The following is a 65,090-nucleotide window of genomic DNA, read 5'->3' as shown; positions in this document are numbered from 1 at the left end:
AATTTTCAATGTGAACGGTGGCAATAGAGTTTATAGGTTTGAGGTGGATATGAGACAGACCGACTCTCCGGCTAGATTAGGTACCAATGGAAGAGCCGTTAAGATGGTGCCCGCAAGTGAGGTAATGAAGAGGAATGCCCCGAATGGTAGTAACAAAGTGGAGATAGTGAATGGTTCGAAGCAAATTGTTAATGGGGCAAGCATAGTAAAAAGGAAACCTACCATGTCCCTTGTCAAGACTCCGAAAGTTCGAGACCCCCAACAGTTTCCACCAGTGGATGAGCTCAAGGTTTTGCTGTCAGATGAAGGATTCAGTTGGGCCAATGAAAACTATAGCTCCTGGCAGAGGAACATAGATGTTTGGTCCTTTGTTCTATCTCTGCGTGTCCGCGTTTTGCTCGATAATGCAAAATGGGCTTATGTGGGAGGGTTTTCGGAAGACAAACAGGTGTGTTTTAAGCGTTTTGGGTGCTTGATGCAGCTGTTGGTACTTCTATTTCTAATTTTGATGTGCTAATTGACATTTGCGACTCAGAAAAATAGGCGACGAAAGACTGCTTCCTGGCTGCGGGAGCGTGTGCTGCAGCTAGGCCCGACCTTCATTAAACTTGGCCAGTTATCTTCCACGAGGTCCGACCTATTTCCACGTGAATTTGTGGATGAGCTCGCCAAGTTGCAGGTACGTCGTGGTTCTTGATTCTGGTATGATTGCTTTTAAGAAGCGTTTTGTTCTCTTGCTCTTCTGCTTTTGCCTGGTATTTCTGAGGGTGGCTCTACGTTGACCCGCTATTACACAACAATTTGCTTCTATACCATTTGCAATATGAAACAAATCTGCTTTTCAATTCAGGACAGAGTTCCCGCCTTCTCACCCAAGAAAGCTAGAGATTTCATCGAGAATGAACTGGGAGCTCCAGTTGATGTCATCTTTAAGGAGTTCGAGGATCAGCCCATTGCTGCTGCTAGTCTTGGTCAGGTGTTTGATCCGTTTTTTAGTTTCTGACTCTTCCTTAGTTCCTCGGACGTTTTTAGATATTTGGTTTACTTCCCTGTATGACGGTGAGAACGTTTTTATCAATTAGAATATAAAACCAGCGGAAGTTGAAATATGATAATGGTTCTATTCTATAGTATGGAGAGTATAGATGTCAAGTATCACTTTGGAAGAAGGAGAAGCAGAATGAAGCCGTCATGATTTTCCATATTCTGTAGTTAACATCCTCATCAGAGTAATTCTTTCTTGATAATTGTATTCTACTGATTTGACGTTGGGAAGATCTCGTATAGGTACATCAAGCTATACTGCATAATGGAGAGAAAGTAGTGATAAAAGTTCAAAGACCAGGCTTGAGGAAGCTTTTCGACATCGATTTGCGTAAGTGAGAACTCTTTTCAAATTATCAGTTTTGGTTAACATATTTCATACCATGAATATTTATGCTTCATTCCTCTCCTTGCTTTCCCTTTTACTTTAGTCAAAGAATTGTTAATTATAGCTTCATTCACATGGGCATCACCAAGTATTGGTCCCAAAGTACTGGCCGTTCTGAATGAGCTGTTAAATGTGGATTTAACCATCTGAACTTCTGCGTGATATTAGCTAAAGAGACTTCATCCTGTGCCCTGGTCATTGCTTTCACCTTCAGCCATACGGCAAATAAATTTGCTTATATTCATCTGATACTTGGCTCCATAAGTTCTCTTTCTTGAGCACGTTCAGGGGTACTCCACATTTGCTTATGTGACAGTATTTAAGTTGCCAAAATGACAAGGGTGACAAGGGTGCTTGGTGCTTTTTTTTTTTTTTTTTTGTAAAGCTATGAGTAATAGCGCTGAACTTGCATGAAACTTCTTACTACCTTGAACTTTAGTGTTCTGATGCAGTAGTTTTGGATAATTGTATTGATACGGCATTAATAGGACAATATTATGAACATTATGAGCAATTATTTGTTAGATTGCTTTGACGGTTTCTTTGACCCCTCGACTTCTTTTTCCTGGCCAGGTAATTTAAAGCTCATTGCAGAGTACTTTCAGAGAAGTGAAACTCTTGGGGGTCCAACAAGGGACTGGATTGGTATTTATGAAGAATGTTCAACGTGAGTTTAATAAACCAACTCGGCTTGACTTGAATCAGCTTAAAGTTGTTCATGCTACCATGTCATTGTGTTGCGCCTATGTTGTATACCAACATTTTATTCCATGTCATAAAACTGTGTCTGCTTGTCATATTTCATTCCCCTTCTTATTTTAGTGGTATATCTTTATTTGTCAATGTGTTGGTACCATTCTCATTTTATGCGGTCAAAAGATGCAATCCTTCTCGTCCATGTTCAGTGACATGCTGTTCAGTAGGATAACAGAGCTTTTGCTTCTTTGCCTCTTCTAGCAAGTTCTCTTTTTTGCATACTGTTTTTTTGAGTTGAACGGTAGACCTTTGTACATGTCAGGATTTTGTATCAAGAGATAGATTACATCAATGAAGGGAAGAATGCTGATAAATTCCGGCGAGATTTTCGGAACGTAAAGTGGGTCCGAGTGCCTGTAGGTTTTCCCTCAACAGCCTACCAACTACTTTAGCTATGTATTTTGCTGCTGCTACTTACACATGGAGATGCATTAACTTTCGTAGACAGTACAGCCATCATTAATCTGATTCTTAGGCTTCTTGTTACTGTAAAATTATTTCTTGTTCTTTCTGTTGCAGCTGGTTTACTGGGATTATACTGCATTGAAGGTGTTGACCTTGGAGTATGTACCAGGTTTTTACTGAGACCATAAATATTCATTTTGGTTCAAGACAATATCATCTATATTAACAGTATGGCCACTTTAGGCTCATGTATCTTGGCTATACTGTGGCAGGTGTTAAGATTGATCGGCTAAATCTGCTTGATTCACGTGGTTTTGATCGCTCTCGCATTTCTTCACGTGCTATTGAAGCATATCTGATTCAGGTACAGAACCCTAAACCGGTCTTAAAGTCCAGATCTTGATAGTGAAAACCATATGCAGTTTTTGTTGGTTGATTTCGTCGTACAGCTGGATGATGTTATGAAATAAAATGATGCAGATACTGAAAACTGGTTTCTTTCATGCTGATCCCCACCCTGGGAATCTCGCTATTGACATGGATGAAGCGATCATCTACTACGATTTTGGAATGATGGGGGAGATCAAATCTTTCACCCGTGAGAGGTTGCTTGAACTTTTCTATGCTGTTTATGAGAAAGATGCAAAAAAGGTTTGTCCAGATCACTAATCAATTGTCTTTGCAAGTTTTTCTTTTTTGTTCACACTTTCTGTGCAAATAAACTCCTTATGCCTGCTTCCAAAACGTAATCATCCATCTTTCATTAGATGCTAATGATACCACAAACATATGCAAACATAGTAATGTCCAAAACCACAATGGATTAGTTCACTGGTTATGCTGTATTGCTCAAGTTAATCTCACGAGTGGTGATTGCACAGGTTATGCAGAGCCTTATTGATCTTGGAGCTCTTCAGCCGACTGGAGACTTGTCATCGGTATGCAATGCCTTTTGCTTGGGAAGGCAATGAATCTGTTGTTCTTCTTGATCTATGTTGCTTTGAGATTTTGTGTCACCAGTTCTTGAATGTTCTTCAGGTGAGGAGGTCCGTGAAGTTTTTCTTGGACAACTTGTTAAGCCAGACACCGGATCAACAGCAGACATTTGCTGCAATTGGGGAGGTATGCATATAGGTTACGCATTTGCTTCACAAGGGAAACCAAATTGAAGTGTTATTATTTTACAGCCGAATATAGAGGAAACTGATTCGTGATGGCAATTATGTGGCAGGATTTGTTTGCAATAGCCCAAGATCAGCCGTTCAGATTTCCATCTACCTTTACCTTTGTCTTGAGGGCATTTTCTACTCTTGAAGGTTCTCTCTCTCTCTTTGTCATCCATTCTTTCCTTGCTACAATATGAAATGGCTTCCTATGATTCGAAATCGAGCACCCTCTTTTTCCCCAGTAGTTGCAGAACCCTTGATGGACAAGCTATGTCCTTTTTTGCCATAAGAACAAAATATGTAAAAATAGTTATGTCTTCCTTCTGTCTTAAAAGAGATGGCAATATTCAAATGCAATGAGGTTGACCTTTTTTGTCGCGCTATAACTGTCATATTGCAGGTATCGGCTACACCCTTGACCCCGATTTTTCCTTCGCAAAGATTGCCGCCCCTTATGCTCAGGTTCCATTGTTTTTCCTAAGAACCAATTGACGGCTTTCACCATTAGTAGGTACATAAGATTAGCAGCCCATTTCCGCTACAGAATGATAACCATGCGATTATGGCTGCAGGAGCTTCTGGATATAAGGCAAAGACAACAGACAGGCACGCAACTCGTGCAGCAGATTAGGAAACAAGCTGATGATGTATGGTTTTGAGTCCATCTAGATATGACTTCCTGACCATGCGTTTTTCATATTTGATGAGAATTGCTACTGAGAGCAACCATGTAAACACATTCAGGCTAGAACCTCCGCCGTAAGCATGCCTTACAGAGTCCAGCGGATAGAGGAGATTGTGAATCAACTCGAGTCGGGGGATTTAAAACTCAGAGTCCGGGTGCTCGAGGTATTCTGCTATTCCTACTTTAACCATTGCATCGATACATTCACTATGTTCCCATTAGGAGGTCCTGCAGATCCTTCTGTTAGCACCTGATGTCATTCTCGAATTTTAAATCCGACAGTCCGTGAAAATGACTGGTTTTTCTTCTCGGTTTCCCAGTCCGAAAGAGCAGCTCGGAAAGCAACGATACTTCAAATGGCCACCATGTACACCGTCTTCGGAGGCACGCTATTAAATCTAGGAGTTACTCTCACTAACCAAGGCAGTCAGATTTTCGCAAACGGGTCATTCATTGGAGCAGGTTCTTCATCATTCATCCACACTGTCTTTTACATTGAGATAAGTAGTTCTTCTTTCCGCCATTAGTGTTGGTAAATGGTTCTTTTTAATAAACTTACGTGCAAATCCAGGAGTATTTTTCACACTGCTCTTGAGGTCGATGCAACGTGTGAAGATGCTCGACAAGTTCGAGAAGATGATATGATTGGCTCGCGCCCGGAAATCGAAGTGCTCTCGCCCCTACAAGACATGTTAATCTCCATTGTTTAGCATACTACTGCTACCTCATTGTATTCTTCCCCAAGCATAGCTTCTCTATACATATTCTTTTTCACTTGACCCGTGCACAGTGCAAACGGGGCTATAATGTAGAAGATCGAAACTAGGGAAGAAGAGCCATGTAATGATAAAATTACAGCTACATTCTCCACATTGCCAAACATTGGTTCGAACAATAGAAAGGGAGCTTTCTTGTCCCAAAATTTATGCAGATTCAGTGCCAAAGAAATGAGCCGAATATTGTCCAAATTGTCTTCCTTTTAATTAAACCGGTCAAATGGGTGGGTCGGGTCGGGTTTGGGTCGGGTCATAAATAGTTCGATCCAAATTGACCCATTAACCCGTTTATGACCCATTTATGTGCAATGCAATTTTCTTGATCCATACCCGACCCGACCCGACCCATACCCAACCCATATCCGATTAGACCCGTATTGCTAAAACACTTCAATATTTAATTAAATATAGGAAAATTCATACCCAAGCTGAAATGAGAGTGCGGAATGAGTGAGTGCAAGATTGAGTGAGGGCGAGAGAAATGCGTTAAGTTTAAATCAGTTGTAAACTCATTTGCGACCCATTTAACACCAATATAAGACTTCTACCTATTTATGACCAATTTACTAAATATAACTAACCTATTTATGACCCATTTACTAATATATGGGTTAAGAAATGGGTTTATGATCCATTTTGATAGGTCTACTTTTAATGTAAATTTTGCTTGTAATTGCATTTGCCAATCTCGTGGTTGGACGACTACTCTGGGGTTTTGGCTCGCATCGTACCCGACCCAATGAGTTGGTGGGGAAACTTCACCGATCTGGGTATTGGCTAACATAAAGCGATATCCTTCCTCAACCAAAGAACGATATCTCTAAACTCCTTCGACACTCCCATAATTCTTCGGAACTAAATGCATACCTTTGAATCGAGTTATTTAACACTGGCTTCTCGGATATTTACAGTCTTTTTGCTTAAAAAATCGTGTCGGGATGATTGTGAAACACATCTCATGTTTTCCAAAAGAATTATCTAAAAAAATCATCAATTTATTAGTCGTTCACTAATTCAGTCATGAATATTTTAATTTTGCTAATTAAGTCATAAACATTTTCACATTTTGCCAATTAAGTCAATCCGGCCAATTTTAGCCAGGAATCGCTAATGAGGACACCGATCATGCCACGTAGGATGATCGGCGCTGACGTGAAAATTTTTAATAATATTTTACTATTTTTTCGAATTTATTTTTTTTCCTTTTTTTTCTTTTTTTTTCTCCCTTCTTCTATTCTTTGGTTTCCCATCGTGGCCGGCGAGCTTGGCCAGCAAGCTTTGGCTGGCGAGTGTTGCCAGAGTTTGCCGGCCACTAAGTGAGGCTAGCCTGGCCAGCAGCCACGCGCCTCGTTGGCCGTGAGCGAAGGTGGCCACTGCTTGGTCAGCTACGAGCGAGGCCGCCTTCGCTCGCGACCCTCGCCGCCGGCCACAGTGAAAAACCAAAGAAGAGAAGAAGGAAGGAAAAATAAAGGAAAAAGAAAATAAAAAGAGAAATTAAATAGAAAAAAATATTAAATTTATCTACGTCAATGTCAGTCGCGCCACGTAGGACGGCTAGCGTCCACATCTTCAATATCCAATCGAAATTAGCCAAATAGACTCAATTGGCAAAATTGAAAGAATTAAATCTAGACTGGCGAAAATGCAATCGGTGTAGGGCTTTCTAGACAATTTCCCCCATGTTTTCGATTATTTGAGTAGCCCTGGAATCGTGTCGCCATATCGTAGTAAGGAGCTATCCCGAACTAAAAGAAAAACCAACACCAAAGTTATGGGAAAAAGGAAAATCCAAGGAGCCATAATTGACACTCACTCAATGTCTACTGAGCACTCACTCATTTGTCAAATCATGATTCACATGGTCATCAATGGCTGGTTGAGGAATCAAAGTGGTTGTCGATCATCGCGTGTGGTCAATGTTTTCCCACCGCATGGGGGTCGTTTGTTCAGTGTACGCAATCGCTAAGATTGGTGAGGGAAATTGCTTCTTCTTCTTTTATTTTTCCTTTGAGTATTTAATAGGTAAAGCTAGGCAATTTTAAAGTGAAAATGACTTGTAGTTTCGCACGGAAGAATTAAGTGAATACCAATTTTTTGCAATTTTCTCGATGGTTTTCTAAGCTATATATGTTCGATAAATACAATGAGCCCATTTCTTTAGTAACTTAATGTCTTGGTGAGAATAATCGTTTCGACTTTGTATCGAAGTACGGATTAAATTATCGAATCTCCATATTTCTTCTTGATATTGTTGGTCCCATTTTTTTTTTCGTCTCTCTATAATGTGACTATAGACTCGTGGGATGCCTGAAGAACGGCAATTTCACCGGAAATTGGTGACATTTAATATATTTATTTTATATTTTTTATTGACAAGCTGCGCGCGAGAGCGACAATTTTGAATTCAGTCGAGTCTAGTCGAGTCGAGTCGATTAGGGTGATAAGCAATTCATGGGTCAATCTCTTGGATGTCATTTTTGGTTTCTCAATCAAAGATGTTCAAGCATTTTCATGTGAGGTTTTCGGAAAGTTATTTTTTTATATATTTTTTTATTTGAAAAAGATCTAAGTCGTTGTCAAGTCAGCTAAAGGCACCCGTGACTTTTTTTTTTTAATAATTAAGTCGGTAGCACTTTGACTTGGGATGCCCCCCAATTTCTTGTCTCGATTGCTATATAAAATTCCAATAAAAAAAATCAAATTGAAATCACAACCTTTCACACGCATAAAGATTCACGCCCTCTTTGTCCCATTTGGCAATTGATTGATCGATGCGTTCAATTTTGAGAATATTCCTAGAAAAATTGCAAATGACAAGGGAAAATAAGGGAAGACGTAATTACTTTATATTTATTTATTTTGTTGATAAGCTATATTTTGATTTATTAAGTTGATTGGAAATATCTCCAATCATTGATATATGAGATTTCTACGCTTTATATATATATATATAAATGGTCTTCCTTGTTACTTATTAATTTAAGCTATTTGGGTTAGCATCAGAGCCAGCATATACCCCGCTTTTCTCATGTTCGGTCCTCAGTTCATCAAATTTCACATGTCATTCCTAATCCAATTTGTATATAAAATAGAGCATTAAAGTATCCCGCATTGCTAGTTTACAAAATTTATATGCTCATTGCCAATATCGCATCAGAGTCGAGTTTTGCCCCTTTTTTCGTGTGCGTCCACATGAGAGGGGGGTTGAAATATCTCATGTCTCTCGACAATGGTATTTATATGCTCTTTATATATACATAGTTTTCCTCTATTTATAAGCTTAAGCTTACGTTCTGCCCAAATTATTTCGCGCATGCATCCGCTTCCACCCCTTAAATTTCACGCTTTAATGGCATTTATATGCTCTTTATATGTATGCGATCTCTCTTCACTTGTTACTTTAAGTTTCGAGCTTGAATTTCTAACACACCCTTTTTAGGCATGTGGTCTCCTCGATCTATCGAACTTACCCTATTGTTGGACGTTCTAACACCATGTATTTCTTAATGCGTTTCCTCTCCTCGGGCTCTAAATGGAGGAGAAAGTGGTGGCCAGCCAACTTAGAAGTCAGTGCGGAGGGAAAGGACAACTTTAAGAAGCATATACACTTGAAAAAATTCCACTTCTTGGACACATGCGAGTCAAAGTCAATCAAAGTTGGCTTGGCTACCGAGAGGTTCTTTATTTGGACTGCTTGCGTTGACTTTGTTGATAGAGTGAAAACATTGGATTGTGGATTTGGACATGTTTTCATGTTGAGTGAGTGTGCCCCTGGCCATAAATTACTGGGAAAAGGAAAAAAATTTATATGCGGAGTGAAATATCGAAAGTCACTATGGCAGCTTTGAATTCAGAAATTCGATCATCTCGATTAACTGCGTAGAAGGAAACCGATACCCTTATCTAAGGAGATTACCGAGAGGAAGCATCTCAACAACCTCCTCCCACCTATGAGCTCGGATTTGCTCCCCTTTTAATTCAAGTATCTTTCTGCTCCAAGATGTCTCAATTTGTTCATATATTGGTCTCTTCCTATAGAACGAACCACGAACGTTGCCATCGAGGAGATCATCAAAAGGGAGCCCAAATCTGAGCCCATTAACATATCCACGTTCATTTAAAAGTTTAAGCCAAGGACTTACATGCTAATTTGGATATATTAACTACTCTACACCGCACCAACTTTTCGATCTGATCTTTTTCTAACACAACTCGCACATACATCTCAACGCACACGTCTTCAACAAAGACGCTATTTCCATAAACTAGCTGGACTCAATTGGCAAGAATTGAAAATGTTTAGAATTCAATTGGCAAAATTGAAATATTTAAGACTGAATTGATAAAAGTATAATAAGTTTAGAACTTTTTGGACAATTTTTCCCTCCCGATAAACTCACTTGCACCTCCCGCCTCTCTCCTCTTTCCATTTCCCACGACGCCACATTCTAATAATCGCCGAATTGCTCCTCCACGGCTTCATTGTTATTGCCACCACCCCATCTCTCTCTCTCTCGTATTTTTTGAGCCAAAAAAACACAAGCAAGGGGAATCCGCATTCCCATCACTCCGACAACTGGGCTCCCGACACGTGCGAGGCGTCGCTGTCGGGCCGAATAAATCGCCGATTTGGTAGGTTGCCCACTCATTTAATCGGCGGTCGCCAAAGGAGATAGGGGCGCCGCTGCCGCTCTGCTGCTGCTGTCCTTATTTGACCCTCCTCACCAACTCCCCCCTCCCTCCCTCCCCTCCCCTCCCCTAAACATTAAAATTTTAAGCAAGATGAACCCCCATTGATAACGATTAAATAATTCGGTTTTTCTTCATGTTGAACATTCCCCTTCACTTGCCCTTCTTCCACTCTTAAACGGATCTCATGCCAAACCCATCAATTCGTCTCTTTTTTATAATCTAGGGATACGACCCTCCGGATCCGACCGCTTAGAAATTCATAGTACGTTGCATAGCTCGCGCACCGATTAAGTCCGGGCCCTTTTGCCCCGTGTAGGGTGAACCCCCATTGATAACGATTTGCACATGATAGGCGACGACCAATTCCTGAATTGGAAGTCGCGTGATGCTTCGACCAGCTGCACCTGCCTCGAAAGTTAAATTCGATACTTTTAAGACGATATAACATTTATAGTGTCTCAATATACTTGTCGAGAAGTCGGTATTTGTTTCTAGGAATTTGTTTTCCGAAGCATTTCTTGTATTCTAAGTTAGAAATAGTGACTTTTTAAGGCGGAAGGAGGGAGAATATGGAATCAGTTTTAAAATTTATCTTTTTATTTCCTTCTCACACTAATTTAATATTCTTCCACGGCCATCTTCAATCCTCCCGTTTTCGTCATTTTTCTCAAATTGAGCAAAACAACTTCCACGAAATCAATTATCGTGGCGATCGGAACCAGATACTTATCGTTACTTGCCGAGTCGAGTTAAAAAGGAAGTAGGCCATTAAATTTAGGTCTTTTTTCGCGCTAGCCGGCACATTAAGAATAGATGAAGTCATCCATAGATTGATGTTTGAAGTCTTTATTAGGATTTTTCTTATGCTTACCAATATGGTGAAAGATCCGACCTTATGAACATATCCCATAGGTAGATAAATTGTGGTGCTTGCAAAGTCAAAGATCGAAAAGGCATGATACTTGATATATAATTAAAGTAACAAAAATACGCAACAGATTTCGACCTAAACAGCCGAGTTTACATCCTTCATAAGAATTTTGCACGAATCAACCTTAAGACATTATTTTTATGAAAAGGGTCGGGCCAACAAATACTTTCGAGACGCTTGTTAAGTTTATACATCTCGATTACGATTCGAATTTTAAAATATCGATTATGCATGGTATCGAGATTGGTCATGAGCAAGATCATAAAAGGCTTCATCTTAGTCTTCGTCCGGACCTCGAGATCGCCGGGATGTAAAACAACAAAAGATGATTACCTATCGAGGGGGGCAAGACAAAGATTCCCTAGCGATTGGGGTTGTGAGGCTGCGGGTACTAACGCGTTAAGATAAGAAATGCATCCGTGGAGCCCGCAATCGATACACATACACGAGAAAAATCGCAAAAATTCTCTCCGTCGAGTTACTCAACCGAGCGTCCCCCTAAATGAAATCCCAATGAAAATGAAAGGGCAAAATCGGTAAAATCACGATTAAGCCCCCGAGCAAAGAGCCAAGAGATGGAATAAAGTCCAGGCAATTCGGTAAATTTCGAGCTCCGGATTGCTCGCTGCCCGGCGCCCCTCCCGTGCTTCGTGGTTGTTCTCCCTCTCTATTTAAGGACGCTGTCCGCTTCGTTTCTCCCCGAGCTCACACATTCTCTCTCTCTCTCTCTCTCTCTCTAGCTGCTCGATCTCGCAGAGCAAAAACCTCGCGCCAAGGTTAGACAGGTAAGCATCTTCATCTCCGCCATCTTCATCTTCATCATCGTCCATGTCGAGTCCTCCTTCGCCGGCGAAATCGGCGTCGCCTCCTTCGACCGGATCGCTTCCGTATTCGCGCCTCTCTTCCTCCGATTCCGTTGTCGAGCTAACGGTTCTCTCCGGAACATCGACAGAGCCCGGTGTCCTTTTTTGGCGCGTGCGCCTTCGTGTTTCCAACGTTAGATCTGCGCGCGCGCGCGTTCTGTTTCCGATGCGAACTTGCCGTTCCCTCCTTCGCGCTCCGTTCAGCCGAGCGAGCTGACGATCGGGGAGAAAACCGATCTCGTCGGAGCCTTTCGGCTTAGAGTAGTGTCGCTTACCTGCTCTCGTATTGCACTCCTCACTGTAATTTGCGTAGGTGGATGTTCGATTAGCGAGGTTATGCGACGCGGCGAGCCGCGCGCTCGACATGCTGACGCGTCCTCCGAGTTCCGGCGAGCTAGCGGAGTTGATGATCGGGCTCGTCCTTGGCCTAATTCTGAGTGACTAATTCGTTCGTTCGTTCGTTCGTTCGTGCTGCAGGTCTTCGTACATCGAATCCATGGCTCCGGTTGCGTCCGCGGCTTCTTCAGATTGTGTCAAGCCGAGAGGTGATGCTCTTTACTCGAGCTTGATTTGATGTTCAGTCTTCTTCATGCCGTCGCACCGGATTGAGCGCGATTGATATTTTGGGTCCTTGTTTAACTTTGCCTTCTGACGTTCTAAAGAAATCTTCTTGTATGGGAGAAGTTGTGGGTGATGGCCCTGTCTCGGCGATTTTTTTGGCTGAGTTGACAAATTAGAAAAACGAGTTTGACCACCGTTCCGCTAGAGTGGCTAAAATGTCCTTTGGCCTGTTTAATGTGCCTCATACATTTCTGAAACACGTAAGAAATATATATGTGCCAACACTTCCATTTAGGAAAGTGTATTTTCCCCTTCTTCTGATTCAATTCAATCCAGTTTCTGGCTGACGTTTGAGAGGTACTTGATCGGATGCCAAGCACCGATCCGGTCATCTGCATGAAGTATCCCATCAATTTGTTGCTCTTATCAAATAAATTATGAATTCTACCTTAGAGATCTATTTTTACAGTGATCCTTGAAGTAATTATAGTTTCATCCGATCCTTTATTTCTGTCATCGAGTAATTGAAAATACAAACATTGTTAAGGAGATGTAATTTTGCAGTGATCCCTGAAATAATATCATATGTTTGAAAATTTGAATGGTGCATACGTTAAGAAAGCGGGTCAGGTATATATCAAGACATGGATATATAAAAAACGGTGAGATTTGTATGGTTAATAACCGTATTATCCATCTTTGTCACCATAAACAGATGTCTGCATCGTCGGTGTTGCTCGAACACCGATGGGTGGGTTTCTCGGTACTCTTTCATCTGTGCCAGCCACCAAGCTTGGTTCCATAGCTATTGAAGGTAAAGATGCAGCATTTCTTCTAGGCATTTCCTAGTGTACTGCTCCTAAGTGCTTAAATTTTTTTTTTCCCTCATATCAATAATTGTTTATTTTGTTGAAACTGAAGCTGCTCTGAAAAGGGCGAATGTCGACCCATCATCAGTACAAGAGGTTTTCTTTGGCAATGTCCTCAGTGCAAACTTGGGGCAAGCTCCTGCTAGACAAGCTGCATTAGGAGCTGGAATACCGAATTCAGTGGTCTGTACTACTGTCAACAAAGTTTGTGCATCGGGAATGAAAGGTACTCTCCTCAAGTTTTGATTAGCTTTATTTCTCACTAATGAGTGAGCTTTTTATCATTTGATACTTGTGAAGCACCTGCCATAAGCTTATTATTTGTCTCTCTTTTCTCACAGCAACTATGCTTGCCGCACAAAGCATCCAGCTGGGCATCAATGATGTTGTTGTGGCAGGTGGCATGGAAAGCATGTCTAATGTGCCTAAATATCTTGCTGAGGCAAGGTTAGTCGTCCCAAAAATATCTTCCTTTACCATTGTGTACATCGTAGAAGAATGCCCCTGCTCACTACTTCTGGATTTGCTTGATGCCTCCCAAGATATTTTACTGTTTAAGCATGCTCTAATTAAGATTTGCAATTCCATGACATTGCCACTTAAGTTCCACCAGAAAAGAATGTAGATAGCACAAGATGAACTCAACAAGTGAGTTGCTTTTCTGCAGGAAGGGGTCTAGACTCGGGCATGATTCACTTGTAGACGGAATGTTAAAGGATGGTCTTTGGGATGTCTACAATGATTATGGAATGGGAGTGTGTGCTGAAATATGTGCAGAACAGCACTCCATAACAAGGGAAGAGCAGGTAACAATGGACTAGCCCTCCTCCCTCTTGCCATCGTTCCTCTTTATTTCTTCTTTTCTTCACTGGACAACCACTGGCCTGAGGGCCTCATCGCACTATATACTTTTGCATTTTTTCGAGTAGAGCTTAATTGAATGACAGTGAAACCAATGACGCCACATGGCTTAATGGATCTAGAGCTAGATACTTGGTATCTTATTTTCTCAAGCTGCTATGTCCAGCCTCTTTTGTACTTCAGATAGAATTGTGAGTTACTGTTTTTAATAAGCATGAAACAATTTGATTCTTTTATCGAGTTATTCTCCTTGATTATGCAGGATAACTATGCTGTTCAGAGCTTTGAGCGGGGAATTGCTGCCCAAGACAGTGGTGCTTTTGCATGGGAAATTGTGCCGGTGGGACTTATAGTTCCTGTTGACTAATGCTAGCTGCATGATATTTTTACGCATCCTTCCTAATGTTGACCTGGAATTATGCAGGTTGAAGTTTCTGGAGGAAGGGGGAAACCACCAACAGTTGTTGACAAGGATGAAGGTCTTGGAAAGGTAAACCATAACTGTAGTGAGCATTGACAAAGCAGTGATGCGCAAAAATTATCCATCCTAGAAATCGACTGGATTAATATGCATATTCGGAGATATTTTTCCCTTTCACTACTCTGTTTCCATTTAATAAAAGTCAGTACTTAAGTGTTCGTAAATACAAACAGAACTGATAAATGTCCATAAATACAACCACATGATGTTTTGATTATGTACAAGAACTGACATGATTATGTGTTTTTTCAGTTTGACCCTGCAAAGCTGAGAAAGCTCCGTCCAAGTTTCAAGGAGAGTGGAGGCAGTGTTACTGCAGGGAATGCCTCTAGCATAAGGTGTGGTACATGACAGTACGACATTTCAGTCCAGAAATTGCTGAGTATTCACTTAGGCAGATCTGTCTTGTCTATCTTAGCCTGCCTTATTACCTAACTTGCTTACTACTGTTCAACGCCTTATGTGAATCACGTCAGACACCAATTCCAGCATTTGTAGAAATGCTTGAGAGAATTTTCATGCAGGTTTCTGCATGATAGTCTGCTATTTGTATGATACCAATGTCACAACTTTAGGCTCTAGGACATTTGCCGCATCTTTTGATGAACATTTTAATGTTTAGGATATAGACATATCCCAAGCATTAGACTGCTTAAATTTAGCTATGGTTTAATTGAAAGATTGGACTAAGATGTATACTGTAAACTTTCAGTGATGGTGCTGCAGCCCTTGTGTTAGTAAGTGGTGAAAAAGCACTCAAGCTTGGGCTTCAGGTGATTGCGAAGATCACAGGATATGCTGATGCTGCTAAGGTAATGGAGATAGATTGCATGCTGCAGGAAGAAAAGTTTACTCGAATATGTTTAATTGTAAACTGCATGTTGTATACATCTAACAGAGTCTGCTAATAGATGCTGATTTGAGCTCAATTTTTGCAGGCACCAGAGTTGTTTACTACAGCTCCAGCCCTTGCAATTCCGAAAGCTATCGCAAACGCTGGCTTGGAGGCCTCGCAAGTTGACTACTATGAAATAAATGAAGCCTTTGCTGTATGTTTATGTGCTTATCTTTTTCCTCAAGAGATAGATTGATATCAGGAGATCACTTATGTTGGTTTGATTCGTGTGCAGGTTGTGGCTCTGGCAAATCAAAAACTTCTGGGAATCAACTCGGTAAATTGAACCACTTAGTCATGAGTCGTGCTCTAGCGCAAGTGCATGTGTGATTGCCTTATAGTTGTCTCTGTGGCATGCGGATATCTTAGTTACTATGAAGTATGATTTGCATTTCTGATTGGTTTTTGTCATCCCAACATGTATGTACAGGAGAAAATTAACGTCCACGGAGGTGCTGTCTCGTTGGGTCATCCTCTAGGATGCAGTGGAGCTCGTATCATAGCCACTCTTTTGGGGGTACAGTTCTAATTCATTCCATTGCTCCAACTCGTACCGTAGTACTGTTGCATGATGAAGCCTCTCCTCTCCATTCTATCTGAAGCGATAATTGCAAGCATAATGGTTTTAGTATGGCAACATACTTCGCCTTTCTTAATCAAAAGTCTGTGGTATTGCAGGTGCTAAAGCAGAAAAACGGGAAGCACGGTGTCAGTGGCGTGTGCAATGGTGGAGGAGGTGCATCTGCACTAGTAGTAGAGCTTCTGTAAACAATAATCCGTGCGGTATGTATCTTGTATGCCACGGTAAAAAGTTGCATCACAGACTTGTTTGCCAGACCGTCCCCACAGTTAAATGCATGCATTGATGAATTCCTAGTTTAAGCATATGCGTTGTAATCCTATCTGTATAGGGTTGTAGACCCTCCTGCGGCCACACAGGCTGTTGTAACCGGCCCCAACTTTTAAACTCACGTAAAAACGAAAAATCTACAATTCTACACTAGTTCTCATGCATTCTTGATGCTGATTTTCCTTTTTTGACAGGTTGGAGTATTTGCTTCCCGACGATGAGCCTCGGTAGCCTTCCGTTTACTTGTGCGTTTTCACCTCATCGCCTCTTCTTTGTTTATGCTGCAATAAGCAAGAAATGTATGTAGTTTTTCACATGAACAATAAATTCCTCGAGTAATTCATCTCTCTCTGTCTCTCTAAACTTTATTGTCGTCAAGCAACTTCTTTGGTCCAAATTACTTGTAGCCATACGAGTTACCCAGTCACTTGAGTTCCTGGTTATCCGATTTCCCGACGTTACTGATATTCTGCGGTCCAATAAGAATCTGATAAGGACTTTGTTTACGAGTACCTTCGGTACTTGTTAAGTAACCGAAAAAACTGAATACCTTTGGTACATGGACAGTTGATACTTTCCCATATGTAGTATACTGATTGTATAGAATTTTCTGTTTCATTTCAAAGGAAAATTATTCCGGTAAGATTAGACCCTTGACACGATCGATTTGTATGGACCGTGACGTGAAGCACCTCGAGATTTTCCATGTTCCGTCACGACGGAAATCCAAAGTCGCGACGGGACCTATGTCCATTCACGGTCACGCTCTGCAAACGTTTGTTTTGTCTGGTCCTTCCTTCCACCACACAAAAGAGGAACCGATGTCGGACTATCGGAGCATTTGGACAGCATTAGGGACCTGAATGAATTCCATTCCGTGAAGTAATTCGCGAAATACGTCTCTCGCTAAGCTATTTCCCAAAGTAGATTTTTCACCGCCACATTATGCTTGGAGATGTTTAGGGCGCGCATGGTAACATTTCTATTTCTCCGTTTTTCTATTTTTCTGTTCCCGGGAACAGGTTTGGAATCGAAATCCGCTTGGTAACGCAATTTCATTTTTCTATTTCTGGAACAAATTTATATTCCAGAAATAGGTTTGAAACAGAAATCAGAAGTAAAAAAAAATTACTTTTCTATTTCTGGAATAGAAATGAAAAATAAAAACTTTTTTTATCACTTGCCCTCGCTACTAGCCGGTTACCCTTTTGCCACTCGCTACTAGCTGGTTATCCTCTTGCCACTCGCAATTGCCACCGGCCGCCTCCTGCCACCGCTGACCGCCTCCCACCGTCGACCACCTACCGCCGGCGTCCTTCGCCGACCGCCTCCTCCCACTGTCATCCTCCGTCGTTCACCACCGCCCAACGTCGGCCGCAACCCGCCCACCACCGCCTCCCGCCGTCCTTCGCCGCCGCCGGCCGCCTCCTGCCCGTCGACCACCTCTTGCCGCCGACCACCGTTCTCCGCCGCCTGACGCTGGCTGCCTCTTGCCGCCGACCACTATTCTCTGCTGCCCGACGCCGGCCGCCTCTCTCCCGCCGGCTACCTCTTGCCGCTGACCATCGTCCTCCGCCTCCCGACGCCGGCCGTCACCGGCCACCGGCTGCCGTCCTCCGCAGCCGGCCGCCATGCTCCACTGCCCGACGTTGGCCGCCCTCCGCCGCCGGCCGCCTCTTGCCGTTGGCCAACCACCACCGACCGCCGTCCTCCACTGCTAGCCGCCGTGCTCCACCGCCCGATGTTGGCCGCCCGCTCCGAATCGCCGCAGCTATCCGCGCTGCGCTATCCGCCTCTCGCCTACCGCCGATCGCCTCATCCGTCGCTGGGCCGGCCGCCTCCCACCGCCGCCACCCGCCATCCTCCGCCGGCCGCCCCGAAAGGGAGAAATTTTATATCGTTATCAAACAAATTTCTATTTCGGAAATAGAAATTTTGTGTCGTTATCAAACACACATTTTTGCTCAGAAACTCGTCCACGGAATAGAAATAGAAAAATCTATTTCTTGCCAGAAATTGATTTCTGGAATAGAAATGTTACCATGCGTACCCTTAGTCTAATTTGAGACGGAAGCGAACGAACTGTCGAACATAGAAAGGTAGTACTATCACCTGCACGTGATTCTCGATTTCGAGATTTTCGATCAGGTCTCGAATTGGATCCGAACCGTTCCATTGTACCAACCCCAATTGAACATAAATGGTGTGCCTATTAAATCCGGTGGGCTCTATCTAACAACATCGGATTTGGATATTATTCAGCTCTGCATGTCTGGCGAATGTGAATCTGCGTATCAATATTTGTATATTGCGAAAGTTTCGGATATTTTTGCCTAAAAAGATTTTAAGTGCGTACGTCACAAGATTTAGATCAAATTAAAAATGAAAAGTAAAAATTTATCCAAACATGCCCTCTGACATTTCTAACGTGTCTAGTCCGCTGAAGTACGAAAATTAGGTTTGTGTAGCTGAATTAAAATCTACAGCTACCTGAACTAACATACAAAGAAATGAAATAGATTTGACCGAACCAGACATTTTGCTTTGCAATATCCCCCTAATATTCCTTGCAGCATGTTCTAAATGACCCAATAGGATTTGGGCCGAGCAATGAAACCCTTAGTTCAAATGCAACTGATTAACCTATTCAAGTATCACCACCTCACAAAAGACTTGAGATGCAACCTTGACCGATCTGGGGCGAGAATCCAAATCTTTGACTCGACTAATCTTAAAAGAAAAAGAAAATTGCTCACGAATTGCTCTAATCACATGCATCGTGTAAAACTCCACTCGTAGATTAGCAGGTGTGGCCCTTGTGATTACTTTGAACGGGAGACACTATGTGTGGAAACGGAGTCCGATATATTCGAATTAAGTGCTTAACCTTCCAATCGATCACTTAAGAGTTGAATATGCTAGGCCAAGGTTGTCCAAATTGTGCTCAAGCACAATGGGGTTGGGGGGTCTAGTGAGTTGCTGGGCCCAATTCCCTAAAAAACCCCCAACTTTAGTCTTTGTCCCAAATATATCCCAAACTTTTTTTTGTCTAATAAAAAACCCTAAACTTTTACTTTTGTCCCAAATCTACCCCGTTTACTATTCATCTAATTTTTTAATATTATTTTTTATTTTTTCGAATTTTTTTATTTTTTTTTCTTTTTTTTTTCACCTTCAACCTCCGGCTGGTCGCCGATCCGGCGACCGGCCAGAGGCGAGGGCCGGCGAGGTCGGCCCCCCCGGCCGCTGGCGAGGCTCGGCCTCGCCGTTGCTGGGCGAGGTCGGCCGAGGCTGAACCTCGCCGTTGCTGGGCGAGGCGGACCTCGCCATGCCGGCGGGGCCGAGCCTCGCCATATCCGGCGAGGCTCGGCCTCGACGTTCTTTGGGCGAGGCCAACCTCGCCGGGTGGCCGGCGGGCCGAGCCTCGCCGGGATCTGGTGAGGGTCGGCCCGCGGCACTGGCGAGGCTCGCCCTCGCCTAGCAACTGGCGAGGCCGACCTCGCCATCGGCCCGCCGGCACTGGCGAGGTCGCCGAGGCTAAACTCGCCGTTCTTTGGGCAAGGCCGACCGAGGCCGAACCTCGCCGTTGCTTGGGAGAGGCCGACCTCGCCGGCTTGCGGCGGGGCCGATGGCGAGGCGAGCCTCGCGCCGGCCGGGCGAGGCTCGGCCTCGCCGCCGTTGCAGGCGAGGCCGACCCTCGCCCGGATCTGGCGAGGCTCGGCCCGCCGGCCCGGCGAGGTCTGCCTCGCCCAAGAACGGCGAGGCCGACCTCGCCTACCAGGCGGGCCGACCTCGCCGGTCCTCGCCTCTGGCCGGTCGCCGGACCGGCGACCGGCCGGAGGTTGAAGTGAAACAAAAAAAAAGAAAAGAAAAAAATTCGAAAAAATAAAAAATAAAATTAAAAAATTGGATGAATAGTAAACGGGGTAGATTTGGGACAAAAGTAAAAGTTTAGAGTTTTTTATGAGACAAAAAAAGTTTGGAATATAATTGGGACAAAGGCTAAAGTTGGAGGCTTTTTAGGGAATTGGGCCTGAGTTGCTGAGTCTATGATTGGGTTTAGCCGATAATTCAAATACGTATAAAATAAAAATTTCACATGTGGAGTGAGATAAATCCAAATAAAATCTCTCCTATACATGTCAAAAGAGTTGAAGAATCAAAAAAAAAAATTACATACAAATATTCAAGAGAGAAGAAGAAGAAGAAGCCAATGACGACGACAAAGAAGAGAGCGATTTTGAGCTTGACCTCTACCTTTTCTCTCAATTTCAAATTTACCGGTAAATCGGGGTTGATTAAACACTCCTCCTTGCCCACTCCCCCCAAACATCCTTCGACGATAGTGATGTTATATTGCAACACCGAGGTGAAGGTGATTACCATAACTATAGTCACTACAATCTCTCTCTCCCTCGTATCAGTCTCTTGTGATCACGGCCATGCTTGTCCAATATACGCACGCATAAACATTGACACACACATATGAAGTCCAACCTTATCTCATGAGTTATAGAAGGCCGACCACTACATAAGCCGCTGACGGAGAAAGTTGTCATAGCTTTCCCTTCATCCCTTGCTAAGCCAACGTCCGAGGTCTCCAAGTCAGCCCGCGCTTTTTTGAAGAATCCTGCACCCATGTGCATACGGCCTGGCAGGCCCTCCCTTTCCGCCGGTGCTTTTGAAAGCCAGAACATTCACATAGAGAAGTATTTCTATCACGCATGCTCCTCCACTGATGACAAACAATCAATGCATAGTTCACGTTCGTATCTAACATTCTACCGATCAAATCACTAAATAATTAGAGATAGGATATAAGAACTCATATCCCATTTCATTCATGCCCTACCCAATCCTTCCTTATTCTATTCAGCCAAATGACCCGCACACACTTCTATTGTCAGAGACTTCACGAACGAAATTTCATATTATCACGTGATCAGATATCAACATCACATGCTTGAAACCCTCGTTGCATCAACTACCTTTTCTTTTTCTTTTCTTTTCTTTGGGTGCATTCCTTCCATCGGCAACAAACACTTGTCCAGAAGTAAGCCCATCTGGAGCAATACCCTATTTTTTAATTCAGTGATTGCCCGAGAGACGATAAAGAATGTATAGTTTCAATAACATGCAATGTCGCCTCCACCGAAAAGAACACATTATAAGGGTTTGAAAAGGTGAGGCGAGTCGAGTGGCTTTCCACAATGCTGTCCCACCGGCAAAGAGTATTATCAATCATTTGACAAAAAATTTAATCACATGTAAGTTTTGCACACGCATTTCTCAACTGCTCCCTGAATCATCATACTTCTTTTATTTTTTGGAGAGAAGGACCATTGACTGAGTGATGTAACATCATAGGTTGCGAAAGGCAAGAAGAAATTTTATACTAGAAAGTAGCAAAAGTTGGAATTCATCTGCTTTTCGCTCGTGGAACACAAGATAAACACCACTCGATTTTGTAGAACCGCAGCTGACTGTTCTAAAAGTTTTGCTCACGCATTTCTCAACTACTCCATGAATGATCGTACTATTTTTTTTTTTAAGAGAGGGACCGTCAACCAGGCAATATAACATCATGGGTTTTGGAAGGCAAGAAGAAATCCGATACCAGAAAGCAGCAAAAGCTGGAATTCATCTATCTTTGGCTCGAGGAACATGAGGGAAACATTGCTCGATTTTGTGGGACTGCGGTTGAGTGTTCAGAAAGTTTGAATTGTTGAATGAAGGCATGATTTGATATTTAAGTATTCTAGTAGTCCCTCTCACGCATAGGCTGTACTTTGGCCTAAGCTTATAACGTGAAACTATGTAATTGAGAAGACAAATATGATTTTGCTCGTAATTAACACCTACTAAATTAGAAATGTTGCAAATTTTGCTTCAAGGGTTTCTAATATTTATAGATATCTTTTAGTAAGGGAGAAAAAGAAGGCTTGATATAAGACCCAAATTATATTGTTTGCTTTGATGCATAACATATCTATAGTCAAAAAGGTCAAAATAGCTTTGCAAGACAATCAACTAGGAATCACCTGCCCGTGCCACTAATTTTTTTTTTGGCACCAATTACTTGCTATGAAGATAGCATAAATTATTTATATGACAATGACATCTTATGAGTTGGTAACTCAGTGCAAAGACTGAAAATAAAAAGATGTGTCAGCAAGAATTTTCTTACTTCCAGAGATTATTATAACATCTTAGGGCACTATTGCCTTTTTATGATGAAAATCTGGCAGGTTCTTGCCTTGATTATCATACTATATGTACATGGGTGGGTGCAAACGTTTAATATCATTAAATGCTGAATGTCTCCTAATTTTCAGTAACTAACTAAAGCCAGACGAGTCTCAAATCTCTCACTCTCTCTCTCCATACCAACACAGAGAGGTCATACTCATTACCCAAAATGGAATTGCCTTTTTTTTTCAAAAGAAGAGAGAAAGAAAGAAAAGGAGTATACTCACAACGCTGGTTAAAGTTTATTAATAAATGTTTCCTAATTGACTCAATTGGTTAGTGCTTTAAAGGCGAATTGTTAATAATTTTATATTGAAAAAATAACTTTTATAAAGTTGAGATCAGAGATTCGAATTGTTATATTTAATAGCAAGAAATGAAGCAGATATATATTATGAGAATGGTTGGACCATTAATAAATAAAAAAATACCAACCTAGGCTAGCTCCTCGCCAAATATATTTCGCTTGTAAATAAGTAATTTTTTTTGTGGGACTCGATATAAATTCGGCATCAAATTTATCTCATGTGTATTTTTTTTTTCTAACACATGAACATTGGAAAAAAGAAAAGAAAAACTAGCTCACTCAGGTATCCTCAGACATATTATACCTTGAGTCGACCAATAATTATAAATCATAATTCTTTGTAAATTGGAAATATGGATATATTACTCTATTTAATGTTTACAATGTTTATAATCGCAGAGTTTCTCCTATGCTTTCTCACTTCAACTCTAAAAAGGAATTTATTATTATTATTATTATTTATTTGTTCTCTCTCCAGAAGCAAGCACAGAACGGTACAGACACAACACACACAAACACACCTATAAAGAGGAACAGCAACTCGTTTCTCTCCACATCACCTTCCAAGAACCTTCTCTCGCTACACATATTCGTACAACTCCTATATGGCTTCAAGTGCTTCAAACCCCTCCTCCTCCTCAGCAAACAACCTGAGAATCCTGGTTGAAAGAAACCCCCCGGAGTCCAAATTGTCTGAATTGAACATCAAGTGTTGGCCCAAGTAAAACCCTTCTCTCTCTCTCTCTCTCTCTCTCTCTCTCTCGCCTTAATCGCGACAAGAACCTGAATTTCTTTTCTGTGGGCACTTGGTTTGTTTAGGTGGGGTTGTCCACCAGGGAAATATCAGCTGAAGTTTGATGCCGAGGAGACGTGTTACTTGGTGAAGGGCAAAGTGAAGGTCTATCCAAGAGGGTCATCTTCCTCCTCCTCCTCCTCCTCCTCCTCCTCATCATCATCATCAGAAGACCAATTTGTGGAGTTTGGTGCTGGAGATCTCGTGATCATCCCAAAGGGACTCAGCTGCACCTGGGATGTCTCTGTTGCTGTCGATAAATACTACAAGTTCGAGTCCTCCTCTTCTTCTTAGTATTCCACCTTTCATTTCTTCTTCTTCTTCTTCTTTCTTCTTTCCAGTTTTGCAGTTTCTGTATTGTCAATCTCCACATGCTAGCTAGCTCTTGTACTGTATCTCTGATCAATGGCTCCCTCTCACTTGTGACTTGATCTCTTCACATCGAATCATAATTCTTTCAATTAGAATTTGTCCATCTCTCTCTCTCTGGCAGTCTTCCATTTGTTTTTGGTTCTGAAAGGCTGTGGTGGGGTGATCAGGGAAAGATCTTTTTGGCCAGTGGTCAAAGAAAAGATAACAGTCAATGCAGGTCCCATTCAAACTAATCTGCTTAGGGGGGTGGGTTGGTGCTTTGAAATGTGCTTTTATTAATGCTCCCTTTGACTGGTCATCCCCCCCCTAGATATTTTTTCCATGGTGTTGTTTTTTTGTTTCTTCTTTTCTTAAATCTCTCTGGATGGGATTCCACCTGCCCTTTTTGGGTTAGGATGCGCCTTGGACGGCCGTTTTTTGTCTCCACCCTCCTTCCAAAAGTGCACGGTGCAAAAGATAGAACATCTCTCTCTCTCTCTCTCTCTCTCTCTCTGTTTCACGCTACGTGGCAACTGCCTATTCGATGGGCGACAGCAAAAATTTTAATTCAAAGATTAGGGTCCGTTTATTTCCGAAAAATAGAATTATCGCTTATATCACTTAAAAAAAATAAATAGATAATAAATATTTTTATCACCCGTGAAAATAATTAAGTATAATTTATTGTTAGTAATGAAAATATTCTCTGTGATAAATTTTCTGAGTGGTATAATTAATCATTTAAATTTTGAGTTTTTCATGTAACAAACGCACCTTTAAATGAAAATGATTTTCAATATGAATCTTAATAGATGAAATACGATAAATTCCGATAGATTACATTGTGTACCTGGTAAAAATTGCATGAAGCACCTAGCGGTACGAGCCAGTGCATCGAGTACCTTCGTCTTTCTAATGCGGAAGGACCAAGCATCTAATTGTTATGTCTTCTTCTTTTTTTTCTTCTTTTTTTTCCGGGAGGCCATGAACTATTGTGACCGTGCTAATTTACTAGACCAAAATACATGCTTCTCATATGGTAAACAAAACTAAAAAACATGAAATGGTTACACTTTTCTCCATCTTATGTAAATATAATTAAAATTAAATGTAATTGATATCCGTATTCATAAGTCATCAATCAGAATGAGTGATTAGAGGAAATCTTTGACCATCAGTACCGGAGGAAATTATGGCTTTCATGGAAAAATATAGCGGTCAAAACGAGTTAAAATATGTTTTCTTGTAATTTAACCTTATCTAGACTTAGAGCTATGCGACATCTCTCTCTTCTCGTGTGCACATATTGCGACGATGACATTAGATTCCATCTTAGATAGATAAACTCGATCCTATGAAGTATCTCGTTAACTTTATCGATGAGGTAAGATGCAAACCGGAATACAAGAGAATGGCTCAAACCTGAGGTTGTTCACACCAATTAGTGTGGAGAATCGATTAATCTGTAACGAGGCTTGCAAGCAAACACAAACCTTTTGCTTAATCACAAACCAATCCAATCACATCTAACCCATCTCGAGATCTTGAACTTCTTCGAACTTTTAAGTAGCTTGAGTCGATCAGTTTCTAAATTTGTCGAATCCACTATTTTCCTTTCTTTTAGAGTACAAGATTTCCGTTTTTTCTTCTCATAATCATTCTTAAAAAATCATAAATCCATTAAACAATATAAACACTATTTTCAGCCAGGTGGTAATTAGGTTTACAACTTCAAAATCATGATAAAATTGTTCTTCGATAACCATGTGATGGTGGTGAATAGTTATTCCAAAAAAAAAAGGTGGATTGGACGAAAAGGTATATCTTTTGGTTGAGGTAATTAATTCGTGCAAATTAGATTACACGCCCTTAATGAAGATTTTTTAAGTTTTCTTTTGGAAGTAGCTACTAGATATTCCTAAAGCGTCGCTCCTAAATCACACCGACGATATTGATTGACACTTCAAGCGAGTGATTGGAGGGCCTCATCAAGTAGGACTTTTTTCGTAGGATGGTTGACAAATCCCATCATTAATCTAGAAAAATCAAAATTTGGGAAGGCTACTGATGATACCTTCGAATAGGGGGAGATTGGCGATTCGTGGTCACCCAAGAAAATGGGCCAGGGATTTTATTGGGTGTCCCGCGCAAATTGAAGATAAGATCGATGGGTGATTAGCTGGTTGGATTATTGTGCAGGCACATTTTGAAGATTGGAGAGTAACATCCACAAAAAAGGAAATTGGTGTGCCAATATTAGGAAATAATTAAGCCATAGATCTATTTTACGGATATTAAAATCTTACAATTTGGTCAATTTAGTTCCAACCCTTTTAATAATTTGCTAATGTGATCCTTCCACTTTAACATATTATATTATTTAAATTGAGTTAATCTATTCATCAGTTATATTTCTACTTTAAGTTCATTAGATTTGATTAGTACGGGAAACACGAGAAAAGCTTTAAAAAAACTCCAAGTTCTAGATTTAGATCAAGAGAGAAAAGCTCCCAAGTTTAGATCTACATCTAAATTGGGAGAAGAGAGTTTCTGCCGAATCTTGAAGAAGTCATAAACCATGTCTCGGGCACCTTGCTAGTTGGACTGGTGACAGCGTTCTCACAAAATTTTCAATTGCAAGCATATTTATTCATCACGACAAGTGAAGAAAAACAATAACAACGAGCGAAAAAAGACTCAGATTAGATCGAGAGAGGAAAAAAAAGGAAATCAAGGCTTAGAAAAGTAAAGCAAAGCCAAGCAAGCTCTCGACTTCAGAAATTGAAGCTTACAGCCTATAGGTGAAGTTTCTTTGAGAGAGGGTTTTTTCTTTTGGGAGAGGGGGCTTGCCGACAGAGAGATTACGGTTTGCTAGAGCTAATTAATTTATTTATTTCAATAATTAATCACTTAAATATCGTGGTAAAAAAATCCTACATTTTCCTATGTTCAAATTATTAATTTTATGATTTATTTTCTTTACCTTTTGTTATGTTTTTTTTTTTTTGGCACTTCTCTAATCATAGCAAAAATAACTACAATTTCGACATTGTATGTCTGAAAATTGACTTCATGTTGTTAGGGAGATATCACATTCTAAAGCTACAAGAGCAGCTGTCCCGACAAGCAACAGATAGCGTTTACAATGTTGCAATGGAACATGGAAGATTGCATTTATTCGGCTCCAACCATCTCATCAGAGAACAAATGAAGGAATGATACAAGAACACTGCACAAATAAACGTTCGCCAAAATTTTTTTCAGAGAGATGCGTGGAAGATGCTGTGGAAATTTTACAGATGAATAAAATCGAAGGAACAACAGCTATGTACAAGTGGGTTCAAAATTTACTGTCTTCTCACTTTATCAAGCTGTCGAGCGCGGTGTCTTCTTGGATCCAGATGGAGCCCATACACGAATCGTCTGATCATCGCTAGCCGACGCCAGCATTTGAGGCCTCCTAGGATTCCAGCTCACGCTATTCACGGTCTTTTTGTGGCCAGACAGAATCTCTATCGGCTGAGGACTCCGTTGGTTCCATATGTAGACCTGCCAAGATTTCGAAAAGTTATTCGAATTGTCCTTTGAACACATATAGCATCAAAATGGTATGTCCTCGTCCATAGTCCGTTACAACACCAGTGACATGCAGATTATGAGCTATTGAAGTGGAGCGGATAATGGATTTGCCGAAACAAGAAGCATACCTGTGCATCCTCACTGCCGCTGGCAATAAATCTGCTGTTCAACCCACCGAAACAGGAGCGTATCACGTACTTGTCCTGCTTGTGGCCTAAATACCTCGCTGCTTTCTCGAATTTCCCAGCAACATCCCACATGTGAATCTCCTGGCTGTTTAGGTTGACGATAAAGAACTCGCTATCCCCTGATATAGAAAGTGATGTAATAGGATGCTCCTCCGATATGACTCGCTCCGCATTCGTCACTAGGTTCAATATCCGGATATCTTTGTCTGAGAAAACACTAATAAGATTTACTCCGTCTGGTGTGACGGCAAGGTCTAAAATCTTGGGCATCCTCGTCCCTCTCCATGCTTTTATCTCAGTCCCATCGCAGTCCCACATGCAAATGCCCTTTTCCGAGTGGGAACTGCCACAGACAAGTCGTTTTGAGTCGGGAAACCAAGCACATGAGCTCACAATGAAGTCATGATCTCCAAATGTACGCTTGCATGTACCTGTTTCCACGTCCCATAGCTTGACAACTTCTGCATTCCCACAAGTGAGCAACTTCGTGTCATCGGGACTCCATGCTACAAAAGATACAGGGTTTTTGTGGCTTTGTAAGATGTGCTTCAGCGCTACTTTACCATCTTCAAGCACCTATCACCGTGAACAAAAATCAGCCACATTCTCTTGCAATTCATCGCTTGCATACATAACTAAAAGGCCGGCCTTGAAATGTTAACTATTTATCTAAACAAGATTTCCACAAAAAAATGAAGAATGCAAACGAGCTTTAATACAAAAAGCTCTGAAACATCTCCTCACCAGTCACCCCCCCCCCCCCCCCCCCCCAAAAAAAAAAAAAAATAATAAAAAGCTTCCCTCTCTCCTTTTTATGTGGAAAATTTTCATAAATGGACAAGTACACAAAAAACAATAAATCCTTCCTCTTTAAAAAAGGAGAAACAAAAGCAGTGGATATATACGAAAGCTTCAAACTGGACTAGCTCAGCAGAAAAGTGAAATGTCCATATTATGTTCATCAGAAAGACCATGTCATCACACCTCATGATCTGGCTATAACAAGCGTATGCAACTCAAACTTGCAATTCATTCATAATTCGTAGAACAAATAAAAGAAATTTCCAAAGGAACACCAATTGTGGAAAACTGCTCTCAATATACTATGTTTATCGGACTCGATGAGCATTGTTGCCTAGAAAATGGTTCCCTTTTGCAGGGCAAAAAACATCACCAAAATATCTCTAAATACAAAAGTAGCGTTAGACCGCAGAATGACATACTAAATATTATCCCGCTTCCTCGACTGCTTAAACAGCGCAATTGACAATAGTAAGTAATTGATACACTCTATTGTAAGCACTCCAGTATACAATCTAGAAACCACCTTCCATATGATAGCCATGCAGTCACTCGATGAAGAGGCCAAGTATTCTCCATCATGAGAAAATTGTACAAACCATACTTCATTTTTGTGGTCAGTCAAAATCTGCAATGGCAACACAATGTAATTCAATAAAGTAGCAAGCTAAACATGCAGGCCAAAAAGACCAAAATGAAGCAAGAGACTGCACTTGAAATTATTTCAGGTTTATTTATTTTCTCGATGCCTACAATCCCCACTTCAGGTTCCACTAATTGTTAACATGACCGAAATTGACATCTTTCAGGGTTAAGTATCCAATTCGGTGATCAGAAACCGACAAGCTTTACAGAAGTAAGCGAAAATCCTGGCAGATGAATTACCTGTGTAGGTAGGCCATATTGCGCACGACAAGTAACCGGTTCTTTCAACTTTTTTTCACCAGTACAGGTAGAAACTGAACACTAACACATATGCGCATGCACAAGCACATAACTAAGTGAAAATATGCAATCCAATAAAATGCTTGAATGCTGATTCAACGTGAGGATAAATAAATAAGGACATTAAATTTCGATCTTTTAAGTTTTTTTTGCACTAGTAACCTACTTATGCTACGCATGGACTTGCAACTACACGGAATAAATTTTCAGTAAAATCACTGGGGCTTCACTTCCAGTTGATTCAAGCCTTGCATTTCCTCATATTAAAGTTCTTCCAAGTTCCAACGAGGCAGGACAAGGATTTAATGAGGATAATAAGTGAAGTCTCGCATAATAAAATTTTTATTCAAAGATAACAGTGTCACTCTAAAATATAAAGGATGGCCACCAATCCAATGTGATAGAATTCATTCATCAGCTGTAGACTCCAAAGCTGTAATGAAACAAACATGTGCTCGATAACACACTAGCAATGGTTACCTGAATGGTCACGGTTGGCAACTGATCCCCATTGCAGCAGTGGTCCTCATAGAGGGAAACTGCATCTACTGAATTGTGGCACATGCAACGGTCAATTTGGGATGTAACAGCAGCTTCAACCAGGTTCTCCAACCGTCTTTCTGGCAATATATATGGCGGTGGGAGCAAATTTTCCAGCTCCATCAATAAATTCTTCCGAGGCTCGTGAGCTCTGTCATTCATACTACACAACTTGATTTCCTTTAAAGAAAGGATACTGCTCGCGAGTTTCTGAACTTTTCCTCTATCAAGCCCTGAAGTCGAAATCTCTTTCCGCAATATGCCGAGAGCCAAAGAATCATTCCCCTGTTTCAGAAACTCCATGACGTACTGTTTATACACCAAAAACAAAGCCGACGCCCTCGTGCCATCGGTCAAATCCTCAAGCGAGTTAAGCGTACTTATACAATCATCCCAACTACCATTGAGAGTTTGCGATTCAAGCAATTCGAATTCCGCAGATCTGCACCTTATCCCGGATTCGATTTCCAAACAATAAGCAGACTTTGAGTAGCCCAAGGAATATAGGCATTGAATCATGATCCTCACAAACTCAACCTTCCTTATAATCCCTTCCGCACCCAACACCGTTAGATTATCCTCCATATCATATTAAATCTCCCGAGACTTTTATATCACTGTAGCCGGTTCTCGTACCTTGCACAGTCGAAGTTGGATTTTTCGGTGGCCATCATTTTGAAGACATTCCAAAAGAGCTTTCACTAGCACCACCTCTTTCCATATAGAGCCAATCAGTCGAAACCCGCGAATCAGTCCAACAGCCCAAATCTCACAAAGCCCAACACTTGCTATCCTATTTTGCAAAGACAATTTCTCCAACAAAGACTAAGATATAACCACGGACATCTTCAACACACAGGCTACAGCTTTAATATGCCCAGAGGCTCCACCATCCATAACCGCCCGGAAAACCAACTGGAGGCAACCAGAAATGAAGCATCAAAAGGCCGAAAACGAGACCAAGTTTCGAAATTTTAGGGGCACCCACATCGGCAAATCCCACGAATTCACCATACCCGCACGCGAGGAGGCGATCAAAAAACGGAAAGAAGGAGACGACCCACCACAAAAGAAGGATTAGGAGAGCCAGAGAGGACTGACCCGAAGACGAAGGACGGAAAGCTCGCGGCTTCTCTCTGGGGAATTCGCAGAGGATCGTGGAGAAATGGCGATTTGAAGGAAGGAAGGAAGGGGGGAAAGGGAAGTTTGCTTGGAGGAGTAAAGCTTTGGGATGAATTGGATGCGAAAACCCCGTCGATTTCACTCTAATAATAAATTTTTCTCGCGATTTGCCTTAAAACGACGGCGTCGCGCGCTGTTTCGTTTCGTTGATCACCTGGCTGACTGCTAGTCGAAATTACCGTTCGGCCCCCGCCCTTGCGAGGCTTTAAATTGGTCCCTCTTGTAATCTCACTTTTTTGCCAATGTTTGTGGGCCCGAGCTCTAGTGGATATGTTTTGACTCCTTTTTTTTGTGATCAGTTTGATTCGTGAATTTAGCACTTTGAAATTATTTTTAAATTTAAATCAGGATGGTTGATAAAAAAAAAACTTTCTTAAAATATATCGACACGTAGAATTTTTTTTTAATGTAATTTTTTTTATTATAAGTTATGGAACAAGAATTGTAAGCGGGAGTAATTATCAAGAGATTATTTTTGTAGCTTCCCAAATTGGATTGGATTATAACGGTGGTGTAGTTCTCTAGGGCGCGAAGCGCGTGGACCGGTTAGATTCGGGCCTTGTACTTGGTACGTGTCTCTAATCACAAAACGGATTTGCGTACAATTTGTGGGATTCGAACGCGCGATCCCTGATTCCTAACCAGAAGCCCCTTAACACACCCAACAAACTTCGTTAATATCTGGAGGGGGTTCGAAGTGCAGTTCTTATGTAAAGACGAGGTTGTTTCGTGCTCATCTCTATCTATCATCGAGGAAACTTTATGGTTGCAGATTTACAATGCTGTCTAGAGCGGCCTTTGCATTTGACTTTCTTCCTCTTTGCAAATTTTGTGGCGCGTGCGTTTTAGATTTTTTTTTTCTTAATCTGAAGTACCGAGGTCCTTTGTCACATATAAATGTGGACATGCGAATTTACATTATTATTATTTTTTTATAATTTCTACAAACTCAAATAACTGTTTGAATTTAATTAATACCACGAAAAATTTTAAACTAGTACATACGTAATAAATTTACTCTAAACTAAGTTTTTTACTACAAAAAATCCAAAACTAGTATACTTGTGACAAATTTACTCTCTATTAGTTTCTATCGAATTTTATCGTTAAATTTGCTGACGTGGATGACACATGGTGATATGGAATGATACGTGGCAAATCCACAGGAAATCCATAAGGTTAATATCACTAACCAGTATACCTGTGATAAAATTGACTGTACTAGTATGAGATTTTTCGTGGCATTAATCCCATGAATTTTCATGTGGATACATTATCCACGTCAGCAAATTTAACGATAAAATTCGAAGGAAGCTAACGGAAAGTAAATTTATCACAGGTATATCGGTTTAGGATTTTTAAGTTTAAAGTAAATTTGTCGCATGCGTACCGGTCAGAAGTTTTTCGCGTTATTAACCCTTTTGAATTTAGATAGGATTTCGATAAAAAAAAAAGAAGAAGAAGAATTTAGGCAGGGAAATAGATAGATAACCTTGTCTTCTTCTTTTTTAACAAAGATAAAGAACCTTGTCGGCGTAAATAGTTCTTCACACGTATTTTTCTCCTTCGATTTTTATCAGAAAATGAATTAAAATAAGGGAAGGAAAAGAAGAAAAAAAGAAGAAAAGGAAACAGTGGCGTGAACCGAAAGCATTAAGCTCACCAAGTGAGAGGAGAGGAGAGCATTCCGTTGCGCTCGTCTAGCCAGTACAATCCTTCTCCACGCCCAGCACCGTCGGAGAGAAGATGACCTCCTCCTGTCCCAACGCCATCTCCTCCGCTCTCGCCGCCGCCTCTCCGCCGCCGCCGCCTCCGTCGCCGCCGCCGCCTTACAGCAAGCAGACGCGCTTCAGCTTCTCCACCAGGTCCTCCTTCCACACACTCTCTCTCTCGCTCTCTCTCGTCTACAGTCGCCGATGCGCGCTTTCCAGTCTGACTCGCGCACCGTCGATTTCTTTTCCGGCTGCAGGAGCTGGAGGAGCTCCGCCACGATGTCCTCCGATCGCTCCCCTCCTCCTCCTCCTCCCCCCGTTCCCGACCGCCGCGTCGTGGTCCGTCCTCCTCTTCCTCCCGCGCGAACTTCGCGACGGCTCGCCCGTCGCTTCTTTTCTCGACGAGTTCCGGGGCGTCAGATGAAGTGACGCCGCTATCTGTTGGAAAAAAACTGCAGCTAGGTTGCGGATCGGTGTCCGTGGATTTCCTGGCGGCGGTGGCCTCTTACCCCAAGCCCGACGACAAGATCAGGAGCACCAGCTTGAAGGTCCTTGCTCGTTCCCCGCCCCCTCAGATCGACTTCCTCTTCCTCATCTTTGTTCTCTACTACTTTAGCTGCTTGTTGCATTCGAGTCTGCCGAGCATCCTAGTTTCTGGTGATCGCCGCCGAGTTTGCTCAACGGTCTCGTTTGCCTGCTTGTTATTAGTTGCCTTGAGGTTTGTGTGCATTGTAGATGGACGATTGCGCTTACAAGGTTTCGATAGTGCCGTTGCTTTTGTTAGATTGCGATTTTGAAATCTGGTGGGTGCACCTTGCTTAGGTTCAAGGCGGTGGGAATGCTGGCAATGCTTTGACTTGCGCTGCACGTTTGGGCTTGAATCCGAGGCTAATTTCGAAGGTTGTAAAAACATCTCTTTGCAGATTTATATTGCTTTTGTGTTGTGGAGTTTCTACAATACGTGACAATCATTAGGTTGCCGATGATGCCCAAGGCAAGGGTATATTGGAAGAGCTGGAGGCTGATGGAGTTGATACTTCCTTTTTGGTGGTGAGCTCCGATTGTCATTTCAATTGATAAATTGGCCTGCAAAAATTAGTCTGTGATGTCATTGTCTTTGATAAAGTAACGTGTCGACATCTCATTCATTTATCATTCTAATAATTAAATAATGCAGAGGCACAAATGATACGTGTCATTCACTTGTACATGTTAAAAGGCACTTGTTCAATCCTTCGAGTTGTTCGTTTTGCGATTTAAAAGTTCTTTTCATTAATATCAGAAAGTTTTGGATCTTTCGAATGCTTCTTGTTTCCTTGATTCTGATGAACTGATCCAACTGTTTATAAACCACCTTCAAGACACTTCCCATAATATAGTACACCTTTCTAGACATCAAAACCTCTGGGTGATTCTAAACATTTAGCATTGGAGTATTGGAAGTGTTGATACTGTTGCTCTTCTTTGCAATCATAATTTCAGCTTTACTATAAATTTCCAATTATTTCCCAAGCACTTTTGAAAGTCCATAAGAAACTTTAACTTTGTTAATATCTGCAATGTGGCAATTCTTGATTACCTTAAGGTGGATAGATCACTTCTTATGGTCAAGATGGGAAATATTTTGCGGGATGAGGAACATTTTTGCTGCAAAGTGCTATGCGTGATATGCCTGCTTGATTTTGTTGTGAGAAGTTCTTACATTTGTGGTACAAGGTCACATTAGTTTGATATTTCTCAAAATCATCCCCTTCACCGAAGCTGACAATTTTTCTATGGTATCCATTGGTTTATTATCCAAAAACTTTGTATGAAACAATGGTGGAAATCACAGAAAAGCCTGAGATATCGACATAAGTGTGGAGCAGCTTTAATTTATCATATAAATGCCAACCGTTGGTTCTTGTTCTCTTCTGTTGTCATTTCAACTTCCAACTATGCTTAACTTTTCTTTGCGATAATTTAATAATTTGGCTAATGATCCTCCATTCCTTCTCATCTCTCTATGTATTTCATGTATGCTTGTAGATGATGCACCTGAAGAGAGATTCTTCTGAAATACTCAAATGACAAGTTATTTGCAGTACACTCTATGGTTTTGCCCTTTTTCCAACTAAATATTAAATGCCACTTGCTTGTTGAATCTCACATCGTCAGTTTCCTAATTACTTCTCTGAGTTCTCCTCAAGAGTTGCAGCAGTTACTCTGTTGCTCGGGTTGTTAGTCTGCCACGGTCTTAGGATCCTGCCTTGATCGTATGTCATATTATTATTAATTCTTTTTTTTTATTCATCAGCTAGTTAATAATTGTTCTTTCTGTGTTAGCTAGAAATTCGAGTATATCTCATTCAGTACAAACAGAACAGCTTGAGGAAGAGTAATCTTCCATGGCTTTGAGAACCTTATTGTTGCTTTGACTTACTTTGTGTTTTTGTTTCAGGTTTCCAAGGAGGGTAATTCACCATTCACATACGTCATTGTTGATGAACAAACGTGAGAATCTTCATTTTAATGCTACGAACACCCCCCCCCCTCCTTTTCGGGCTCAAATTTGAGGTTCAATTACCACAAGTAAGCTTTAAAGACAATAATAAATTGGAAATGAATCTAAAGTGCTAGCAGATTTCTAGGTTCAAGAGCAGTTGGATTATTTACCCTTGTTGACTAAGCCTGGTCTTCATAACTTAATTACAGGTAGGGACAAACTTAAGCTGGGATCTCTTTTTAATAAGGGCAGGATTGTCAAGAGATAAATAATCCTTTATTGCCCAAAAAATGCAGAAACAATGGCCATGTTTCTCTACTCCTCACACTCACACCGATTTGCTGTGTACATTATTGAAGGGAATTTAGATATGTAAGATGCATTGCATTTATGGTCCATTTCTTGTGATATCTTTTTATTAGCTGTCATATGACTAATAGTAAAATAATCTTCTCTTAATCCAATATGAAGAGTCGAGAGGTAGAGAACAAGTTGCACTGATGCTCATTTTTTTGTAATAACCTAGCCAATTGAAGCCATTTACTGATATTTCAGGATGGACAACTTATGGCCTAATGAGATTCTGTGGAAGTTCGTTATAGCTCAAAGTATACTGGGCACGTTCATTTTATTACTCCACTGCCATGGCAGCAAAAATACACGCACGTGCACAGCCACTTTCAGATTTTGGGAGAGAGAGAGAGAGTCACCAAAAAACTGTATTTTGTACGATTGGATTTGTCGTATACCTAAAGTTGCTTAGATCAGCAAAAACACCCTAGACTAATAGTAGTTCTCACATGTTCTTGCAGGAAAACTCGTACATGTATACATACCCCTGGGTACCCACCCATGGCGCCGCATGACCTTTCACAAACAAACTTGCTATCTGCAATTGATGGAGCAAGGATTGTCTACTTTGATGGGAGGTTGTATGAAACTGCTTTAGTTGTTGCACAAGAGGTAATGCATCAAGCATTTCTTTTAATGCCGGAGGCTATTCTTTTTTGTTTTAAACAATTATTGCTGTGGGATTAATCTATTTGTCCTGCGAGTCCCCTGAAAGCTTAATTAGGGATAACTGCATAACAATTGGATATATTGTGCACTTATTGTCTGTACTCAATTACACATTCTTTATTGGTCTACAGGGAATGAGTTGGCCTATAGACCCCTGATAGGGTCCAAACTCTGAGGTTTAAGATGTCACAACTGTCAATATGTCTCTATACAGCTATCTTTTAAATATTTGGATGCTCAATGTGAAAGAAAAGAATCATTAAGATGTAAGCTGTTCCATATTAGGTGTTTTAGATTTACAGCTTTGCAGGATCTACTCATTATTTTATCATGGTAATTGTCTTTTGGAACACATAAGCTATGATTAGTCCATCGCGCTCATGAATATGTTTTATGAAGTAACATCTGACTGTTGCATGCTTGTTAGGATTGGAAAAGCTTTTCTTTTTGGAGCTCTATGTGTAGGGATTAAGGAGGAGAAGGGCCTACAGCTATGGTGACTGCTTGTGGTTTAATTTTCACATGTTAGGGTAATTCCAAACAAGATGCAGTAGATTTTGCAGATGGAATAATGAAATTCTTATCGGCTAATCAGTTTTATGCAATTGATATTAGTGAAAAATCTTAGTTCAAATGGGCCTTAACTGAATTCAATATTTGGAGACCAACTTAAAGTAGGTGTGATAGTGGTTTCTTTTGGACAATTATTGTAGCTCAACAAATGAATCTCTCTGAAGCTCAACACCAAGTTCAAGTACGTTGTCACATAGTTATGTTCTTAGCATTTAGAATTTGTATAGGCAATTGCCATATCATGAGGTTATGACTGTGTTATTATTGTTCAATAATTTATTTCTCTCTTAAATTCCGTTTATCCATTTCATGTAACTAATTTTTTTCCATTTACATAAGTTTGCTCAAGTTGTGCAGATAGGTGATTATATTGGTAAAAGTATTGAGAGAACCATATATACTCTTGTTATTGTTGGCACCAATATTTTAATAGTCCTCATCTTGGAACCTTCTGTTTTCACATTCATCTGCCAGTCATCCACTTCAATCCCGCGTAGGCATAATATGACTCAGATGCACTTTGTGTGGCATCTTGGTTGAAATTCTTCTCTGCTTCTTCTAATAATCGATTTAAAGTAGAGCATAAGCACGTTTTTCCTTTTTCCTTTGATTCTGGTTGTGTTTGATTTCTTTTTTTTGTTTTTCCTTCTTTTACGTTCACCGTCTTAATGCTTTTGTTAGACTTTGTCCCTTTTAAAGGTGTTAGATCTGACACACATCTGTGCATAGAAATGTTGAGCTTCTCGCAAGGTGATAGCATGAGTAGTTATGATGTTGGAAACTCGCAAAATAATATGCTATTGGGCTTAATCCCACGGAATTGTTGGAATCTGTAATTTGACAAAGCCAAATCACTTGGACGCTGTTGTGGTATCTCTTGCTTGTGGGACTTTTGAAAGCTCGTTAAGATTCTGTGCAAGAGGTCAGGAGTTATTGTGATTTTCGTCGACATGATTAATTAAGCATGGCAGTCTTATCTTCTTTAGGTATTTTGGAATCTTATCAGCATTAGGTTGTGGACTACTTTTGCTGTCTCTGAATGTGAACAATAAAAGCACAAATAAGCATGTTGCTTGAAACCGATTGTAATTTACAATTATTTCCAATTTTTTTTGCTTTGCATCTAGTGGAAAAAGAGAAGCTTGATGTGACTTGTTGAGGAGTAGTTGGCATTTTGGGTTTTAAAGTGCAGGCTGTTCGCAGGAAAATTCCTATATTGATTGATGCAGAAAGGCCAAGAGAGGGTTTGGATGACCTTTTGAAGTTGGCTGACTATGCAGTATGTTCTGCAAAATTTCCGCAGGCAAGTTGGTTTTCTATGAAGCATTTACTTGCCTATGCAAAGCTTTAGGAAGAATTGCAATGCCCATTGAAGCATTTGTGTCTGTATGGTGTCCGCCAAGTGCCATCTTTTTTTAACTGTTGGCATGTTCTGAAGTTTTTTACTTGTATAATGTTTTCATTTTGGCAAAACACAATTGATCTTGTCAACTTTCTTCCATATATAACCTTATTCCATGTTAATTAGCATGTCAATTCTCTCAATTTCATTCAGTACCATTAGTTGCAGTCAAAGATATCTTTTGTTTTCAAATTTATTTAGTTTGATATGAATTATAAACCTTCATTATTAATTGTGGTGATTGCATCTTCTTTGTATGCTAATGTTACAATATGTTTAATATGCATTCTAAAATTTCTTATGAAACAGGCATGGACAGATGCACCATCTGTTGCTAGTGCTCTTGTATCCTTGATGCTTAGGTTACCAAATCTGAGGTTCGTAATTGTGACGTTGGGTGGTGAAGGGTGCATTATGCTCGAGCGGAGCACTGAGGGTCAGTTCACACTTCAGATGCTCAAGTTTTGATCTTTCAGTTGTGTTTATCTTTATGCAAATTAGGGCTAGAGCTGGACAGCGCTCTCTTTAGTTCAGCAAAGAATTGCATGGTTCGGAAGTGCAAGAGTTCGCTATGAAAATATTCATTTCTTTTTCCCTAGTGCAGGTAATTCTCTAGAAGAAGTGGATGTGGACAACTTGCTAGAAATTCTGAAGCAGAGAAAAGATGATGTTGCAACCATTCCAACATATGTTACCTCGGTAGTGTATGCTTGCAAACACTATTATAGATGTCATGATTGCAAATTTAGGGCTGTAGTTAGTTGAAGTCACGAGAGCAACATAAGTTTTTGGGGAGCGTGGAATTTGTTATTAGTTTTTTAGTGGAACCTCTGAGCCTACAATTCGGAAGGAATGCCCATGCAACATAATAAGTCACCTCGTCAGTTATGTAGTTCCCAGAGCCACCCACAGCTCAACCTTTTGTGGGGCTTCTAGCTGAGGAGTTCATATTCCCTTGCTTGTACGGCATGCACGATATCTTCTACTCTTTTTACTTGTTTTGAAAGGACCCATTGCGAATTGTGGACAAGCGGTTGTTGGCGGAGCTGATTTATCAAGAGTTGATTTGAGTAAACATAGAGATGAATCAGTATAACTAGCCTCCATGACTTTCTTGGAACAAATGTGTTGCAGACTATGATTTCTTTTTTGAAGTTTGTGCAGTGACCAAATAGTTGTGTAGTTAAGTATATTCTTATCTAAAAAAAAAATATACATATTCTCATCTGTTGGAACTTTCTGCTGTTTAATGTCACTTTTCCCAAGTGCAACCTGTTTGAGAGGCCAATCCTTGCGCTCTGAAAGCATTTCTTTTTCTCTTGTTGTCTCACTTCTTTGCAGTGATTAGTTCTATTAATAAAACACATGATAGTAACATTGGTTGGGGCCTAAGGCATCTCGCTTTCTCTTCCCTTTTCAGTCGGTGTCACAATTGAAAGCCGAGGGGATAGGAATTGTGCATGGGAGGTTACTCTTGGGAACAGCTGAGAAGATACCACCACAAGAACTTATTGATACAACTGGTGCTGGTGACGCATTCATTGGTGCTACCCTATATGGTACATATTTAGTCAACTGCGAATGGTTTCTTTAGATAAATTCCATGCTATCTACCAAAAATCTATCAAGTGATCACGAACCAACATGTCCATCTACATGATTAGTTTAGTATGAGCACGACTTCAGTTATTGACTTCAGTATTGTTTACTGCATCAAAAGCACTTTAATTTTCTTTTTGGGGCCATATTCTTTGACGGAATTTTTTTTCACTCGTTATTATCTGATATATTGACTTTCCGGGGACTTCAATCAATTGATCATAGGCCAAGTAACTACAGATTAGATGGTGCATTCCAGATTATTTATTTCCGTAAAACTGTGAGGGGCATGATGCCCAATTAGGGATTTAGTCCTTTTCTTCAGGCCATTCCCATAGCACAATCTAATCTCACATGCTGGATCATTTTTCTATACTTGTTTCTTTCAGCTTTATTACATGGCCGTATTCAAGAAGTTCAACCATTTATTCCAGTCAGTCTTCTTGGCTGTAGCACATGTTTTTTGGCTACTTGTCAAACGTCAATTAGCACTTCTTTTAGCATGGCCATAAGTCTGGATGATATATTTCTTCAGGGATTCGCCGACAGATTTGGCTGTTATTGATGCTAATAATTTTCTATGTTTTTTTTTTAGCCATCTGCGCCGACATGTCACCAGAAAAACTGTTGCCCTTTGCTGCTCAAGTGGTGAGTTTGTATGAACGAAACTAGAGTTCTAAACGTCTCCATAAGATTTATTTCGTCGCTGGAGAGTCCATTTCATAATTTTCGATCATCTAATTGTCAGGCTGCTGCAAATTGTCGAGCTTTGGGAGCTCGAACGAGTCTCCCTTACTGCACAGATCCGCGCCTAGCGCCCTTTCTGAGCTGATATCTCCCAAATGCGGAGAGGCACCAGACGAAAGAGCGAATCTGGAGGACAAACGAGAGAGACAAGGTGGAATCATTAGCGAACCGAAGATTTTCCTCCCCTTTTATGCATTATTTCCATTGGTGAGTACTTAAACGATTTGCTGTCGATTCCCGCATCATGTCGTTTGTCTGCCTACCGGCCCCTGCGGTCCTAGCTAGTCCGATTATTTAACGCGAACGATGAGGTGGGGCCATCGTGTCCGTGATGAGGATCGCCGTAAGCACACGAAAGTTTCATTACGTTAGGACAAATACAGTTCACCCGGATGACACGGATATACACTGGACCCTAGGCAGGGGGTAAGTGGGGGCGTTGTTTGCCCCGTCAATATAAACACTAAATCTCTAAAAGTGCGACGTAAAGATCAAAGTTGGAAAAAAAGAAAAGAAAAGGGAGGAAGTCGGCACGAGATTTCGTCCCTCGTGAGTCACGGCAGATAACCAAACACACGACTGTCGATATCTCTGAAGTTTCAGAGCTCTGAAATAATCGACCAAATTCTCAGACTCTCTGCCCTTGTCTGCAGCGGTATCAGCTCATGTTTTTCCTCTTCATACGGGTCAAGCTCGGACAATATTAATCTGCATCTTCCGCGAAAGGAAAAAATCCAATGTTATGGTTGGTTTGGTGTTTGTTTATTCAAAGCTTTGTCACTGACCGGTGGATAGTCCGTCCACTCGGAAACGTTGGCGATACTTGCAAGTCTAGTCTTCGTCGTGTACTTAGTCGTTGGTCGCTATTTTATTGCCCACTCAACTCGTCCGATATCGGGGCGATGAGGCCCGCACCCGTCGACATTATTGACTTGGTCGGCCATAAAAGAAAGACTTCCCCGGTCGACGTTTTTGTCTTTTTCCTCTCCCATTGAAAGTGTAACCAATCACTTCAACGTTTTGAGGGGGGCAAGGGCCGTGTTCTCTGACAAAAAATATTCATCAGGCTCCATAATTTGTCGCATCTAACTTGATCGATTGAATATTACAGGAAATGGACTGACATATTTATAATAAATTTATTCGAAATTAATTTTTGGATTATCAAAAAATTTAAATTGATATATTTGTGATAAATTTATCCTACTCTGATTTTAGGTCACAAAATCTTAAATTTATATATTTATGATAAATCTATTTCAAATTAATAACATTTTCACCATTTAATCAGTAATTCGGAGTCAAGAAGGTTGGTAGGAGATGGACGACATTGCACCCATTTTGATTGTTTGGTTTACGAAAGAAAAGACTACGATTCTTCGATTTAGAATAAACATTGACGAGTGGATAGCTAGCTACAGAATGGGGAACGCATATTTTGCCCGTGGGCCCGTCTCGATCAAATCCTCGACCTTGAGAAACAATCCCGTGAGTTTAGTTCTGCGTCCCAGGCTGTAATCGGGGCGCGGACGATCCATGTTCCCCGAGTGATTTAACGCTTTCTGTCTTGCTCGTGCAACCCAGCATTTTCTCCTCTTGTCTGACATCGAACTTCGAAATCTGGTGCAACCACGTGGTTCGTGCAGGTGCCGTTCAGGGCACTTCGTGGATCGGAGAGCCTACGTGCATCGCACGAACCGCAGCGATCTACCGGCAATTTTCCTTTCCTTTCTTTTGTTTTGACGGACTCCAAAAGTCGCAAAGTCTGAACAAGCAGTCAAAAGTCTACTCGTTAATTTAGGGTTCATGTTACGGAAAATTCAAATCGTTACAATTACAATAGATATTTATCAAATTTTTTAAATTAATATACTCGTGATAAATTTACAATTCGTTAGTTTTCGTTAAATTAAATTATCAAATTACCGAATTTGATGACACATGATAGTTGACGGGTATATCGATTCGAGGTTTTATCCTCCATCTATCACAGGTGTATCGGTTTGTGATTTTTCGTGGTATTAATCCAATTTAACGGAAACTAAATGATGATAAATTTATCACAAATATATCAATTTATGATTTTTGATTGTTAAAAAATTAATTTATGGTAAATTTGTCACAGGTGTATCGGTTTGGGGTTTTTAGTGGTCAAAAAATTAATTTGGGATTAAATTTTATCAATGATGTACTAGTTTAGGGTTTTTTGTGATATTGAACCGTAAATTTACCGGTAGGATTGCTCTTTCTTCTTGCAGCGTGTTCCACCCATCGACCCATAAAGCCGAAAAAAGAAAAAGAAAAAGAAAAAGAAAAAGAAAATTAGACGTCCTCCAATCTTTTCTTCCCTCCTTTATGAAGTCTATAAGTAGCTGGAAATTCCATGTGGTCCTCGAGGCTCGACATGGATGCTCTTGGAATAATCTCCGAGAAATTTCCCAACAAAGCGTTTGGTTTACATGTGACAGGAGTTCGCCAGCAAAATCCCAAATGCACCAAACTCACGTGGAAGCGTGAGCCTTGGATGTTGCTAAGAGAGGTGTGGAGCAATCGAGGGGGTCCGAAAGCTGTCCCGAAAATCACCTTGACCTGGTTACACGTAAAAAAAAAAAACATATTAAGATTATGCTAGTGAGTGTCCCCTTAGCTAGTTGTTGACAAACAGTATAAGGAAATTTTACAGTTGTTCATGCACCGATTATCTTGTTAATACTCGATCAATGACATGTAAATTGAATGAGCTCAAATCAAATGCACTTAAGAAACGCCCCCCCGGAGGCATTCGTTAAAGAGAATAACTCGATTTTTGTTATGGATTGATGGTACTTCTACTGCATTGGTGGGACTCTTACATTGACCCCGAATTGACACGTGACAAATGCTCGAGAGGGCCCAAGGACTTTCGTGTTTGCTTTGGTCCTTCCTTTTGGATTCTTACAATCAAAAGTTAGTGTGTCCTACTCCCATCCCCTACCGTGACGTTCGATTCGATCGATGATTGGAAGACGTTAAAGATGTCATGTCTACTTTGTGGGAGTGGGCGCAGCAATATTCTCCGTTTTGGTTTTCGCAATATAGATCCCACAAATACCTACTTATTTTTTTTTATCTGTTTTATCTCTAACTTTCTTTTCTCTCTGACTTTTGCTATGCTTCTTTACAGAGCGCCAGAGTCGAACTCCGTATCTGTGATACTAGCGTCATCACCCCCAATCTCTTTACCCGCAAGGCTACATGCCTATTGGCAAAAAATCTACCTATTCGACACCCATGTTTTGGTTTAACTTTACCAGAATTGCAGGAGGTATTACTTAGGAACAATAACGAAATGCTCAACATGAATCCTTATGGGTTTTATTTGTTATTGTAATTAAAGCATGGCTCCATTTATTTTCATAATCTTAGTAAATCATCGATGATAAGTTATTATAATTTAAGAATATAAGTTACGACATTTTTATTTATAGTTACCACAAATTGCGATATATAATTCATTTATTTACTCAAAATATTGTCACGGTGTATTAAGTTTCTCAGTTTAAAATGAATTTATAAATATCTTGTGCAGTCGAAATTAACAAATAGAGAAAATCGTAATCATATTGTAGTTAAATTTAGAACATATTAACGCTTCAAAAATATATAAATATAAAGTGATATATAAATATATATACATATAAACATATATACTGGTTTAATTTTAATCACTATTTGATATAAAGTGATACATTATTTTTCTAAATAATTAAGTTGGGAAAACCAATTATGTAATGATCGTGATTTAATAAAAAATTAATGATGAACTTAATTTAATTATAGATACATTATTTAGATTAAATTCTTTTTTATAATTAATTATGCTATAATTTATTAAATAAATAAACATATAACGATTTAATTATTGATGTTTACTTCATCTTCTATTATATATTATATTTATTTTAGATCATAGTCTAATTACAGATTATAATTCAATCCTTTATTGTTTTGGTTAATAATGATCGAAAACAATTGATAATTCAAACATAACATAATAATATTCTTATCTTAGTTATATTAATTAATTTTAAATTCAATTAAATATACAAATGTAATGTAATTTCTGAAAATAAAACTAAATATACTCATAACTGCATGGATATTCCTTGGCCCCTTTCAAGGCATACCTATTCTTGATTTTGAGGGAGTAGACACATCGAGGGTATTTCAGGCGAATGAATAACTATTTCATAAGAAATTGATTGAGAATGGAATAAGTATTACTATGAACCAAACATGCAATAAATCTTCGTATATATAACACCAAATCCAATTTCATTTCTGTGAATTTTTTTGTACTTTTTACTAATTTATTGAGTCGATTTCGTTAAGGTACCCATTAGTACCGAAAATTAACTAAAATATTAGCTACACTGTAGTTAAAATTTCGTTTCCCCTCACTTAAAATCCCGACTTCGTCACGGCTCACTCTCCTTTTATTTATTTCAAACTTATTCACACAAAGTATAAGCGACACCTAATTATTGGTGTGGATGAACAACGCGGACCGAACGATTTTGACGCTCCAATTTTTTTCTCTAGTCATAAGTTAATGGGAAAATTTCAAATAAGGCCTCAAAGTGGATGAGTTTTCTCAAAAGAGAGTCCGAAGTGAACGTTGTCTTAAATAAGGATCTGAACTGATTATGTAGTCTCAAATAAGAGCCTAATATTGTCTGCCGGCCAAATCCTCACCGGCGAATGAGCACATCTTATTCCGGCGACACAACTAGGGGCATAATCGTCCAAAGATATTTCTTTTTTTTTTATCTGTTCACTGTTCATCTTCTTCATGCTTGCACTTGGAGGAAAGTTGCAGCTCTCGAGTTCGCCTCCATCTTCTTCTTCAACAACAATGGTGTCCTCAAGCTCACCAACGAGGTGAGTCGCCTGATGGGCCACGCTTTCTACTACTCCCGTTCCGGTTCAAAAGCCCTCAGGGTGGCGACGTCTCCTCCTTCGTCTTCGTCGCAGTCACCGAGTACTCGAATCTCGGCGGCCATGGACTCACCTTTCGCCGTCTCTGCTACCATGGACCTCCCAGCCCTGCCCAGCCAATATCTGGGCCTCCTCAACGCCAACAACGTCAGTTCTTCAACTACCTCCTCGCTATCGAGCTCGACGCCGCCATAAGTTTTTGCCTTCCTCGGAGAACCAATCTGGTTCATGAACTTGAGTGGAGTCTTCGCGTCGATGCTCGCGAGACCTCGGAGCAGTCCCCGCGGCCTCGGGCTCGGAGTCTTCCGGTTTTGGTTCGCCGGCGTCGAGGCCTTCCATGAGCTCCCCACACATTGATGACTTCAGGGCTTCCTCGCCGCGAGCCGGCGACCCTCCCTTCAATCTTCTGCTCTGTACGGTGATTTCTTGTTGCTGCGGGGGCGGCGGTGGCGAAGGCAACCCTCGCTCGTCGCTGTCCCGTCTGAGCACGCCGTAAGTGCTGGAGGTGAGGGAGACCACATGGACAGGATGGGTCGTGTGGCCACCATTGATGACCTGACTATGACGGTGACGACGATGATGCTCACGATCTTGCTCCCAGCACGAAGAAGATGAATAGTAAAAAAAAGGAAAAGAAAAAGAAATCAAAAAAAAAAAGAAATGACTTTGGACAAAAATGCCCTTGCTCGTGCCACCGGAATAAGCACATGCTCGCCGACCGACGAAGATTTGATCGGTCGATAAACTCGTACCCTTGTTTGAGACCAAATGATCACTTCAGATCACTCAATAATTACTTTATATTCTTATTTGAGATAATATTTATTGGAACCTGTTTTGAGAAAATCCATCAACTTCAGAGGGCCTTGTTAGGAATTTTCCCAAAGTTAATTGCTTTTTGGAAGTGGTCAACACGTAAGGCATTGATTAGCGCCCTCGAACACAGGGACCACATTTCATATAAATTAAAAAACGTAAGGACCAAGTATTGATGACGTAATAATTTTGCATCACATCACAGGTTTCTTTATTAATTTTTGCAAAAGAGAGACACGAACTAACAGAAACTTTGATCATGTTGGCACCAAATAGTAACTATGTCGTCGATTTGAGTAGATACAAGATTATAGCGTCAAATAATGTCAAGCACGCGACTCATCGTCTACCATCGGGATTGGTATCGATATTGGCACACATCGGTGATAGTTACCAATCCGTTGTCGACATACGACGACATATAACTAATGATGATCGACAAGGGTATCGAGTACTAGGATCGATACACTATCAAGGTGCAGGCAGAAAGCTGAACATATAAAGGGCGCCGAGGCGTGATTTACAAGCTTGAATCCATTAAGAACAAAATAATCGAGGTGAATAATGACTTTATTCGAAACTCCGGACTATTCTATTTCCATTAGCTTTTGCTCTCTCTCATCTTACTTTAACGAGATTCCAATAGCATGTTATTAATGACTTTATGCCTCTTTATTAATAATCGGAATCATGACTTTCCAGTCGAGAATCATGTTCCTTCCTGATTACATGCATTGGCCTTTTTTAAGAACTCGAATTTGCATTTGACGTCAATCTGAATGGCCCTTGTTGACTTTTGGACGGCAATTCCAAACGCGGCTTGTCAGGTAGGCCTCAAATTCATCCAATAGAACTCCCATCCATGATCCATCCAATCTGTAGAATATCAAATAGATTTTTTTTTTATTAAAAATATATGCATATAACTTATCCACCTAAGTATTCATAATTTATCATATAGTTCTGCAGACTAGTTTTCGATTGCCCATAAATTCAATTCTTTACACCACATAATATGTGGGAAAAATATTGTTCATGTAATACATACAGAGGGCTTTGCTAGTTTTCGATTGCCCTGTGAGTCACAAATTCTTGAAAGAGTGGACTCCACTATATTTATAATTTCGTTATTTTTTTTTTTCGGCTCAAAACGTGTTATTTTCACGGTAGATTAAGGACTGTTACTTAATCGGTTCTCGTATCTATGAAGGAAAAATAGTCTATAAAGAGTAGCATTTTGCTTCTCCCTTCAAAACAGTCTCTCTCCTGCTGTTGGCTCTCTTATCTCTTTGGCTATTCTCGTTCCTTCACCAAAAGATCGTTCATGTCGTGCAAATCTGCTCCTCCATCGCCAGCGCAATGCCTCGTTGTACGTCTGCGTCACACACTCTTTTTCCATACATCTTCATTTATGCCGCGTCTAAGCAGAGCACAAAAAAAGTTGATTACCTCTCCTCGCATCCATGAAGAAAACGAGAAGAAAAAAAAAGAAGGAAAAAACAAACTTCTCCAAACGCGATTGATGTTTCGTGTTTTCGGAAACGCAGGTGGGATTCGGTGGGATCTGTCTGGATTACTTGGCTGTTCTGTCCACTTTCCCGAAGCCTGATGACAAAACCAGATGCAAGAGCATGAAAGTACTTCCCTGTCTTTCCTCTGTGATTTATTCTTTGAACACTCGCCTTTATTTTTCAAAAAATGAATAATTTAAAAAATATTTTCAGAATAGTGATCGCTTGTATCGCTCGAAATAATTAATCAATAAAAAATACTTTTATTCATTTTCGTAAGAGATATGAGCCATTTTTTTTTTCGAAAATATTTTCCGGATCGTTCATTTTCCACGAAATAAATTGAGTTTCAATCTGTACTTTTGGCCTTTCGTAGCTACGGACTTGTTTTTAAAGTTTGGGAGCTGACTGATTGCATGGGAAGATTGTTCTCGCGTCGGTTTGTGTTCTTTGTAACTTATAAGAGGCTCAAATCACTCACTCAGGACTACAGGGGAGCTCATGTCTTCCTACCCAGAGAGCATGCCAATGGGACCTGAAATTTTCTAGCAAACTAAATCACGAAAGTCACTTAAGTGATGGCTTTTTAAAAGTTGTGGTACTTATGTGATCGTTCGAAAAGTTTTAGCATAAAAATGAGCGCCCTACAAAAATAACGATAGCGATGTCGTCCTTTTCCATAAGTGAAAGTGTTCTGAATACTTCCGGACCATTTGTGTAGTTGATGCAAAGCATACATTCGATTCTTCACACTGGATGAAGTACAAATAGTCCCTGGGTCATTCATCCCGGCTTAGGCTTGCGTCTTGCATGGTCTATTAGGTTGGAGCGGTACTTCAAGAGCCCGGGATTCATTTACCCAAGATGGGCTTCCTCGACGTAAAGGAAAAGGGACATTGGATGAGAAGAATTTCACTTGACTATTGTTAGATAAAAGAGTCGTAACTCAGGGCAAGTTCTCATGCTAAAGAAAATATAGAGAAGTACTTCACGCCATTTAAGGCCGAGTCGATTCAAATGTATCAGAGCCCGGGTACCCACGAGGTGTGGATGGCCACATAGGCTCTGTGTAGGAGCCAAGTTATCCTCATGATGAAGAGTATATAGAGCAGTATACTGAGGACCTCTAGCCCATTAAGAGGATCATCAAGCATTTTTACTATAAGAAGTTACATGTGAAATGTTACTCCGCTTCATAATGTAGATGTTGGAAGGCGACGAATCTGGAGAAGAAGTGTGCAAGGATTGAACAGAGATAAGATATCCGCCGGAGGAAATCTGTTTTCTTTTTCTTTGCTTATCAACGTTTGTGTTACTTACTTTTGATCATTCGAACCATTTCTCATTCTTGTTGATGTCATGGAACAAAATTGTTTGCCAGTAATGATACTTTTAAGACAACTAGATTGCTGGAGTAATCTTTAAATCCATTGTCTATTGTCAGGTTCAAGGGGGTGGAGATGCGGCGAATGCTTTAACTTGTTTGGCTCGTCTGGGTGTGAGAGCAAGGCTTATGTCTAAGGTTACTGGTTGGGATATCTGTCAATTCTTCCATAAAATTTCCATTTTGATCTAGTCAAAATGTCTGGCTGGTACCTTTGGGGACCATATTTGGTTTTTTAGCTAAAAATTTTCTGCATGCTTTGTGAACTCACTAGATTGCAAATGACATCCATGGTAAGAGCCTATTGGAGGAGCTAACGGTTGATGGCGTCGATACCTCTTTTCTCGTGGTAAGCTTTAAACTGATACCTTGACATTTAAGGGAGCAACTTGAAGTAATCATCTCCATATGCTTGGCAAATGATTAGCTTGCGCATCAAGCTGGAGTAGATTATCTAGCTCAAACCCGTTTCTTCATCAGCATACTCTCCAAAAGATTCTAGTGTAATTCATTTGGAGATCATTTGTTTTCTATAGGGGAATCTTCTCAGCAGCTTTAAAGTTTTTGCTCAAGTTCTGATCTGCAGTTGCTTCTATGTAGACTTCAGCAGAAAGAATGATGTCACTGTGAAACTGATTCTGGCGTAGCGGTTACCTAGAAGAGCATTGCATCTTGTACCCGAGTGATTTTTTCCTCCCTAAAACCTTTCCTTTTCTCCAGGTTACCGAGGATGGACAAACGCCGTTTTCCTATGTTATCGTCGACCAATCAACGTGAGGCCTTTTCTTCTCTTAGAATGCGTTTGCTTGAGTCAAAGAATTTTCTTCGAATTAATTAGTTTTATGGACTTCCACGCTTTTGGTTTGCTGAAAATGATCGGTCAACGGAAAACCATTTACGATCAAAGAAAATATGCGTACTTAAAACATTTTTCTTTATCATGAAGTTTTATCCGAAATAACACACCCTTAATTGGACCAGAATTTCATATAGTATTGTAAGCCTGTTTGAGCAATTATGCTTCCCTATCCTATTATCTTTTGTGTTGGAGTTCACTTTGTGATATCGAGAATAGGGATATTGGCTTTTCAGTGGCAAAATCTGTAGATGATGGATGCTTCTTACATGTTCCGAATTCCGGTTCATTCAATCTTCAGTAGCCTTTCCTTAGCTTCAGTTCATCTTTTCCGCAGAGGGAAGTCATTTAAGACTGTCATTTCTAAGAATTCAAGGATACGGTTACTCTCTGCAATCCCTTGCGCTCAAATTCTGAGAAAGAGACAGAAGTTAGGATAGTTCTTGGGATACCATGCCAAATGTCCTGTCGTGTTACTTTGTACTGGATGATTTCTCAGAACAAAAGGTTAATAAAACGTCCTGCGTTTACATATATGGCTATTGACTTTGATGAGACTTTCAGGAGAACCCGTACTTGCATTTTGACACCGGGATTCCCTCTCATGAAACCGGCTGACGTTTCCCCGAGCTTAAATTCTGCACTCGAAGGAGCGAGGCTTGTCTACTTTGATGCAAGATACACAGATACTGCAATAGTCGTTGCCGAAGAGGTACAGCCATTTTATTTGTTTAGGATAACTGTACTGGAAGTCATAAAACTAAACTTGAAAGTATAATTGAGTCCTAAAACTTGTCAAAGTGATGCAATCAAGTTCTTCTGTTAACTCTGTTTAACTCGATTAATGGAAAATGCCGACGGGACTTATTTTATTATTTTCTCTCTCTAAGACTAAAACGATGTCGTTTTGGGCCAAATCCTATTTTTAACAAAAATCTTAATTAAATAGATTAATAAATAAAAAAGCTAATTTTTCTTTCTGAAAAAAAAAACAGTGGCAGGCTATCATTTGCCGCAACCCCACCATAGCCTAAAAGGGCCGAGGGGGTCGCCGAGGCCTCAATGATGGCTAGCAACCCTCGCCTAGAATTGGCTGGGGGTTTGCGACCCTCACCAAGTCAAGTCCCAGCCAGCCCTTTCCCGCGATTGTGAGATGGCGGCGGTAAGGGCCTACTGCTAGTTTTTTTCTTTTATATCTTCTTTTTTTTGGGGGGAGAAAAAACACCAAAAACCTTAAACTTGTACCTATGTGACATATTTACCATCCATCAAAGTTCTATCAGATAATTTTCTAGCCAAAACAACATTGATTTTGTTTCACTTAAGTCATATGGGTGCCATGTCAATATCGTTTGCCTTTCGGCATTCATATAGGTAGGTTTTTAATGAAGCTCATTGACGGAATCTTGATGTAGAGTAAATGTGTCACATATGTACAAGTTTGGAACATATGGTGTCACGGAAAAAAATTTAGGGTAAATGTGTCACAGTAGGCATTATTTGAGGTTTTTTGCGGCTTTTCCCCTTTTTTTACAAAGAAAAATTTGCATTCTTAATTTTTAATCTAATTTAATGAAGATTTTGGTTAAAAAGAGGATTTGAACCAAAACGAAGTCATTTTAGTCTTATTTTTCATATTCTAGTGAGGTCAATGCCACGTCAGCATATTTCGTTAGCCAAATTGGACAGCGTTTAGGGAATGACTTGATTACCACTTTTACAAGTTCTAGGACTCGATTATATTATTTGTGAGTTTTATGTCTCAATTACACTTTCGCGACAAGTTTGAAGACTTTCGGTGCATTTATCCCTATTTGCTTCTACTTTTTGTTGGTTCTTACTATTTGAGATACAGTACAATAGGAACTCTCTCCCTTGATTTGTTTGGGAACGATCGTCGAACACTCGTATTCTAAGATTACATCTCATTTGTCGATGCAGGCAGCAAGGCAAAATATACCCATTCTCCTTGATGCAGAAAAGAAAAGACCAGGACTGGATGATCTTCTTGACTTATCCGATTACGTCGTATGTTCAGCTAAATTTCCACAGGTAAACCAACTATAAGGAAGTCCTGTCTGTTATTGATTCTTGAACTCTTGGCCAGATGATATAGGTGCTAATCATCTGCTCGGAAATACATCTGATATCTAGCTAACAAATTATTGTTTATTAAGAAAACTTTTCTGAGTTTAGTTTTCTGAATGCTTTTGCTAAGAAACTCGTCGCACTACATCGCAGGTATCACTCAGTAGTATATCTTTCTTCCAGGAGTTTCCTCTGATGATTTGCTATAAGTTAACTAGTAACCTTGACCTGTTGAACATATAAATTTGGTCGACATCGTCTGATATAAAGGGTCTGAGTCGTTTATTGGAGCTTTTGTCTGCTTTCGTTGTTTGTGCTTACTGGCTGTTCGGTTTGTCACGAACTCTGAACTTGACATGATTTTTCGGTACCAACAGGTATGGACAGAGGCACCATCCATGCCTAGTGCCCTTATATCCATGCTCCTTAGATTACCGAAACTGAAATTCGCAATCGTGACCTTGGGGGAACATGGATGCCTGATGCTGGAGAGATTGTCAGAAGGTAAGTTCGGGACTCTGGCTGTCGCTTTCTTTCCCCCTTATGTGAGAATGCCTTCAACTGATGCTTACTTGTAACTTTATGTCCAGCAGAGAACCCTCTGATGGGAGAAGAAGATGCCGATAACTTATTGCATTCTTTGGAGCAAGAAAAAGATGATAGTGTAGACATACCAATGTGCATTCCATCAGTAATGTGCTTCTCTAGTCGATGTCAAAGAAGCTTGCTTGTCTTATTATTGTGTTTCAGGCCAGTTACAGATGCTAGAACAGCATTCCATAAATTTCAACAATTACCATCAACTGATAATAATTTTTGGATAATAGAAAGTCGCTTAGTAAAAAATTGGATCATGAGATTGAACCTATCAACCAACTGCATAATTGAATGCGAAAAAGCTGCCTCCAACTGAATTCCTATTTGAAACTTGTTGCCAGATATCTTGTTAACTCTACTCTTGAAAACGCTGCTTATACATTTCCTCTAGCCATTGTCCATGTCAATCCTCTGTGCTTATAAGCAAAGCAGTCTAGGAAATGCAGCCTGATTCGGTAAAAGCACTTTTATGCTAATGAATTCAAAATACACTATGAACTCTCTTCTTACTTCCCGAAAGCTAACAATTGTGATGAGAGAGCCTAAGGCCATATAAACCACACATCAAAGTCTCATACCATCGACGTGGGATCCAAGTCCTATACCTTATAATTAGGATCATCAATATATGATGTTTGAACACAATCTAAGTAGTCTCGGATGGTAGTTGCCTTGCACAAGCCACCTTCCTCCATCATCACCGAATTGAAGGCAGGTTTCAATTTAGTACTACTGTACAATCAATACAGAAGTTTTCTCCAGTTTCTGCTTTGTCACGAGTACTTCATTCATTAGGTGTAACTGGGGGAGAATATTTTGCCAATCTCAGCAGGTTTATATCGGTCGTCTCTCAAAGGCAGCTCTGCAGTTGTTGATAGTTTATAGAACTTTCCGTATTAGAAGCATGCGCACTACTAGGGCAGAAATTTGGTTTTGCACTTGAAGTACTGTCTGTTCCCGCACTGTTTATTGTTTTAGCTTGGAAAAGCACGACATTGTCTGGTTTGCAACTTTTACACTGGAATAAAAATTAACGACTATTTGTTTCCCTGTCAGAAAGTGGTGAAATTGAAAGCAAACGGAATCGGGTCATTGACTGGTAGATTATTCGTGTGTACAGCCGAAAGGATACCACCATCAGAACTTGTCGACACAACTGGCGCTGGCGATGCTTTCATCGGAGCTATCCTCTATGGTAGGCTTAGGCATAAATTAGAAACGCTTCACTTGTTTGTGCAGATAATCATGCTTCATAATCATATTGGTATAACAGAACTTGGTTTCTCACTCCATAACCTAACTAAATTACATATATTCTGTCATGTGATAAATGACAAATGAAAATCATAAACCCGGAGATCATCATGCAAATATAGCGAGTGTGGCCAGACCATGGTCAACACTAATGTTTGGCTGCAAATTCACCACGAACTGTGCAGAAGGTCGTATGCTCCATATCACATGATATTTAACCATCAATCATAAAACACAAAGTATCATATGGGAGAGTGAGATACCGCATTACACTCCACATCAACCTATCGATGTGCTGATGCATCAGTTCTCTCAGATGAAGTCCTTGACGTGCTTTACTTTCGTTCTCGTTCTTGCAGCGTTGTGTATGAACATGCCCCCGGAAAAAATGCTTCCCTTCGCTGCCACGGTGGTAAGTAGACTTTCTTCATTCGAATTGATGAAGTGACGAGAGAATTACAGTTGCTACCTAAAAAGAGTGTCTAAGCTTAGTTAAATCAGATTAAAGATAGGAATATCACATAATTTTGTCATATTTCTGAGTCGTTCTTTTTTCATCGCGCAATTTTTCAACTCTAGGCGGCTGCCGGGTGCAAGGAATTGGGGGCTAGAACCGGTCTTCCCTACCGGACCGATCCGCGTTTGGCTCCGTTTTTAGGACAAACTGGCAATTCTGCGAAATCAAACGGAGGATGTCTTCCGGGTAGGTCAAGTGTCTGTGTTTGAAGAAGAAGACGTAATCAACACCGACACTATTGGTTTGGTGATATCAGGTGACATTGCCCCGCAAGTCCTAAACCTTATCTATGGAATGCAATCGAGTACTAAACTTCTAGATTGGTATAATCAAGCCCTAAACTTTTAGCATAAGGTGTAATTTAAATCTTAAACCTTTCAATAAATGTAATTCAGTCCTAAACTTTTACTAAAATGTAATCAGGTTCTAAACTCGTAGCGAAAAGTGCAATCGAAAGCTGCCAAAGGCAAACTTGGAGTGTTCCCCATAAAGACTTGATTGAACTATGATAAAGTTATAGAATTTGATTAAACCAATTGAAAGATTTGAAACCTTATCGCATTCCTACATAGGATTTATGATTTTCACTGCACTTTTCCCGGTGATATCATGTTGGCATGCTACATATAGTTTTTGCAAGGTATTCTTTTCTCGGAGGGGAAAATGCAGAGGAAGTCCTAAATGTTGTGTATGGAATGCAATCAAGTCCTAAAACTTCTTCTAAAAGCGTAATGAAACCTAACAATACCTAAGATTGCCTATGTATCACTCAAAAAGTGCTTATGTGGCACTCCTAAATTGCACTTTTCAACATAATTTGAGGACCTAATTGCATTTTCCCATGAAGGTTGAGGATCTAGTTGAACCAATTGACGGGGTTAGGAATTGATTGAGCTAATTGAAAAAGTTTAGAACCCAATTGCATTCCGCATTAAGGTGTCAGGACTCGTGGTGAAATTTTCCCTTTTTTCAGACAAAGACGTCTTTCTTTACTGATATTGTAACTCTAGTTCGTAGTGATGTGTTGTGTGAATCTGTCATTGCTCATAAGCTTTACCTGCTGCTCGTTCGCCTCTGTAATCCTATGTAATGTGAATAAAGCTGGGGCAGGTGCAAAGCAAGAATGAAAATCTGCATGTTTCGACTCTGTTCTGGCTCTAACTTATATTTTTTCTTCGCTTCTTCTCTTAAACAACCACAAAGAATGAAACCAAGGAACAGGGATAAAGTATCCATTCTTGACTTTCACTGGAGTTGCAGTGTAGTTTCCTAATCGAGTTTTCATGGAGATCAAGTCTATGTGTGTCTGCTAATCAGTTATGGAAGACGGCTGCGTAAGTCTACCTGTTGGAGAGTACAATGACGAACACCAAAAACATTTTTTTCCGACAATGTTCGACCTTGTTGATGGATGTGACATTTATATGAATTCAATCCCAATTTACACCTGGAGATCTTGGGATTTGTATATTACTAAGTCGTCTAGTTGGTTGTCGTCGAATATGATGCGTGCTCGCACTTCATGTCGAGCAAATGACATTGTGTAACTGGGATGCAAATCACCAAATTGCACTGGTCGGGAAGGTTGACACAGGGACATGCCTGAACAATTGGGTTTCCTTGTGCTGTTTGTCCGCACAACTGTCTCTGCATCGTTGCTTAGTATTACTCAAAGCGCCAAGTCGTTGTCCTTGAGAACGAAATTAAGCAAAAACAATATACAAAAATGAATGAAATGAACTTCACATGTAACCTATATGCTCGAGGAGTGAAATTTTGATTACTAACCTTAACTCATCAGGTTGACCCGTTAGTTTTTTCTTTTGTTATAAGAAAGGGGCAAAGTCTGAGCACTACACTATTACTTTCCTAACAGAACTTGACACAGTCCGATCCCCTATCAATAAGAAAAAGTAAACCTCCTGATAGCCTATATAACTATAAAGTTAGATTGTCATTTACATAGGATCGAATGACTTAATTTGCTAATCAATCTGCATGAGTTTCCTTCCCTAAAAGTATGTGTAATTTTGACCCGTTGGAAATAGTCTAACAATTTCCCAATCCGAACCAAAGTTGAGAGAGGGAGTTGCTTTCTAAAGAAGGGAAAAGGCCACTTGAGAGTCCGAAGTTCTATTTCGAGCGATGAGCACCACACTCCTATAGTTTGCGCGAACCCAACAAGTTGAAATCATGGGCAGGGAAGACAAGTCGGCCTCGTGAAGCCCATCAACATCAACCTCCTCATCTGAAATATAGTCAAGCACCCGCCAATGCCAGGCCTCAATTTATTCATTTGAACAAAAAATTTGTGAGAACTTTAAATTGGACATATGTAACGATGAACGATACCATTGATGAATCCAATAAAAACTATCATATCATTCATGGAATGATTGACCTAAATTACTTGGAGCGTGGACCAACCAATATGTAGAACAAAAATGGGCACGCGAAGTGTCATTTGTTAAAAAATGGAGTATGATAAGGGTCGTCAGACTTCCGTTTTAAATATGTATTTAACCTTTTTTATTTAGTTATAATAGAGTCAATAAATAGATAATATAATTGTCCCACCCAAAAAACTTAAGTTGATAGGTGGAGGTAGACCACATTTGTATAAAAAATATATATACCCATCAAGCGACGCGGGAGATTTTCAACATGTATGTTGAATCTCACATGGTCAGTTTCCTAATTGCTTCTCTGAGTTCTTCTCAACAGTTTCAGCGATTACTCGACTGCTCGGGTTCTTATTGCCCAAAAAGTGCAGAAACAATGGCCATGTTTCTTTACTCCTCATACCCAGTTTGCTATGTTCAGCATTGAAGTATGCAGCTGTCATATGATTAATGGTAGAATAATCGTGTCTTAATTCAATATGAAGAGTCGAGAGGCAGTAAACAATTTGCACTCATGCTCCTTTTGTAATACCCAAGCCAATTGGGACTGTTCATTGATATTTGAGGATGGACAACTTGTGGTCTAACTTGTGGAAGTTCGATATAGCTCGTACTCTACTGGGTACATTCATTTTATTACTCCACTGCCGTGACAGCAAAAATACGCACCCACATGCGCGCGCATGTGCACAGACACTTTCACACATACAGAGAGAGAGAGAGAGAGATGTCATATACAGAGTTGCTTTGATCAGGAAACATTCTAGACTATTGGTAGTTTTATACATGGCCGTGTTCAAGAAGTTCGATCATTTATATCAGTCAGTCTTCTTCGCTATAATACCTGTTTTGCGACTACTTATCAAACGTCAATTAGCACTGCTTTTAGCATGGCCATAAGTCTGGATGATATATTTGTAGAAGGATTCACCTGCAGATTTGGCTGCTATTGATGCTAATGATTTTCTAAGCTATCTTTAGCCATCTCCATAAGATTTATTTCAGCGGTGAAGAGTCCATTTCGTGATGCTCGACCATCCTATTGTCGGGCTGCTTCAAATTGTCGAGCTTTGGGAGCTCGGACAAGTCTTCCGTACCGCACAGATCCGCACCTAGTGCCCTTTCTGAGCTGATACCGCCCAAATACCGACAGGCAGTGGACAAAAGGGCGAATCTAGAGGGTAAACGAGAGAAACATGGTCAAATCATCAGTGTCACTCGAATCCAACTCATTTTCGACCCACTCAAATCCGACCCGACATATCTATTCGAAAGGTTTCACTCATGAGTCACCGAAGATGACCTAACATATCTTTGTCGATAGCTTGGAGGGAATAATCAGCCAAATTTTCATCACTTTGCCTGATCTGAAACATGGGGGGGAGCTCAATCATCCGATCAATCCGATCAATCCTAGATTCGCAAAAGGGACAAAAGCTCAATCATCGGATTGAGTGGGACGTTATCTTTGTCGATAGCTTGTTTCTTCATCCGATCAATCCTAGGAAAAGAGCTTTTCTTCGTCTTTCTCGAAAGGAACGTTATGCTAGAGATCAGCAAAAATTAGTGCTATACGTGGTTGGTACTTGTCTATCCCAAGCTTTCTAACAACCGGTGGATGATGCATTAGTAAAACATGCAGGCGAAACTTGCAGCGCAAGTCTAACTTTCGCAACCGAGTCAGATCAAGCCACCAAATGATTCCCCCCACTCTATTCGTATGATAGAGGGCGTCGACATTATTGACTTGGTCGGCATAAAAGAAAGACTTCCCCCGGTCAACGGTTTTGTCCTTCTCCTCCCCCACCGAAAGTTGTCCCCATCGATTGGAGGTTTTGAGGGAGGCAGGGGCCGTCTACTCTTCATAAAATATTCATCAGCTCCATAATTTGTCACAACTGACCTGATCCGTAGAAACTTATAAAGCAAGAATTACTGTTAGGGGCAAAAAGCTGGTTGAAAAAATTTACTAAGAAAACACCAACCCATTGTGTTTGGGGGACGATCCATGTGTTTTTTTTTTGGTCAGAAGAAAAGACTGTTCATTGATATCTAGTAAAGACAGAACCCACTTTCGGGGTCTCAAAACAAAGCAGATCTCTAAGGGCCTGCGGAGGATGGGTCAACCAGTGTTCAGTGAGTGCTTTTTTCTTGTGTGTCGTAACTACCCAGTCCGCCACACTATTCCTAGACCTATTACAAAACTGCAGTTTTATGTTTGAAAACGAAGACAGCAGCTCACGTGCTTCACTGAGGAGAGCACGATGTTCCCACAGCATACCTTCTGGAGACTTCAAGCTATTGACCAGATTTAGGCAGTCTGACTCCAAAATTAGGTTTTCATCCGCACGGGGAGAGAGGAATTTGAGGGTTTCCACCATGGCTAGGCTCTCGGCTTGCTCGGCGGAGGAGGTGAGGACGTCCTTGGCAAAGCCGTCGATCAAGATCCCAGCCGAGTTGCGGCATACACAAGCTATTGAACCTTCAAAGGAACCAGGTTGGTGAGCTGCATCCATATTTACCTTTGTTTCGCCCCTCTCTGGGGGACTCCAGACATCCTCCTCTGAGTGGCTTACAGCTTCAATTGGTCTGTCAAGGTTGTTCCATCTGTTGAAATTTTTTAGCAACTGTCGTCCTTTTTCAACCAGCAACTGTGGGTCCGGGAGGAGCCTTCTAAAGACGAGGCTATTCCTTGCTTTAGAGATTTCCCAGAGTACAACAGAGACTAACTCAAATTCGGGGGAGTTATTTCTGCTGGGTATGAATTTTATCAGCCATTCATCAAAGCGGGAAGTTTGGTATTTTGAGATCTGGATGTTGAGTGCAGGAACATCCCAGACTTCCCTCGTCCACTTGCATAGTAGGAATAGATGTTCTGTGGTTTCTGCATGAACTCGGCAGAATGGGCAATTCAGATCAGGTACCAGTTGCCTTCTGTACAAATTTTCCTTCGTTGGTAGTGCGTTTTGGCATACGCTCCATACAAAGTTTCTGATTTTGTGGGGAGTTTTCATTCTCCATATCCTCGTTCCGAGTTTAGTAGGAGTTTGATGAGAGGAGGAGCGGAGTTGAGTTTACTGTTTTACCTTTTGCGAAGGGTGTTGTAACCGCTCTTAACAGTGTAGTCGCCTTCCTTCGTGCCCGTCCAGATCAGTTTGTCTTCATTCATTTGTGGTCTGATATGTACTGTGAAGATCTCTCGTACTACCTGTTCATCGAATAGTCGTCGCAAAAGCGGTTCCTTCCATGTGCTTTCCTCTTGGTCTATCAATTCATCAACCTTTTTTGGGTCCCCTGCATTAGCCGGTCCCCCTATAATTCCCCTTTTGAGCCACTTATCCTCCCTGATGTTAATATTGTGCCTATGACCACATGACCGAGTCTTCAATTGATGTGCGCCCCATGAGTATGCTTTGCCATCCCCAAGATGGTCTGGATCCCTTCTCTGCCTTCCAGAAGCTCTTGGTTGGGTAGTAAATACCCTTTAAAACTTGACTGCACAGAGTTGTATGATTTTGTGCTAATTGCCAAGCTTGTTTACCCAGCATGGCCTTGTTAAAAGATATTAAATCCCTAAACCCAAGGCCTCCTCTGTCTTTTCTCTGTTTGAGAACTTCGGCCTTCCTCCAGTGCATTCCTTTTGTTGCTGGTTGGTTCTTCCACCAGAAGGCTGTGATTTTTTTCTCAATAGCTCGACATACTGAAAGTGGAATCTTGAAAATTGACATAGCGTATTGAGGTAATGCTTGGACAACAGTTTTGATCAGAATTTCTTTCCCCGCTTTAGACATTGTGTTCTCTTTCCACCCTTCAAGCTTCATATTTACCCTTGCCAGGATCCAAGCAAACATTTGCTTTTTAGATGCTCCCCAATCAGAAGGAATACCCAAGTACTTCCCTGTCTTTTCAATCTCTGGGACCCTTAGTTCTCTAGCCATATTACTTCTTAATTCACTAGGGCAGTCCTTGCTGAAATATATCCCTGACTTGTTCAAGTTAACCGCTTGTCCTGAGGCAAAACAATACTGGTGAATGATTGCAGCTAGGTTTTGACATTCTTGTAGCTTACCATCGAGGAAAAATATTGAATCATCTGCAAAGAGCAGGTGAGATAGTACAGGGCAATGTCTATTGAGTTGTATTCCTTTGATAGTGCCATCTTGCACAGCTCTTTTCATCAGCATTGACAGGAAATTTGCAACCAGTATAAATAGGTATGGGGATAAAGGGTCCCCTTGCCTTATCCCTCTTGTAGGTTGGAAGAAAGGCTGGGGTTCCCCATTCAACTTGACACTCAAAGAGGTTGTTGTAACACATTGCATTATCAAATTCACCCATCTTTCATTGAACCCCATTGTACTCATACAAGCCTTCAGAAAATCCCATTCTATCTGATCATACGCCTTTTGCATGTCTAACTTTAGGACAGCCTGAAACTTTTGTTTTTGCTTGTGAACCCGTAATTGATGCAGAACTTCCTGAACTACAAAAATGTTGTCTTGGATTTGTCGTCCTCCTACAAAGGCACTCTGTTCAACTTCTATCAATTCCGGGAGCCATGGTTTCAGCCTATTTGCTAGCACTTTGGAAATGATCTTGTATGCGAAATTGCACAAACTTATAGGTCTAAACTCGTCCAGCTTCTCTGGGTTTTTAACTTTTGGCACCAAAGAGATAAGTGTTCGATTCAGAAGGGGGTTTAGCACACCAGTTTGGAAGAAGTTTCTGACCTCTGAAAATACTTCCTTCTTTATGACTTCCCAATGATGCTGAAAGAACTGGCCATTCAAGCCATCCGGACCCGGGGCCTTTGAGGTTCCAAGCTGGAATATTGCTTGCTTGACCACCTATAGCGTTACGTCCTCAATCAGCCTGAGATTAGTTTCCTCCTTCACACGGCAAGAGCAATATTGAAGCAGTGGAGTAAACTGTCGATGTCCAACTGAAGTGTACAGTTTCCTAAAGTGGTCATATGTCATCCTCTTCAGTTGTTCTTGGTCTCGGATCCAGTTTCCTGTTGAGTCCTTCAACATAGAAATTCTGTTTCATTGTCTCCTCTGAACAGTAGAGGCGTGAAAGAACTTAGTGTTTCGATCCCCCCACTTGAGCCAATTAATCCTCGAACGCATTGCCCAATACATCTCCTCCTGACTCCATAGCCTTTGAATGTCATCCTTCAGCTTTTGTAGTTGTTCTTTTTCCTTCTCATCAGCTGGACTGTTTGTTATACACTGTATTTGTCCCATTAAGAGCTTAATCCTGTCCTGCCCATTTATGAATTTTTTCTTACTCCAGCTTTGTAAGGCAGCTGCAGCTTTTCCCATCCTGATCAAGAGGCCCTCATTCGCAGGCGTTGAAGAATTCCATGCTGTTTGTATAACTTCTCTGCATTCTTTATCTTCTAACCAAAAAGCTTCGAAGCTGAAATTTTTCTTCTGCCTCTTACGGGCTTGATAGGTAGACAATAGGATCGGGCTATGGTCAGAACCAATAGCCGGTAATGCATATATTTCTGCCTCAGGGAATTGTAGTCTCCAATCCAGATTACTAACTGCTCTATCCAGTCTTTCTTTCACCAGCTCTTCTCCTTCACGATTGTTTGACCAGGTAAAGGCACAACCCTTACTTTCGAGGTCCATTAGTTCGCAGTTATGCAGGAACTCTCTAAAAGCATGGAGTCTATAGTGCTCAGCCATTCTTTTGCCTACCTTTTCCCAATGATACATAATATCATTAAAGTCCCCCAAGCACACCCAAGGCAGCTGGTTTACCCGACTGATTCTATATATTTCTTCCCACATCTTGTCTTTTTCCTGGTAGGTTGTTGGTGCATGGACAAATGTGACTAGCATTCTCATTTTATAGTTGTCCTCTTCACATTCGATGTCTATTAATCCCTCTGAAGCTGATAAGATTGATAAAGCAGCAGGGACATTCCACAAAATCGCTAGGCCGCCTCTTATTCCCGTTGGGTTAACCACAAAGCACTCATCATATTTCAACATCCTCCTTACCCAGTGTATCTTTTCTTCTCTGTTTTTTGTTTCCATGAGAAATAGTACCTCGGGCCTTTCTTGAGCCACTAGGGCTCTCAAAGCTTGGACTGTCAGAGGTGTGCCCAACCCCTGACAGTTCCAACTCAAAATCTTCATATGGATCCCGGTGGCTTATTAGGGCTAGCCACCACAGCCCATTGTCCCGAGCCTTCCACCACCTGGATTGGCGTTTCAAGTAGTTGATCTTCATCTATGAGTAACGGTTTGCCCCCTTGAGAGTTGTATGGGCTGAACCTTCTAATCCTCTTGCGAACGGGAGTTTTCTGCCCACTTTGTTTCTTTTTATTGGCACTAGCTGGTATCAGACTAAGACCTGGTTTTTTGGGAGGTGCTTGATTTCCAGCCAATGTAACAGGAAATTTACCCAAATGTTCACTTTGACCTACTGGAATACTCATTGCAGTAAGATTAGTCTTTGTGCTGTCCTGCTTAATATGCTGAATTTTCTGGATTTGGCTGGAGCTGCTCTCCTCGTAGATCACTATTTGTCCAGAGTGGGTAGGTGTCTCCGGGATACTTTCCTCTTCCATAGGTTCAACTAATTCTTTCCCATGAAATAACTTCCTGAAGGGGATGTTGCTACTTACCTCGGCCTTCAGCCAAGGGCTGAATAGTCTATCCTCATCAGTGTTCACATCTTCGACGCTAAAAGGCACATCTTCACAGTCAGAAGCATAGTGGCCTATTTTCCCACATGAGAAGCAAAAATACGGGAGCCTCTCATATTTAAAATCCAGCCAGATTTTCTTCCCTTCATTGTCAGCAAGCATTCCTGACTGCAGGGGTAAGTTAAGATCCAATGTCACTCGCACCCTTCCATACGACACCATTCCTCTTGTCTCAATTTTAACTTCTCGCACTTGTCCTATGTTACCAGCTACTTCTCGAACAACTTCCTCTGAAATCCACTCAAAAGGAAGCCCCAGAATATGTACCCAGAAGTCACACGAGTCAAAGTTGTAGCTTAAAGCTGTGGTATTTGGTTCCCATTGTTTCAAGATCAAGAGATTGTTCATAAAAGACCATGGACCTTGGTCCATCACTTTTTTCCTCATAGCTTGAGAGTCGAAGGTTATTGCAAAAATACCTTGTTCTAAAGGAGTAAAGTCTGCATTTTCCACTCGCCATGCTCTCCGCATTGTGTTTTGGAAAGCTTGGAAGTTGATTTTTGGATTTTTGAGGAGTTGCCCTATCAGAGTTAAATTCCCATCCTTGCCTTTCGCTGATGCCAGAATCCCTTCGACATTCTTAGTGACTTTGTCTGACCACATTCTTCCTAATCTTTTGCAGAGCAGGGCCAACCTGTGGTTTGCATCTTCATCCGGCTCCATGGAGGTGGAACTTAATCGCAGTTACTGTAGTTCCTCGAGCTGAAGGACACAAGATTTACTTGCCTTCACAGTTGAGTTCCGCTCCAGAGCGTGATTTTAGTGAGACAAGTTGAAGGGTTGTGGGTGGGTGATGAGTTGACGAGGCATTAGGTTACTGAGGAGCAGTTCATGGTTCATGGTGACTGAGCTAGATTGGGAAAAGAAGAAGAGGGACATTTTGGGTTTCCATTGGCTAGGCTGCCCCAATGGGTGGAGGGAAGCACTTCCGAGAGAGGAGAGTGCATCACCTCTCTTCCTCCTCACTCACCAACCGCCGCCAAAGAAAACACCACACTCCCCTGACGATTTTCTATCAGGCAAAAAAGCAAACACTTGGTGTGCACTCATTGATACCTCAGAAATTTGAAGAAGACGGGGAGCCACTCTAGTACTGACATCACTGAGTACCACCAAGTTGCTGTTGAACGGTTCTACTACTTCACTATCACACAACCAGCAGATGAAATTTTAGCCCGGACGGAGCAGATCATCCTCGTCTCGGTCGGGGGGGAAGATGGCGACCTGGGGTGAGAAGCGGAAGAAGAAGGGAATAAGTGAAGATGATG

The 65,090-nt window shown here is 40.8% G+C and overlaps 6 protein-coding genes and 1 long non-coding RNA gene across 10 annotated transcripts in view; 6 read left to right on the top strand and 1 right to left on the bottom strand.

Annotated features, from left to right (window-relative positions):
• LOC115676129 (protein ACTIVITY OF BC1 COMPLEX KINASE 7, chloroplastic) overlaps positions 1-5,412 on the top strand; it is a 6,274-nt gene extending 862 nt beyond the window's left edge. The window contains exons 2-18 of the mRNA XM_030599003.2: positions 1-448; positions 536-679; positions 851-976; positions 1,288-1,375; positions 2,006-2,099; positions 2,451-2,544; positions 2,708-2,762; positions 2,866-2,957; positions 3,074-3,244; positions 3,475-3,531; positions 3,632-3,715; positions 3,825-3,909; positions 4,160-4,221; positions 4,332-4,406; positions 4,504-4,608; positions 4,765-4,906; positions 5,016-5,412. The exon at positions 1-448 is cut by the window's left edge and continues 144 nt beyond it. Coding sequence (XP_030454863.2) covers positions 1-448; positions 536-679; positions 851-976; positions 1,288-1,375; positions 2,006-2,099; positions 2,451-2,544; positions 2,708-2,762; positions 2,866-2,957; positions 3,074-3,244; positions 3,475-3,531; positions 3,632-3,715; positions 3,825-3,909; positions 4,160-4,221; positions 4,332-4,406; positions 4,504-4,608; positions 4,765-4,906; positions 5,016-5,089 — 1,996 coding nt within the window. The 3' untranslated portion in view covers positions 5,090-5,412. The remainder of the gene's footprint in view (positions 449-535; positions 680-850; positions 977-1,287; positions 1,376-2,005; positions 2,100-2,450; positions 2,545-2,707; positions 2,763-2,865; positions 2,958-3,073; positions 3,245-3,474; positions 3,532-3,631; positions 3,716-3,824; positions 3,910-4,159; positions 4,222-4,331; positions 4,407-4,503; positions 4,609-4,764; positions 4,907-5,015) is intronic.
• A 6,136-nt stretch (positions 5,413-11,548) lies between these two features.
• On the top strand, positions 11,549-16,572 carry LOC115676054 (acetyl-CoA acetyltransferase 2). The gene is made up of 15 exons (XM_030598910.2): positions 11,549-11,628; positions 12,184-12,251; positions 12,983-13,081; positions 13,189-13,362; positions 13,478-13,583; positions 13,804-13,942; positions 14,260-14,337; positions 14,422-14,487; positions 14,731-14,816; positions 15,191-15,290; positions 15,417-15,527; positions 15,609-15,650; positions 15,804-15,890; positions 16,052-16,156; positions 16,418-16,572. Exons 2-14 carry the CDS (start codon positions 12,203-12,205, stop codon positions 16,139-16,141), a joined length of 1,227 nt encoding a protein of 408 aa, XP_030454770.2. The 5' UTR covers positions 11,549-11,628; positions 12,184-12,202; the 3' UTR covers positions 16,142-16,156; positions 16,418-16,572.
• A 6,801-nt stretch (positions 16,573-23,373) lies between these two features.
• LOC115676055 (uncharacterized) lies at positions 23,374-24,043 on the top strand. Its single transcript, XM_030598912.2, has 2 exons — positions 23,374-23,500; positions 23,599-24,043. The coding sequence occupies exons 1-2, from the start codon at positions 23,385-23,387 to the stop codon at positions 23,864-23,866; spliced, it is 384 nt and encodes a 127-aa protein (XP_030454772.1). The 5' UTR covers positions 23,374-23,384; the 3' UTR covers positions 23,867-24,043.
• A 2,955-nt stretch (positions 24,044-26,998) lies between these two features.
• LOC115676053 (WD repeat-containing protein WDS homolog) lies at positions 26,999-30,807 on the bottom strand. Its single transcript, XM_030598908.2, has 4 exons — positions 29,917-30,807; positions 29,018-29,119; positions 27,631-28,266; positions 26,999-27,472 (listed from the first exon to the last, which is right to left on the bottom strand). The coding sequence occupies exons 1-4, from the start codon at positions 30,559-30,561 to the stop codon at positions 27,290-27,292; spliced, it is 1,566 nt and encodes a 521-aa protein (XP_030454768.2). The 5' UTR covers positions 30,562-30,807; the 3' UTR covers positions 26,999-27,289.
• Positions 30,808-32,851: 2,044 nt separating this feature from the next.
• LOC115676268 (uncharacterized) lies at positions 32,852-41,023 on the top strand. The gene is made up of 13 exons (XM_030599147.2): positions 32,852-33,023; positions 33,128-33,209; positions 33,329-33,418; positions 33,693-33,770; positions 33,846-33,920; positions 35,311-35,363; positions 36,168-36,318; positions 38,141-38,251; positions 38,660-38,786; positions 38,955-39,049; positions 39,771-39,909; positions 40,545-40,597; positions 40,698-41,023. The coding sequence occupies exons 1-13, from the start codon at positions 32,905-32,907 to the stop codon at positions 40,779-40,781; spliced, it is 1,257 nt and encodes a 418-aa protein (XP_030455007.2). The 5' UTR covers positions 32,852-32,904; the 3' UTR covers positions 40,782-41,023.
• A 6,688-nt stretch (positions 41,024-47,711) lies between these two features.
• On the top strand, positions 47,712-55,843 carry LOC115676269 (uncharacterized). Of its 2 annotated transcripts, none has more exons than XM_030599148.2 (12): positions 47,712-47,858; positions 48,037-48,126; positions 49,445-49,522; positions 49,659-49,733; positions 50,105-50,157; positions 50,805-50,952; positions 52,182-52,292; positions 52,706-52,832; positions 52,919-53,019; positions 53,982-54,120; positions 54,539-54,591; positions 54,759-55,843. In XM_030599148.2, exons 1-12 carry the CDS (start codon positions 47,814-47,816, stop codon positions 54,903-54,905), a joined length of 1,167 nt encoding a protein of 388 aa, XP_030455008.2. In that variant the 5' UTR covers positions 47,712-47,813; the 3' UTR covers positions 54,906-55,843. The 2 variants fall into 2 exon arrangements, with proteins under 2 accessions (XP_030455008.2, XP_030455009.2); XM_030599149.2 differs by having other exon boundaries at positions 47,713-47,858; positions 52,922-53,019.
• A 3,274-nt stretch (positions 55,844-59,117) lies between these two features.
• LOC130140610 (uncharacterized) lies at positions 59,118-64,781 on the top strand. Of its 3 annotated transcripts, none has more exons than XR_008818609.1 (3): positions 59,118-59,595; positions 59,747-59,856; positions 64,445-64,781. It is a non-coding gene; the product is annotated as an uncharacterized LOC130140610 (long non-coding RNA). The 3 variants fall into 3 exon arrangements; XR_008818610.1 differs by having other exon boundaries at positions 59,118-59,599; positions 59,802-59,856; XR_008818608.1 differs by having other exon boundaries at positions 59,747-60,018; positions 64,445-64,770.
• Positions 64,782-65,090: the final 309 nt, after the last annotated feature.

The sequence above is a fragment of the Syzygium oleosum genome, unplaced genomic scaffold, assembly GCF_021117445.2.
Source record: "Syzygium oleosum isolate NSW1041296 unplaced genomic scaffold, Sole_v2.1 Sole_v2.01, whole genome shotgun sequence".
NCBI classification, from domain to species: domain Eukaryota; kingdom Viridiplantae; phylum Streptophyta; class Magnoliopsida; order Myrtales; family Myrtaceae; genus Syzygium; species Syzygium oleosum.
This window is presented reverse-complemented; position numbering and strand designations above follow the sequence as displayed.

What these genes read in the sequence shown, in the direction of transcription:
- LOC115676054 (XM_030598910.2), top strand. Translation starts at nt 12,203, where the DNA reads ATGGCTCCGGTTGCGTCCGCGGCTTCTTCAGATTGTGTCAAGCCGAGA. An exon ending in TTGTGCATCGGGAATGAAAG is followed by an intron (nt 13,363 to 13,477) that starts GTACTCTCCTCA and finishes CTTTTCTCACAG; the next exon opens with CAACTATGCTTGCCGCACAA. An exon ending in AGGATGAAGGTCTTGGAAAG is followed by an intron (nt 14,488 to 14,730) that starts GTAAACCATAAC and finishes GTGTTTTTTCAG; the next exon opens with TTTGACCCTGCAAAGCTGAG.
- LOC115676055 (XM_030598912.2), top strand. Translation starts at nt 23,385, where the DNA reads ATGGCTTCAAGTGCTTCAAACCCCTCCTCCTCCTCAGCAAACAACCTG. An exon ending in AACATCAAGTGTTGGCCCAA is followed by an intron (nt 23,501 to 23,598) that starts GTAAAACCCTTC and finishes TGGTTTGTTTAG; the next exon opens with GTGGGGTTGTCCACCAGGGA.
- LOC115676053 (XM_030598908.2), bottom strand. Translation starts at nt 30,561, where the DNA reads ATGGAGGATAATCTAACGGTGTTGGGTGCGGAAGGGATTATAAGGAAG. An exon ending in GCATGGCTATCATATGGAAG is followed by an intron (nt 28,267 to 29,017) that starts GTGGTTTCTAGA and finishes TCACGGTGATAG; the next exon opens with GTGCTTGAAGATGGTAAAGT. An exon ending in GCGGCAGTGAGGATGCACAG is followed by an intron (nt 27,473 to 27,630) that starts GTATGCTTCTTG and finishes AAATCTTGGCAG; the next exon opens with GTCTACATATGGAACCAACG.
- LOC115676268 (XM_030599147.2), top strand. Translation starts at nt 32,905, where the DNA reads ATGACCTCCTCCTGTCCCAACGCCATCTCCTCCGCTCTCGCCGCCGCC. An exon ending in TTCCCGACCGCCGCGTCGTG is followed by an intron (nt 33,210 to 33,328) that starts GTCCGTCCTCCT and finishes AAAAAACTGCAG; the next exon opens with CTAGGTTGCGGATCGGTGTC. An exon ending in CATTGGTGCTACCCTATATG is followed by an intron (nt 39,910 to 40,544) that starts GTACATATTTAG and finishes TTTTTTTTTTAG; the next exon opens with CCATCTGCGCCGACATGTCA.
- LOC115676269 (XM_030599148.2), top strand. Translation starts at nt 47,814, where the DNA reads ATGTCGTGCAAATCTGCTCCTCCATCGCCAGCGCAATGCCTCGTT. An exon ending in CCAGATGCAAGAGCATGAAA is followed by an intron (nt 48,127 to 49,444) that starts GTACTTCCCTGT and finishes GTCTATTGTCAG; the next exon opens with GTTCAAGGGGGTGGAGATGC. An exon ending in TTCCCTTCGCTGCCACGGTG is followed by an intron (nt 54,592 to 54,758) that starts GTAAGTAGACTT and finishes TTTCAACTCTAG; the next exon opens with GCGGCTGCCGGGTGCAAGGA.